Below are 71,901 nucleotides of genomic sequence, written 5' to 3' on the forward strand. Positions count from 1 at the left end.
TCCAGTTGGAATAGTGGGAGCAGCATTGCTGTGGGGCTTCCAAATCCAGGGACTGCTGTGTGTCCATGCATGCTGTGGGAAGCAGTTGTACACTGCCAGGATGTTTAAATTAGATTCACTAATGTGCTCTGAGCTGCTAGCAAGATCCAGCAGTCCCAGAAAACTCAGTTTGCAAGGATCTACAGCAAAATGAGCAGGTCTGGTTTGGTTTCCTGATCATGCATAGGGTAAAGAGCAGGCCAGGAGTGTCCCAGAATAATAAGCATGGGTCAAAGGCAATTATTTATGGAGGATTTTACAGAGCTGAGCCTAACACTGGGTGGCTGTAGGTCCATGAGGGGAGCTGTGGGCAGCCTAAAACCCCTGCAGGTGGCTTTTATAACCATGCCATCCTGGCTGTGCTGGGACAAGGGTACCACACAGAAAGTTTACTCTTCATCACTGGTCTGAGCACAGCACCCTGCAGGGAAATCCCTCTTGCTGGCAGGCCACGATGAAAATTCCCTCCTGGCTTCTTTGTGACGCTGCTCAGATAAACACTCAGTGAGTTTCAGGGAATATGCATTTGCTGTCATGCTGTTTCCATGTCAAAATTACTCAGCAGCCTGTTTAAAACGGGGTTATGATGAAGCATTATCATACTCATTGGTTTTACTTGCTATTCAGCTGTTGTTTCACAGCCCCGTCACAACGAGTGGCAGTGTAGATTATATTTCCCATTTCGTGGGGTGTTAAATTCCTATCTGTAATGAAAAATTACTTAGTAATATAATATTATGATCATTATTTTATGGTAGCTGGGGAGCACCAAAGCCCACTGAAGCTTTAGCATATAAAAATTCCTGGAGAAAGAATCAGGTTTGGTGTTTTGTTACTATGACATAGATCCATAGCAAAGCAGGTGCCATGGATACCAGAGGGCCTATGAGCCTGTAAAGAGAAGAAGGCCAACCTTTTAGCATTTCAAGGGAAATGTAAAAGATATCAGCAATTAAATAAATAGTCCTTCATATTTACAAGTGAGGGAATGCATTGTGTGACAGGCAAACTGTTGCGGCAACCCTTTATATAAAGTTAATTTGCTTTGATATTATCTTTTTTCCCCCCCAGCATATTTTAAGAGGTCATTGGGAATTGTTTCTCTGAATTTGAGGGGTTGATGCTCCCGAGTGCCCCAATGAGCCCTGACCCCAAACTGGAGAGCTCAGGAGCCGCGTTTGTTCTCCTGCAAGAGGAGTTTATTAACAGACTGGAACAAACGGCCCCAACAACAAACACAAAAATATTCACAACAGTCAACACAAAAGTGTTTATAATGAACAAACAAACAAATAAGCAAATATACCAATAACCAAAAATCAATACATCAATATACCAAATATATCAATATACCAATAACCAAAATTTCATAGCAATAAACACAAAAATATTTATAACAAGTAACACAAAAATATTTATAACAACAAACAAACAATTATACCAACAACCAAAAAAAGCATAACAACAAACACAAAAATATTTATAACAACAGACAAAAATATTTATAACAATAAACAATTATACTAACAACCAAAAAATCATAACAACAAACACAAAAATATTTATAACAATAGACAAAAATATTTATAGCAATAAACAAACGCAAACCCAATCCTAACACTATATACCCAAACCTAACACTAAGTAACACCCCAAACTCATTGATAAGCCGGCCCAAGCTGAGGTGCATCCCCATCCAAGGGAACCTTTCCCACAATCCCAGCTCCGGCGTTCTCCCGGGGTGCTCAGAGGATGGAGAGCGCCCGCCGCCCGCGCCGGCTCTGCCCGCGGAACTTGCGCAGCTCCTCCTTGAACGCCGGGTGCTCCATGGGCCGATAGCCCCGGGGCTCGCAGTGGCCCTGCAACCCACGGCTCCATCAGCGCCGAGATCCCCTCCCATGGCAGGGAAGATGCTCAGGGCCAGAGCCGCCCCTCCCCGCTGCCCTGTTGCCCCCCATCCATCCCCTCCCAATTCCTGCCCTCCTGGCACCGCGGGGGCACCGGCAGGAACTCACCGGGAACTGGGAGAAGAACTCGCGGTACCCCCCCTTCAAGACGTAGAGCTCGGGGTAGTGCAGCCGCGGGTACTCGTGGCAGGAGCGATCCCTCTCCCGCAGGAATTTGCACCTGTGGCCCGGCAAAGCCCTCGGCATCAGCCCCGGCCGGGGGTCCGGGGGGCTGGCAGGCACACCCCTGTGCGCCCCCCGTGAGCCCTCACTCACATTTTGGGCCCCCGCTCAACAGAGAACTCGCAGTGGAAGATGAGGATCACCCTCTTGCCACCCTCCTGGGGCACGATGGGGCGCTCCAGCAGGAATTCCTCCACGTCCCGCTGCAGCGGCAGGTTGACAGCGCCCTGGGGAGGGACACCAGGCGCCTTTTTCCCCTCTGCCTCCAACTTCATTTTCTCCAGGGACCCAAAAACATTGCCCCCAGCCTCCCTCACCGTCATGCTCCTCTTTCCACTTGGGAATCAACCCTTTCTAGAGCGGCTTGGTGCTTTTCAGGGGCTGTTCCACCCCTCTGGGTGGCTCAGGACCCTTCACAGGGGGCTGCTCAACCCCTCCAGAGGCTCTGGAGAGGCTACTTCACTCCTCTCTGAGAGCTCAGCATCTTTGGAGGGGCTGCTGAATCTCTCAGAGGTTACTCAACAGATCTCGGGGCATCCTGAATCCCTGTTTTCTCCACACCTCCCGGGGTGGGCTCAGCACCTCTGGGGCTGGTTGGGGCTCGGACACTCCCCTTTCCTCCCAGCCCCGGGGCCACGGTGAGGGCGTTCTGACCTTGACGTGGCCTCCCTCGTACTCGTAGGGGTACCGGCAATCCGCGATGATGCTGCTCCCGATGAAGCTGCTGTAGCTCCCTGACAGCACCGCCGCCAGCTGCGGGGGGACCGGGTCACCAAGAGGGGACACACGGGGCCGGGAACAGGCAGGCAGCCCCTCGGGGGGGCTGCGGAAGGGCCGGTGTCCTCTTACCGTCTCAGGGGAGATGTACTTCAGACCCGGGTCCTTGCCCTCCACCGTGGGCAGCAGGTGAGGCTGGAGGAGACAAACCCTGGGCTCAGCTCTGTCCCGGGGGCACCTCACGGGGCTGGTGGCACTGTCCCCTCAGCCCAGGAGCCCCCCGTGGCCGGTTCTGCAGCCCCGGGCAGGGAAGGCACAGACAAACGTGCCTGAGGCACGGGCACGGAGCAGAGGAGCAGTGATGGAGGCTCTTCACCCCCTGCAAGGTCACAGCCCCAAGGCCCCGTGTGCCCAAGCAAGGGCCACCAGCTCGCTTTGGGCTCTCTTTGGCGGCACTGCGGGGCACTGATGATGGTCCCTGCTCAGAACAACGGGGGCAGTGCCCTCAGAGCTGCCCCATCCTGGTGGCCCTACCTTGGAGAAGTCCCCAATGAGCTCCCGGTCATCGTTGGCCAGCAGGTTCTCGATCTCCTGGAGCTGGGCAGACCTGCAGGGCTCCAGCCACGCTCCCTGCGGAGGCACCGACCAGAGACACCCCCAGATGTCAGCAGGGGCTGTGGCACAGTCCTGCCAGGGACAGGCTGGCTCTGCCCCCGCACCTTCCCCATCACCCACCGGCTCCAGCGCCGCCTCCTGCTCAGGGCTGCCGGCCATCCTGCTCTGCCGCTGGGCATTGGCAGGGCTGTCCCCGTCCGAGCGGAGCCCTCGCAACGGGAGGGGCTCGGCGACACTGCCGGGCACCGAGGGCGAGCGGAAGAGCTGCCAGCCCTGGCCACGCTTGCCTGGACGCTGTGGGGAGAGCCCGCGCTGCTGCCTGGGGGTTTGGCAAGCCTCCAGCTCCAGGGCTGGGGCTGCTCACCAAGCTGCCCCAAGCCCATGGACCCCCCTTCGGAGCCCCCAGGAGGGGGACTTTGGAGCTCCATCCACTGCCAAAGGTGGCCACGCACCAGCTTTGCCTCCCCCTTCTTTATCACTGGCGTGGTCACCGGCTTCTCCATGCCCTGGGGCACGGTGGCATCTCTCTGCCACAGCGGCAGCTAGGGGAACCGAGGGGAGAGGCAGAGGAGATCGTGAAGGGGATTCCAGCTGCTTCCCACCCTTCAGGAAGGGACGGGTCCTGTACCTAAAGGTCCATCCACCTCCCAGTGCCTCGCAGCTTTGGAGTCAGGGTGCCCCCAGGACCCCCCAGCCCGCCCATCTCCCACAGGCACACGCCTCCAGGGCAGGCTGGAGCGGCGGATGCCACTTTGCCCATGATCACCCATCCGTGGCTCCTCCTGATCGCTCCAGCCTCTCTCACCAGCAGCTCTGGGGCGCCGCTGGGGCTCTTGGCAAGGAGGTCCCTCCTGGCAGCCCCGTGGCCGGCGGGCAGGCGGCTCCGCTGGCCCAGCCTCTGCAGCTTCTTGGGGACAAAACCCTCCTGCAGCGGGGGGGACACGGCGTCAGCACCCCTGTGTCCCCTCCCTGACCTCCCCCCAGGTGTCACCGCGCCCCTCACCTCATCCTCGGGCTCGCTCTGCCTCACTCTGTCCCTGCGCACCTGGAGCTGGGAGATGTCCTTCAGCACCGGGCTGGCTTCCAGCTGGCGCTGCTGCGGGACAGCCAGGGGGTGAGCGGTGCTGCACAGCCCTGCCCTCTCTCCCGGCTCCATCCTCCTCGTCCCGGCTCGGCCGGACACCCGGCAGGATCCTGGAGCACTCACCGGCAAGGAGCTGATCCTCTGGCGAAGGAGCTTCCTGCTGCAAGAACCGGGAAAGGAAAGCATCGAATGACTGCAGGTGTCCCCGACCGCTGTGTCCCACCCTTCTGCCATTGTCACCTCCGTCCCCCATGTCCTGAGGGTGGGGTAAGACCCCCCCCCAGGGCTGTCACAGCTTCCCAAAGGGACCTGGGGCAACAGCACTTCCAGGCACTGAGCGAACACCAATGGCCTGAGTGGGACCCCAGGTGGGACACGGGGACAGCCTGGCTTTTGGGACAGGGACAGCCTGGGCACGGGGACAGCCTGGCTTTTGGGACAGGGACAGGGACAACCCGAGTTCGAGGACAGCCTGGCTTTTGGGACAGCGTGGGCACGGGGACAGCTGGCATTCATGTCCTGCAGGGACAGAGCCCCCTGACGTACTCTTTGAGAGCTCTCCCAAACTCCGCGATGGTTTTCTGGAAGCTGTGGGGAGAGCAGAAATGGGATTTAGGGGGCGTCCATCCGCGTTCCCCCCCCAAGCAGCCCAGGTTGTCACCCCCAGACACAGACTGGGGGTCACAGCCGGATGCGCAGCCCCCAGCCAGGCTGAGACCGGGCCCTGCTGCTCCGGAGAGGCGAGGCAGGGACAGCGGCTGTCTGTCTGTCCCCGGAGGACACAGGGATGGGGCCACTTACTCTTCCTGCGCGGGGCTCTGCTGCGTGTGGGAGCCCGGCCCCGATCCTGCGGGGGAACAAGGGACAGGGTGTGGGGATGGGGTCCCGGGCAGGACGAGGCCGGGCCGGGAGCCGCGGGTGGCAGCGCCGTTGGGAGCAGCGGTGCCGCACGGAATGTCGCGCGTCACCCTGCGCGGTGTCCCCGGCCGAGCGGTTCCCGCCTGAGCCCCAGGCACGGGCTCCTTGCCCAACGCTCCCCAGAAGCTGCCCCGCCACCACCCCCTCGCCAAGCCCTGCCGAGACACCCCCGGCACGACTTTGGGGACGGCTGTGGGGCGGAGCGGCCGCATCCCTCACGTGCATCCCTGGGCTGCCAGGACACCGAGTCCCGGGGACGGTCCGAGGCCAGCGGCTCCGGGGCCAGGGGGTGCCACAGCCGCCCGCGTCCCCTCCTCGGGGTGTCCCGGTACCTGCGGGCGGTCGGGACGGGGAAGGGTCAGTGCCCCGGCTGCCCCGAGCCCCCTCCAGGGGGCAGGAGGTGAACGGGAGCATCCCAAAAGCGCCCTCGGGCACTTTTGTGTCCCTTGTCCCATCCGGGGTGTCCCTGGACAAAGCCAGCCCGGCTCCCCTGGCCATCCCCTCACCTGTCCGGGCTCTCAGCGCCGTCCGGTGGCAGCGGCGTGAGCGGGGCCGTGCCCGGGGAGGGCAGCGGGGACACGGGCAGCCCGCGGCCGCCGCGCAGGGACATGGCCCGGACGAGCGAGGGTCGAGCTCCGGCAAGCGAGCGGCGACAAGGGACAAGGAGGTGACGAGGAGTGAGAGGTGAAAAGAGGTGACGGGCGAGAGGTGGGGGGTGGTGAGAGGCGATAAGAGGCGATAAGAGGCGATAAAAGGTGACCAGCGGTGACCAAAGATGGCCAGAGGTGACCAGCGGTGACCAGCGGTGATCAGAAGTGACCAGAGGCGACCAAAGGTGCCCACACCTGACCAAAGGTGACCAAAGGTGGCCAGAGGTGGCCAGAGCTGACCAGCGGTGACCAAAGGTGGCCAGAGGTGACCAAAGGTGACCAGAGGTGGCCAGAGGTGACCAGAGGTGACCAAAGGTGACAGAGCTGACAGGTGACACCGCTCCGCTCCTGTTTACAGCAGTAACAGCAATAACAACAACAGCGGCACTAGCAGCCAATGGGAGGCCGCGGCGGGCACGAGGCGGTACCGCCGGCCAATGGGAGGTGCGCGGAGCGCTTGGGGGCGGAGCCGCAGCCGAGGGGGGCGGTTTCGGAGCGGGAAAAGGGGCGTGGTCACGCGAGAGAGGCGGGGTCAGAGGTGAAAGGGGCGTGGCCAGGGCGTGCCACTGCAGGGGACGCTCGGCCAACCCTGGTGGCTCTCGTGTGTCACCTGCAGGGCCATGGAATGCTGCCCATCCCTGACAGCCAGTGCCACATCCAGTCCCAAGAAAGCAAGGTTGAAACCTCGGAGGTTGGGTTTTTATTGGTGGAGTTTCTATTTTTCAAGGCACCTGTGAGTGGCCTGCTCCGTTTTCCTGCTGAAAACTCTTATTTTTGTATTAAACTTAACCCAAATCTGTTAATTGGCACTTGTGCTTGAGGGCACTTGATTTCCTTGCTTTTGCAAATGCGCCCTTGAGATTGAGTCCCTGGTGTTTATTTCCTGTGTGGTTCCAGCCTGTCTCAGTTTCCTCATGGATGTGCCCAAACAGTTGGAATTTTAACAGAGGTAGAGACCGAAGAGGGGAAAAAAAATCATAATCTAGAAATAGTCCCAAGCATTTGACTTGACCATGCCTCCCTTTTCCCCCACCTGGAGATCAAGCCTGCCCAAGGAGTCCAAACCCTCTCCATGGGAGTTTGGAAGGCACCCGGCTGCTCTGCTGAGAGCCAGCAGCTCTGACAAAACCCTGCAGAAAGCACCACTTCCTCCTGCTCACGTCAAATTCCATGTACTTTTAAATAGATACACATATTTATATGTAAATCAGGAATTCTGAGAAAGCTCTGCGTCATGCCAGTGACATTTTGTGCTATTCAAGTATTGTCAACTGCTGCTTTTAAAACATCTTAAGAGCCTAATGGGGAATTTCACAGAAACTCAAATTGCAGGTGATTTTTCTGCAAGGTATTTTTTTGGTCCCCTTTTGTGCAGTCATTTCTTTTGTGAGCAGTAAATGGCATTTCTGCTTTCTGCTTTTAAATTCTCAGTTCTGAGGGCAAAATTAGGTGGCCTTCCTGGAACTCCAGGAACTCTCTCCCCACCCTTTAATTCTGGATGTGCCTGTTCTCCCAGGTGCACTGCAGCCCTCCTACAGAAGAGATGGGACCTCACACACAGGTATTTCAGGACCTGTCAATTTACTGGGGCACAAAAAACTTTAGTGAATTGCATCTTGCTCTTCTAGCTGCCTCCCAGCACAGCAGCAGCCAAAAAGTTAGATTTGCTCTTGGTCAGCTACGATGCAGCTTTGAAATACAAAGGGGCAAAAAAAATGTAGCAGGGTCACACTGAGCTTGTGAAGGCTTTCCTGGAGTCACCAACATGGGAAGTGTCACCAACATGTAAAGAAAGATGGATTGGGCAGTGGAAGGGGCTGTCCAGGGAGGTGGTGGAGTTGCAGGAGGTGATTAAGAAAAGGCTGGATGTGGCACCAAGTGCCATGGTGTGGTTGACAAGCTGGTGTTCAGTCATAGCTTGGACCCCATGATCTCAAAGGTCTTTCCCAACCTAGCTGATTCTGCAATTCTGTATTTTGCGGGGTTTTTTCAAACATTAGATTCAATTTTAATATGCCAACGTTTGTGTGGTTTTTTAAAAATTATTTCTAGGCTTTCTCCTGCCTGAGAGCAGCGGTGATAAATGAAAAGCCAGGAAGGGCACAGTGCATCCTTAAAAACTTTATTGGAGTGGCACGGTGCAGACTGCAAGTACAGTCACGAGTCTAAATATCCCCAACTTCAGTCCCTGCGCTGTCCCTGCCCGCAGAGCCCGGGCTCTGCTGCCAGTGGCCTCCCTTTGCCAGCCCAGGGCAGAGTCGTGCACGTGTCAGGATGAGCAGAAGGACATTCTGCAGGGCAGGGAGGCGGAGGAAAACCCACGGAGGCCCGTGAGAGGTGCCTGGCCGTGCCTGTCCTCGCAGGGAACAGCAGGAATGGGGCTTTGCTCCCTGCAGCAACACCTTCAGCCCCTTCCCTGCGTTCCCTGCTGGAGTGCCAGGAACAGGAGGACTGGAAACAGTGCAAAATAAGATAAAAAGGAGCCTGACCCTGGACCTGAGCTTTGATCGCTGCTGGGGCTCACGTCCCTCCTTTCATTCCCCACCCTCTGTGTTACATTTGTGATTTGTCCAGTCCAGGAGACTCCTGAAATTATGAGATAACAGTACAGATACAATTGGAAATAATGGTAATAATAATAATTAAAAAAAAAAAAAAAAGAAGTCCTGCCCTAGTGTGTTTTAACTACTGCTAAAGGCAGCATCCCAAATACCTGCTTGATGTCCAGACGTGCTGGAAGAAGCGGCTAATCCCCAATTTCTCACTCTTTAGCCACCCCACAGCTGGCCTGCAGGTTCCCACCAGGAACTGGCCTGAGCAGAAGTCTGCACAGCCCAGCTGAGGGTAACTAAAGCTCGCTATGTTCCAGAATACTTAATGCATCCACTGCAACGTTAAAAAATGCTAGCACATATGAACTCTTCAGAGATTTACAGGCACTATGTGAAGATTATGTGCAAAAGTCTGCAGATATTTTTTTTCCTCTTTCTTTTTTTTTTTTTTTTTTGGCATAGCTCTTCATTGATGCAATATATTTCCTGCAAATAGAAAGCATTCTTTCCCCCTGAATGCTGAAGGAAATGACAAAAAAGTCAGACTATGTGAGTCCTAATAAACTGAATTGCTGGGGGAAAGAAACAAACCTGAGTCTACTACTGGGAAAAAAGAAAAGATGAGGAAAAGTCCAGCAAGTATCGCTGTACAAAAACCACCCAGAATAACTATGTGCTTTTGCCATCAGCTTTTGTTCTTCAGGAATAATCATCCACCCACAGAAAGAAGACATTTTACACGATGCAGCAGGATCCTGGTGGGGGGAGAAAACAAAACAAAAAAAATAAAGTCAGAGTGCTCATCGTCTGTTAATTGGAAATAAAACTCACAATCTGGGAAGAATTATGGGAACTAAGCCTCCAGATGGGTCCAGAGTAGAGGTAATGACACAAGGCCAATATCCTAAAGATCAAAACCCCCAGCTGAGATGTGCTTGATCCTCATTACTCTATGAAAATGTCTTAGGGAAGCAGCATGTTACACCTTGGAATGCTTGGAATTCCACCAGCCTAAAGGAGTTTAGCTACATGAAGTAGTTCTGTACATACTGAATGGATAAAGGGTGTGAAAAAACTTTCCTGCCTGGGAACTCTGAAGTGCAAAGTCATCCCAAGCATTTTGATTTAGCAGTAGTTTTAACCATGTCTTGGTTTTCTTCAAGGACTGCCAGCAAAACTCAGCTTTAATTCACGAGCATGAAATTGTCTTTGTGGTAGCCCAGGGAGCAGGGAAGAAGAAATCTCACCTGGTAAGGTTAACGTTTAGCTTGTTTTCTGCTTCTCAGATTTGCTGCTGGAGGACTGTCCCTTTGCCTAAAGAGAGGATGAGACAATGAGATACTGAACCAAACTAATACCCGAAATCAGGCTTTAGCAGACTCCTCAGAGTCACAGTTCAGACATAAATACAAACTGCACCTGAAATAGTTTAGCAAGAGTATTGGTGACTCCTGCTGTGTACAGATATTTTCACCTTTTCACCATCAATTGCTTTCTTTCAGACAGAGTGGGTTGTGCCTGACCTCATCATTCCCTGTTCCTAAACACCCTTTTACCCACACCAGTGATCAGGCCGCAGCTCAGAACATCCTCCTGAAGAGGAGATAAAGACACCCCTCAGTTTTACACTGAGAGCTGCAAGTCAGTTCTGGGGTCTCAAAAAAGGCACCTGTGGTGATTTAATAATAACAACAACAACCAGAAATCCCATCACTGACATGTGAAATGTAAAACTCCCAGAGCAGATGCAATCACCTCATTCAGGCATCTACTGCATATACCCTCTGTGAGAACAACATGATGGAACAAGCTTCCCCCTGACCTGAATCAATTTTCTCTCCTTCTGGATAAAAAAAGCCAAACAAGCCTTTTTACCTTCCCCTTCTCCCTCCCCGCCCCCTTTTTTTCCCCTTTTTTTTGAATATAGAAACAGCTGCTTGCCTTTCCCCACCCTGTTCATTCATACTCTTTTTATGAAAGTATGTAGGCCTTCATTAATTTAAAAAAATAATTTATGATAATGACTTGGAACCTGGCTGTGGTTGTTGGAGTACTTTTTTAATCACTTTTGAAATGCTGTTACTCAAAACTGTCAAGAAATGAGAGAAGTGGTGGGGATTCTGCCTGAGGCAGCTACAGGAATGCAAAGTGGGACTATTAGATCTACAAATCTGGGAAGGAGAAGCCTGTGGAGCACTGAACAGCCCCCTCAGAGGACAATACTCTGTCTGAAATATACATATATTTTTGCCCCTGTTTATTTCCCTTGAAATAGAAAGGGGCCTTTCTCCTCTGTGCATGTTTATAAAAATGGATCAAATTCAACATATTGATGTAAAACTCCCCCCAAAATAACAACCCTGTAACATAAGTCCAAAATCCAGCTGCCTCCCTGCCCCTCTTGTATGACTGTCCATACTTCAATAAATGTGTTTGTACCGTTTTAGGGTCTCTGGGCTTTCCTTTATCCTTTGAGCTTGGTTTAGTGGTCGTAGATTCCTTCCCACTTTTGTCCTACACTCCAAAGAAAAAAAAATAAATTACAGTTACAAGGAGAATAGAGCACTGGTGGCTCCTGCTTTGACATCTGCCAAAACACAATCTTTTGAGTGGGTCTGGCAGCAGCACAGGCCGTGCTGACAGGAGGCTGCATCAGAAAAACCTGGTAGAGATGGGGAGATTTTGTATTTACCACCGAGCAATAATGCTGCAGCAGCAGATTTAGCCCTGGATTTCACAAGCAGATGAAGCAGGACTTGAAACACCAGTGGTCCTGCCTTCAGCTGCCTGAGGGAAGCACTGCAGTGGCCAGCAAAGCTCTTTGGAAACAGCTCTTTCCTCCCAGGAATTCAGCTGGTTTGAACCTCAGTTTCAAAGCTGCTGCTCCTTTTCTCATTTGCAGGGCCTCTCCAGTCCATTCCTTCTCCTTTCTTCTTGTCAACTCTACTGTTTTCCCTAACACATCTGAAAGTCTTTGCTGCTCCCTGCTTTTCTCCCTACAAAACCCTCTGGGGCTGTGTCTCAGCTCCAGCCAACAACCATTGCTACACAGCGCCTGGTATCATGGAGCAAAGCTTTCTCTGCCTCTCTGCAGTTTATGAACACTCTTAAAAACTGTTACCACATTTCTCTGCTCAGCTTACTTCTCCAAGCCTGTCTGAAAGGCTCTAATTGCCACAAACATTCCTTCTTCCAAATATTTAGTACACAAAAATACATTCAACAATATTTAGTACACAGCAAAGTACATCCAACTTCCACTGCAGAAGAGAGACAATCCCTGCATCTGGACAGGCTTCCTGTAAACCTAAAATGAGCTACTGCAAGGAGTGAAAAACTGTTTATTTTGCAAGTTATTAGCAGAAAATGTCCTACCTTTGAGTGCTGGGGTGTAGCAGGAGCCTTTGCACAAGTATCAAAGTCACCTGATAAGGCATCAATGGCTGCACTGTCATCCGTAGGTTTCTGCAATAATTTTAATTTTGAAGTCACAAAATGTGCAACCCAGCTTCCCACAGTCAAATTAGTGGTTCAGGAATGTATGTCTGCTTTAAAGCACAACTGAACTCCACATATATGTTAGAGACATCTATTTGAGGCTCCCAAGAGGCATGATTTCCTAACCATTCATAATGCAGTTGTACATAAAAATTGCATTTATTGCGAAGAGTTACTCCTCAAAAAAGTTTTACTGTCCACTACTGTTCCTGTTACTGGCTTCATTTATGAGTATTTGCAATTAATCACCCCTTAACTCTACAGTGAGGCAACTTTGAAACAAAATTAGAGCTCACAGCACGAAAAAAACCCCCACAGAATAAATACCATAAATATAAAAAAAAACACTCAATAAACCCCATCATAAATGTTACCTTCTTTCCTTTGTGTTTCACATCATCCTTTGCTGTTGGCTTTGCTGGTTTACTCTTGGGAAGAAAAAAAAGCAGATCCTCACTCATTTTGAACCAGACAGGTTAGTTTTAAAATACAAGTATTTACATATGGCACTACTGGGTGTTCAGAGATTGCCAATAAACCTGCACCATTCTGAATGGATTTCTTCAGTAGTTCAAAGTAATTTATTAGTTCAGACTGCCCAGGTGAAAAAGAAAAAAAAAAAAAACCAACAAAACAAGATCAAAACTTCTTTTTTTTGTTTGTTTGTTTGTTTTTTGTTTTGTTTTTGTTTTTTGTTTTGTTTTTTTACTTATAAGCATGTGAGGATAGAGCTACTCTCACTGAAGGATATTTCCATGTTTTTTACCATAATTCAGTACAGACACTCACTTATTCCACTTGTAATCCCAAAGAGGACAGACTGGCTCAAATAGACTCAATTTCCACTGCTGCAAATAAAAACTAGGAAAGTTTTTCCTTACCTGCTCACCTGACTCCAGAAGTTTCTGATAGTCAGGTGGGATTGTTTCATCCCTCTCTCCAAGCTTGTCTCTGTGTTCAGATTTAGCCTTTTCCTGAAAGTATTTAATTTAAAAAAAAACTTTATTACCCATGTTAGAAATATTAGCAATCAACAAGGCAGAGGGCATATCAGACTCAGGACAGATATCCTTTTTCACTTTAAAATTTTAAAACTACTGAGAAAACCCCCATGTATTCATTTTACTATGAAATGTGTTTCACACCTGAAAGTTTTTAAAATTACTTTTATTTTTCAACTTATGCTGCTCTGATTTTTGGCAGCATACCAGGAAGATGCCACACAGAACACCACAAGGAGGTTTTTAAGCAGACTGCTGAAGAGCATTTTTGTCATTCTTAATGCAGACATTTTAATATGTCTTTTTTCTTTTTTCTCCAACTAAGATTCCAGCCTAAACTAATTGATAGGCAGCATATGGTCATTTTGATTTTTCCCAGTAATGTACTTTACCTTAGCTATTTCAAATTACAATTTATTACTACTATTACTACTATTATGCAGAATTTTATTTTCTTGTTAGCAGAAGGGCCTTTATGGGATTTTATGAAAGACTAAATGAAGACAAAACCAGCAGAAACAAGGAAGTTTAAAAAGGTGTCCGATTAAGTGAACTTGTGGTTATAAAAGTCAAAGCTTGACAAAAAGAGGGCCAGAAAATCAATTTTAGAAACTGAGGCCCAAGAAGACACCTGAAAGATGATAAGAATAATGGCAATGAAAGGCAGTGAACTAAAATTATTTCAAATCTCCCATAACATTTCAACACTTGCCCTCAAGTGGCTGAAGTATATTAACTAAATTATAATTTTTATATATATAATGTACAGAACACACAGGTAATCCAGATGACTGAAAAGTGCTTGATATACCTGTATGTAAGAGCATGGATTTTTTTCTCCAGTAACCTTACTCTTACAACATCTAAAATCCCAATGCCATATACTCCTGTGAGCATATGGGAACCATTGCAGATTCTGGTTTTTGTTTTTTGTTGTTGTTGTTGGTTTGGTTTATTCCCTCCCACCCCTTCCTTCTTCCCAAATTGCTTAAGTTTCATAACGCCTTTTGTTACCTTCACTTTATCCACAACTGGTTTGTTCTCATCAGGGTCAGGTTCCCTCTGTCCCAGGGAATCAGACAGGAGATCCAAGGCTTCATCCATCTCTTTTCCTCCCTAACAAAGCAGAAACGCGTTTGTGAAAGCACATCTGCTGCAAAAATGATGTAATTCATCAATCTACTGTAAGTACTGGCTAATGAACTGTAGAACTTGAGTGAACAAAGAGCACTCCTGTTGTACTTGCAGTGTAGCACAATAGCTGGGGAAAAATACAGAATATTTCTGACCTGCAGAAAACATAATTTCAAGAAGGGCTTCTGGAATTATCTTGAATGGTTTTCTTTTTTTGATATAAATAAGCCTAGCTGCTGTAATGAGAACAGATCTATGAAATAACAGGCAATTGTGTGGCAATTATTGTTTGGCAGTTACCATGGATTTTGCAATTACATACAGAAGCTGGATAGAAAAAAAGCCCTTAAAGCCAACACAGGCAAGAGGAGCTTTATATTCCCCTCCCAAGCCAGGCTGGGAGCACCAGGGGAAGATCCCTCAGCATGGATCTGCATGTATGAGCAACATTACAATAAAAACCAGGATGGAGAGTTCCCCTGGTATTCAAAGGGGCTCATGGTACTGCCTGTGGAACTCTGTTGAAAATGGAGTGTCCACTCATTCTTTTTTTCTCCATTTTTTTTTCCCCAGGGGAACATTTTCCTTCTCTGCAGTAGCCATTTTTAGCAATAAATTATTAAATTCTGCAACAGTCCACACTGGTCACACTGTCCAGATCACGATGCTGCCTCTCCTCACTACTCAGCCCCTTGTTTTGGGGTAGGAACCTACAGGAGAGGTTTCTTACAGTGGCAGAAGGTGCAGGGGCTGCTGAGTGCACTGAGGAAACCGTAGCAGCAGAGATCACATCCGAGGAACTCGCGGGCTTGGCACCACCCTTGGATTTCTGGAAGAACAAGGCACACACGGGAACCAGAGAAAAACACTCATTAGACCCAAAACCACATCCAAAACACAGCACCCACGCAGCTGATTTCTAGGATTTAATTTTCTCGAGGAGCTTTGCTTATTTCAGATTGAAACACACCCCCCCCACACATTGCAACTGTTCCTCATCTCAGTTTGTTCTTCCATCTCAACCACTGGGTTAAACCTCACCACAGCTGAAGTTTAAACAGGTTTAACATGACTCCAAAAGAACTAAGATTTCACCAAGCCATCTAATATTCCCAAAGTACACTCAGCTGGAAAGCAGTACTCATGCAAGCAACTGGTAAAAAGACAGGTCACATAACTAGTTTTTTGTTTGTTTGCTTTTTAAAGTCCTGCTCTTTTATTAACTTACTACAAGAAGGATTTTAAATTTTTAGTTATTGGGTTTCATTTAAGGAACTTTATATAAAAAAACCCATAGATAATGTCATGATTATTCAAACAATTTGAAAATAAAACCAGATTTCAGAAATCTAACATACCTTTACTACAGTTGATGTAGGTAATGGTGCAGGTGGTGATGAAGAACAGGAGAATCCTTCTGTCAAACCCTCTAAAAGATAATTTTCACTCATAGGCTGCCATTGGAAAGAAAAAGAAGATTATAAGTCTCTTTATCACTTAAAAAGTAAGCAGGTAACATAGCCCATTTTTCAACTGAACACTGGTAGCCCTGCTGACATTTGGTAAGTAAGTAATGAATGAAACAGTTATTTGAAGCAATCACTTTTTTTACCTGTGACTTCTCTTCTGGTTTTGGTAGGAGTGGTTTTCCATCTTTATCCTATAAAGAAAAAAATTCCCTTGTGTTAACCCTTAAACAGCCATGCAATTCAAGCATCCTGGGAGCATTCTCTGAGCAACAGAAAGTGTTACAGGGGACAGGGACATAACCAAAAGCCTCTATAGCATCTACTGCTGCTACTCAGAAATGCCACTTAAGACATCCAGGTCCTTGGGGTTTTCTTAACAGCTTTAACCAATCACAATGTATTTATTTCTAAAGTACCAGAAGCTACAGAAAGACTCCAGTGGACTAATCTCAGAATTATTAATCTGCAGGTACCTGCATCTAAACCACTTCCATGCCCATGCAGGCATCCAATGATAGATGATAGATATTTGTGGGAACTACAAACCAGAATTTCTAGATATTATAAAAATGACTGAACCAAAACATCAGCATTTCAAAATGAAATGGGAGTCTCAGTTTCACCCACAAATTCTGAGGAATGAAAGGGAAGTAAGACCAAGCACATTAAATAAATTACTTTGGTTTCTGTTAATCTGTACTCTGGAGGAATTGTTTCCTCTTCTTCACCCAGTTTTTTGTGTTGTTTCTTTTTGCTTTTCTCCTGTGAAGGAAAAATAGGAATCACAGTAAGAAAAACAACTACCCATAGAAATTCACATAAGCAAGCTTCCAGCCGTCAGTCCTCTGATTCTTATTAGTCTTTCTCATTCAATCCAACCACCAGATACAACTCTCACAAAAGTTAAAAGAAAGCATTTTCTCATTCCCCTGCCTGTTTCTTCCTCTGTGTATTAGAAGTAGCTCTACCTATTTCAGTGAAGCTAGCGGAGGTAAGTGAATAGGCAAGGGTCAACCAAAATCAAAAGTACCTCTGAGTCTTAATTCTTGACACTTTTGCAAATTCACTCAACAGCTGTCTGGGCTGCATGCAAAGGAAGGCTGAAGAGAGAAAATCAGTGGCCCACTTAAAAAATTATTGTCCCCATACAAGTTATGCTGGGAAAATGCCAACTAAGAGAAAGGACTAAAATCAACTTTGGGAACTTCTGCTTGACAGAATTCCAGCCTCTAGAAGGGCTGTTTCTGACTCCAGCCAATTCCATCTGGTTTAGGGTGGCACATGGGGGCATTCAGTCTGTGCCTATGAACAGCATTCCCTTGGACAGGATTTCACTGACTTATTTATGACTCTCTATTTAAATATATAAACCCTAAAAGTTTTATGCATAATTCCTAATTTAAAACCCTCATCATAAAGTTGGTTCCTTCAGAAAAAGGACCATACTCTGTGCTACTCCGATGTGCATCTTAGTTCTGCTTCAGTTCAGCAGGACACAACAAAGACAGTGTTCAGAAACTGAGGGAACTACTGCACTGCAATAGTCAGAATTATTAGGAAAGTGTACTCTTTGTGCTGAAATCCTTCTAGTACTTCCTAAGCAGAACAGAACCGCTTTCAACAGTACATTTTGTTTGTAAAAAAAAGTGAAAATGTAACATCTACTGTGTTTGTGACCTGAGGAAATGCAGTAGTGCTGAAGGTAATTACATCAACAGTCTATCTTTGGAGGTCTGATTTTTTTTCTCTACCTTAACTTTGTCCACAGCAGGCTTTTTCTCATCTGGATCAGGCTCTCTCTTTCCTAGGCTACTGGACAAGGCTTCCAGTGCTTCATCTGACACAGGACCAACCTGCATGGGTGTTGATATAGGAAAAAACAATTTTTAGTTTGAAGAAACCTGGTTTTGTCTTCTCCTGCAGTCCCTATTAGGTTCACAAACAGCATCCCCTTTAGAGCAGTAAGGGCACCACAGAACTATCAGTTTGGCCTCCTCTCTGGGGAAGGTCACTGACATTTCAGTTTGTGCTTGACTTGGTTTTTTTTGAGGGGGTTTTTTTTGGTTTTTTTTTGTTTTTTTTTTTTTGTTTTGGTTTGGTTTTGGTTTTATTTTGTGAACCACTCAGCCTTTGTGGCATACCACGATGGAGGAAGAACACGCAATACTGAAATGAGCATCCTGACAACATGCTCTACCATTTCACAAATAAAACACTGAATTTTGCTTCAGCTCCAGCTGAAGGGGCTCCACTACTTACTGAAGGCACAGGAACTGCAGACTGCACAGTGCAAGCTGTGGCACGGGGTACCACCTTATCCTCAGTGGCTTTTGCAGAAACAGAACCTGATTGCTTCTGAAACAGAACAATTTAGACTGTATTTTAGTGAATATGCTTAGAAAACATAAATGTGCCCGTTAAACGGCTTATTTTTTTCTAAATACAGTACTAAATGAGAAAGAAAAGTCTAAATTTAAAGGCTGAAGATGCTCAATGAAGAGCTGAGTGCCAATACTCCTGTTCCACTAAAGGCAATGGGAAGGGTAAAGCAGGAAGAGAAGAAAATTGGTTTTTTTGAAAGAACACAACCAATACCCAATCTTAGCAAAACTGTCAGTGTCAGCTTCTCCAGTGAACCAGAAAGACTTACTTTGGATATGTTGCTGGGCTTTGGTGCTTTGGGTTGTACTGCAGGCTGTGCAGGACAGGCAAAGTCCTTTGAAAATTCATCAACAAGATCAGATTCACTCATAGGCTGTGAAAAAAAACCCAAACAAACAAAAAAAAAACAAACAAAAAACATGAGAGGCAGGTGACTCACTGCCTCTTTTTAATTTACTTTTTCAAGAACTGTATTACAGCTACTCATAAAGCAGGAAAACATCTGTAGTTTACACTGAAATAACCTTTCACAATTATGTGCAACAAAACAGAATTAATTTTGCAGGGCATAAAATTAAGAGAAACACACTTCAGAATAAGTTTCTTTGTTATCATGTCAATATAATGTAGAGAATTGTACTTATAATATAAGACATAACATAGAGTACCAGATATATAATGTTCAAGACAGGGCTTGAACAGGAAAATGCAACCCCTTAAATAGGAAGAAAGTGCTAATATTTACTAGCAGAATTAGAGCTCCATGAAGGTTCCCTTAGCCGGTCCATTGACTGCTGAAACTCAGTTCTTTTCACTATGTGTGTTTTGGTGAATTAAAATTCAGTTTTAGTTTCCTGCTGTTTGTGATATATTACAATCTACTGATGCTATGTGAACTAGGCCTCTGCAATCCATGTATCTCTACATCCATACACCTGAAGTTCCTGGGATGCTCCAAATTGCTGTTAAAACCTAAATGTTTAAATCTTTGCTAGCAGTGATGGCCTGATCCACTTGCTGCACGGAACTTAACAGCTTAAGGACAGACTCATAATGCATAAAAAGACATTTCTGAGAGAGAAATCCCTCCCTCATTCCCTTTCCCTAATTCTTTATCAAGTGTCTCAGACTTGATAAAGTCTGAGACACTTGATAAAGACATAAGGCCCCACTTTTCATATTGCCTGAAATCCTCCTTCAGATACTGAATAAGAAAAGGCATTTAGGCAGTAAATTTTATTCCCTAAGAGTAACGTCACTGCTTAAGGCTACCCAGAGTGGAGGCCCAAAAAAAGAAAGACCAGCTGAACTCCTGAAGGAAGGAATTTGCCTTCACCAGAAATCATGGAAAACCAGCAAGTGGCTGGTGGTTCCCAGCTATTAGCACAGCTTTTGGAGTTTTGCTGACTTTGGTTCACTGATCTCAATATTAGTGGTGATCCCCTGGCAGCAGGGCCTAGTTCCCCCCACAGCACAGCTGCTCCCTTTTCCTCCTCATGACAGGCCTGGCAGGAGTTCCCTTCTGTCCAGCTCTCAAACATCCACCACTCATGACAATCACATGTCTGAGACCTGAAATAACAATTTTTAGAGACCAAAAGTCTTTTTTTTCCAGCACTTTGCCCACACTTAACCCCGAACTTCAGATTTCTGCCGAGAAGGGACTCGAACTGGTCCTGACCTTCACCCTCATTTCAGGGGAGCAGAGATTTCCTTTGCTTTTCCAAATTTTGGCAGGACTCCTCAGCTCTCAAAGTGAAGCCCTCAGTTTCTTCAGTGCACAGTTCCTTTGCTTTCTTCCTGTGCCTTTAAAACTAGTATTTGCAGCTGTCTCTTTCAGTATTTTAATCCTCTCTTGCACTTTCTGGCCACGATGGATACTCTTTGCAAAGTCCAGGTTGTTTGTGATTAGGAAAATATCCACAGCAGCTTTTTTGCCTTCTTTCCAGGAGGAAATATTCCTTTATATAAAGGAATATTCCTTTATTCCCTTATATTTGATCACTAGCAAGAGGAAACTGTCAGAAAAACAAAAGATTTTCCTGCTTCACCTCTCTCTATCCTTAACAGCTCCAACAGACCTCTATAGAAGACTTTATACTAACTCCCCACACAGCCTTTTTTTGAGTCAGCAATAATTTTTGTAAATCTCTCCTGTCTTGAACTCTCTAAACCTTTTTCTTATATGAGCTCTTCATTCACAGGCAAGTGAATTTCAATAAAACCAACTTCCACCTGATGCTTCTGACCAGCAGGTTTTGTGCAAGGAAGTAAAACACACAAGCAGACCAAGAGACTTACATCATGGTACAGAGAGAAGTGATGACAGAGAGGGAGAAAACAGGATATCTAGCCACACTCCTACAATATTGTCAGTTTTCTAACCTTTGGTTTTTCTTCAGGCTTCGGCAATATTGGTTTTCCATCTTTATCCTAGAAGGAAATTAAGTATTATTTACATTTTTCTCTTGTTACAAGAAGTGCCATATTCTGTAATCACCAGCAAAATAAAGTAAAGTAAATTACATATTCAAGAATTAATCAGTGACAGGAATTCCCCTAACTGGGGAATTTTTACATGGCCAGATATGTAGATCAAAAAAAGAAAATGGGATGTCAGCACATTAAAAAGAGACCAAAAAGTGTTCTACTGTTGTTTTGGTTAACTTTGAATCAATCTCCATCACTTTGGGTGACAATCCAAAAAACAAAACAAAACAAAACAAAAAAAGTGCAAATTTCCCACCATTTTACATCAGTGTTTCAAGGTTACATTGCAACGTGATACCAAAGAGCACTCCTGCAAAAGGATGGATTTTACAAGGATGATATTTAATGTCAGAAACACAAAATGTCACTCTTGGAGAAGGAATGGGTGGTTTTGCCATTTGACATTACTCACTCATCTCATGGATAAGATGAGATCTTTGCCCAGAGTGCCTGGAAAAAACAGTGATACCCACAAAGGGAGACAAGAAATAAGAAGTACAGGAATCACCAAGGAGAAAGCCATTGATTAAATACTAGTTTAATTTGTTTTCCCCATGTTCTTTCCCTCTCTGTAATGAAAGAAAGTGTCAGGCAGAGTGCCCTGCCTGCAAAGCAATGGAGATATGAAAAACTTACCAACTCTGGTGTTAACCTGTACTCTGGAGGTATTGTATCATCACGCTCTCCAGCCTTTTGTTCCTTTTTCTCTTTGGCTTTTGCCTTGAAAAGAAACAACATTAAAAAACCAAAACCACTTAAAGAAATTAAAATAAAAGCTCCCTTTACACAACTCCACTATCAGGATTCTCCTGCCTACTGTGTACAAAAGGACTGGCATCAGATGAAATTATTCTGTGTAGTAAGATACTAAAATCCCTCAATTTATTCCAATCAAATGTCTGTAGTAATATCATAATGGTTTAAGATTCAATGCCATATGTGAAAACAACTAAATTATTTTAAATCCTAAAAAACTCTGGACAGTATTCAGAGCTCTTTGTGGCAGGCACTTTTAGAATTTTTGCGTGTACAAAATTGTCAGGTTTTCTTGCACTTCAGCACTCTGATTACAGAACCCATAATTCTGTGTCTTTTTCCATCACTGGCACCAAAACAAAGTTTTTAATTCTCTGGGCCTCATTAATGAAGAAATGCATCTGCTAAGTTATCTGAAGGCCCAGAGTGACTAAATCTGCAACACAAGAAGCTCTTTTTTAGTCAAAATTTGGCTCAGCAACAGAAGATTTTTTACTATTTCCCCATTGCTTGCTTGGTCTGAGCTATAAGTGAAGACAGGAAAAAACCTTCTCTAACTATTGTTATAGACAGAGTTTGCAAAATTAAACCAAAAAGTTAAAGCTTAACATGAAAACACAGGGCAACTGTTTAAATTCTATCTGTTGTGGAAAAACAAAACTCCCAAAAGATAGTGAAGGCAAGACTCAAATTAGAAAGATAATGGAGTTGAAGGAAAAAGGAGCACACACACTGGAAGTCAAACAGCAAATATGTGCAAAATGAAAGCTTGCTATAAATTGTATAGAGTGCTGGGGAAAAGAAAACTAAAACAGAGCTGTATCTACCCATGAATGTATGTATGTATATATGTATGTTTGCTTGTTTAAGCAAACAAATTACATGCTCATAATTTTCCAGACCACCTTACTATGTTCAACTCCACCTGTATCCACTTGGGATTCTGAATGTTTTAGATTTTCTCAATCACTGAAGGCTCACACATTCCTTAGGCCTTTGACATCAAAGTCCCTTTCTTGTTATTTTGCATATTTGTCCAGTGTCTAACAAAGAAACTCAGGATTCCACAGCCAGAGCCTGGAAGCCAGGGTAAAAAAGGAGTGAGGTATTACCTCTGACACCTCTGCAATAGGGGTAGGATCTTCTTCAGGTTCAGGTTCAGGGCCTCCAAGAGTATCAAGAAGAGCATCCATTGCATCATTGTTCATTTCCTGTATTTTGAGAAAATGTTTAAACTACTTTGTAATTTCTTTAAACTGGCACGGGTTTTTACCTCAAATATTTTTATGTTGTATATGAAGAAAACAGCCAGCACTAGATTGGTCATTTTAGTTTGGCTTTACCCAATTAACTTAACACCAAATTACGTGACAGAATTAGCACAACTTTAGTCAGACACAAGGCTTTTCTTAAGGAAAGAATGAAAAAGAAAAAGGAAATTAAAAAAAAACCCAAAAACCACAGTGTCACAATGTTATCTAACACAATTCTCATATGCTTTGACTTGGCAAACTGAAAAAGTGTAAGGTCACACTTGCTCTGTTCAGAGGGAAAAAACAGAAGGTTCATAAACCGTGAGAAAGTTACATCATATCCAAGTTTTAAACACAGATCACAGAGCTAAGAAAATTTTCCTACAAATATTTCTACTCTACTTCCTCTAGTGAGAAGTACCATAGTTATTCCTCAGAATCCAGAAGGAAAATCATCTGATACACTAAAGTAAGATCTTTAAGGCACAATGGAATCTGGGCAATGGCATTTCTTGTTATTCCTATATTTTCTATAACAAAGAGGATTTACAATTGAAAATGGGAATCTTCAAGATTTTACAAGAACAAAAACACATAAGAGCAGCATATGCCTGTAAATTTTAATTATAAGGTAACCAGTGAAAGAAGAATTATGCATACCTCTTTTGATTTTGTTTTCTTCTCCTTAGGAGGAACTGAGGTCTTAACTGAACTTGCTGCTTGTGCTTCCACAATTTCTTCTTCTTTATTTGGTTTCTGCAAGTGAGATGAAATTATAGGCAAATTTGCAAATATAGAAAAGAAGCAGGAAATTTTACCTACTTTAATATGAAATATTATGATAGCAGTGTCAATTTTTCCACACAATAAATGCATGCAGTGGCAAGGAAAGTGTCAGTACCTCTGTCAGATTTGTCTTCTTCTCCTGAGCAGAATCAGCACTGCAGGTGAAGTCAGATGAGAGGGCCTCTGCAAGCTCATCATCCGTCATTGGCTTCTGAGCAAGGAATTGCAAACCAAGTTATGACCATGAGAAACTTCAAATATCATCATGGGCCAAGCTCAGTTTACAGCCTGAGTGTGTCCCACAATTACTCACACAGTGACCTCACTGGCACAAGTTCCTGACACAACAGAAAATAAAGGTGCTCACCCCCACTGGTTGATTCATATCTCAGATAAGCTTTTATTTTTAGTATGTCAGACTTCCCAACCAGCAAAATTATGCTGGCTGACAGAAATCTCTGGCCAAGTGTAGAAATACAAGTAGTCTTTGCTGAAGGCATTAAGAGAGACTCCTGCTTGCAGGAGTATCTCCCCTTTGTTATTTTATGCCCAATATTTCTTTGTTATTTTATGCCCAATATTTCTGTAAACATTTATTTGACTCATTTCAGCTTCAGCATTGTGAAAATTCCTACAGTTTTATTAAAAACATCTGTGCCAAGCTCTATTTATTTTTATCAGTAGCTAGGTTATTTGGCATCCCACATCCCCCTGTCATTGCCTGAGAATTTTGGAGAACAGGCAACGTTTATATTTTCCTAGGAATTCAGTGATAACTGGGTTATTTTCACCTCGATTACTTTCACCTTCCAGTATATTAAAAAAAAAAAGGTCTTACTTCATCTTGCTCATTCGGTTTCGGGGGGACCACGTCTTTGCCATATCCTTTGCTCTAAAGTGAGAATTAATTTTGTAGTAAGTGGGAAACAGAAATATCCAATATTACAGACACACATGAAGAATGTATTACTATTTAACTCACCTTCAACAGTTTAACATACTCTGGAGGGAGACTACCTTCCCGTTTGCCCAATTCTTCCAAGTATCTTGAATATATATCTTCCTGTGAAAATAATTCCCACATTAACGTTTGTGTACTGCTCTTTATCAGAAATAAATTTCTGATAGAGCCACCTACAGCGATACCACCTAAAAGAAAATTCAAACATTGACTGGGACACTATAGTGTCTTTCAGTACCTACTGTCATGCACATGCCTCCTCACCTGCTTCAACAGAGCTCATCATCCAGCAGAACATTCCCAGATTCCTAATTTAAGCTATTTCAGTGTCTCAGACCATAGGATGTATTGCTGAACCTACACTGCTTTTTAAATATTTATGTATTCCAACATTTTTGTCATGTTTTACTGAGCCACTAAGCTTGTAATCTAATCCTTTCTATATGATTGTCCCATTCAGACTCAGAAAGTTATGCATTCTTCAACAAATTCCCAAAACTGTGTCATTTCTATATTTACAAAACCAACATTAATACGTAACTGTGCACACTCACTTTTAACCCTTCACAGATCCTGGATCAACACAGTGAAGAGCAACTACAGATGCAATTTAGGGATGAAATAAGAATGTGAAGTGTAAAATACCGTAATTTCTGGGCCAGTGTAAACAGGAGTAGTAGGCACATCTTCCTCGGGTCCACCAAGGGTATCTATTAGGCTATCAAGTGCTGACTCATCCATACCAGGCTAAAAAAATAAGCAAACCATTACAGAGGTTACAAAGGTACACAGGAGGAAAAAAAAACCTGAAGCATTTGGTGAATCTGTAGAATACTCCTAGAAACAAACCTAAAAGCTTTCTTTCAGCAGGATGTGTACTTGCCAAATTTTTCAGTGAGAATGGTTCTAAACTCAGTTCTCCAGTGTCATTAACAAGGTGTTTTATTTATTTATTTTATTTATATTTTTATTTGTGTATCAGTGGATACACATATATATTCAAATATAACTGAAATAGGTAGTAACTGATTTTAAGCTTGTATAATTTTAAGCTAGCTTCTAAAGAAGTCTTATTTAACAAAAGACAAATAACATACCAGTTGTTTTTCACTTCTTCCTGCAGATGGCTCTCCACCATCACACATAAACTGAGGATGTATCAGTACTTCAGCAGTTACCCATTCTTTTTATTTTTTCCCAAAATTGAAGTATTTCAGAGAGAGAAGCACCCTCTGAGACATTATTACAGGGGAACCCTTTGTCTGGGGCTATGTGTACTAACCTCAGTACTTGATTTGTCAGCAGCAGCAACCACACTTGCACCAGCTGTGCCTGTCCCAGCAGCTGCACCGGCCACCGTGGACATCTCCTTGGACTTTTGCTGGAGAAGAAAAAGAGAAAAATTAAGAGATAGCTTATATCAGTGTTAAAACAGAATAAAACATCCAATGCTGAGGCTGTGCACAGTCTTTCTGACTCAGGAACTGGCTGGTTCTAATGCACAGCACCCAGATGTTTGGGTAGAGTGAACTACCACCATAAAAGCTCTGTTTCCAATGAGATTCTGCTATGGGAAAGAAAGCTTCCTATTTTAAGCACTCTACCTCCTTCTTTTATTCTGCCAGTGAAAGAAATCTGCAGGGCAGGAAAGACTTTGAGGCCCCTTCCAAGTCTTTTTGGAAAGCTGTCATTTACTTCTAGTAGCTCTCAGTGCACCATTAAACCCCAGCAGCAAAAGGTGCTCAAGCAAGTGGGGTGAAAACTGCTGCAGGCAGGGAGGTGGAGGGGCAACACCAGCACACAAAATGCAGACTTCTGCATTATGGACACTGCCATTTACTGCTAAAAATATGGGTGTTTTAGCAGAGCTGCAGGAGCCCTTGTGTTACCCCAGCCTTGACACGGGAAGTGTGCACACTAGAAGACCAAAACATCCACATCCTGATGCCACCACATGCTTTTCCTTCACATTTTCTCTTCATTTACCCTGTGAAAATGACCTCTTCCCAGCTTTTTTTCCCAGCCTTCCTCACTTTAATTTTTTTCAGAGCCTTGCATTCAAGGCTGACCTGCTAAATTTGGAGCCAACATTGCAGTGAGGGGGCAAGGGAAGAGCCTGACAAAGAACCAATGACAGCTGTGAAGCTACAAGGAGCTTAAAAAAAAAACTGAGAGAAAAACAGAAGAGCCCCAAACACGCAGAAACAGGCCTAAAACTGTGATGTTCTTACTGTTATTTCCTTGGCCAAAAGCTTAAGCTCACTGTGATTTTTGGGGGCCCAAAAGTCTCACTTGACAATACTCAGCTAAACAATCCATAGTGATGTGGATTCCTAACACTCCCTCAAGAAAATATTAAAAATTAACTTAAATAATAAAAACTGGTTGTGTTTCTACAATACCTTTGGTATCTCTGTTGAGGTTGCTGCTGGAGGCTGGCCAGCCTGAGTTGTAATTACTTTTCCTGTGTTATTTGGTTTAGAAGCTGTTGACACAGTAGGTGTGGTTTGGTTTTTTCCCTGTGTAAGAGATAAACTATTATCACTGGATACGGAGGACTGGCTTTTTGTTTTTTCAAACTATTTTTTTTAAATGAAAGACAGAAGTAAAGTACCAGAAGAAACCCTTATTAAAAGTAAGATTAAAATGCCAGAAGAAATGCTCATTAAAAAATTCAAAGAGAGACAGAGATACAGAGATACAGACAGAGAGAGACAGAGAGGAAGGTCGAAATTATACCACTTACATCATTGGGTTCCTTTTGCTTCTCTTCAGACAGCTGTTTATTTTGAGAGTCTGCTGGCTGTCATAAAATAAAGTATTGAGATAATTTACCATTTCCACCACTCAGTGCTAAAGAACATGACCCATGCTAGTCCAAACAAGCACAAGACAGATCTAACAAGATGGTTAAGAGGACACTTCTTGGGCTGTTCTGAAGTTTATGCACAGATATGTCACTGGTCATACACCAGTTTCATGTGACACAGAAATAGCCAAGAGTTCGGCCTCTTTTTTCAAAGTTAGTAAAAGACCAAAGTGCAGCAGTTCTGCAAAGGTGAAAGGTAGGTATTTACCTTGTCTGACTGGGTGTTTTTTTCAGTTCCTGCTTGGGTTGTCGGTGCAGACTGAAACATAAACATCATTTATGCAGAGATTAGTATGCATGGTTATTTGCAGAGGATCAGATTATGTAAAGGAGATGATCAGACAGGTTCACACTTGTCAGCACACATGCTGTCTAACTACTACACACTAATCTTGCAGTTCACAACATCCTAACAGAGGCCACCAGTGATTTAAGAGCACTCAGATGTGTGCAAACATCCACATCCACAAACACACTCATTCCTCAGACAGGGGAAGATGTTAAAATACAATAACCAGTTTGAAACCAAACCCAAATTGCCAGTAGCAATTTCTGAAATAGCCTCAAATATTATTTAGATTCTATGGATTATAAATAAATGCATTATTTTTCACTAATTTATCAATAAAATAATTATAATTGCAAAGTATGTAATTATAAAAATACATGTAGTCTTGATGCAAAAGACATTAATTACTTAGATTCAACAGCACATACACAGGATGAGGTATGTTCAGTTAATATCCTTATACTATACAGCTGAAATTTTGTATTTTTTCTTTCCTCTGTAACCTCCTAATACTCTTATTTTACAACAGAGCTGGACAGCCTGGCTAGGATAATATTACACGACTGCACTTCCAGGGTTTACACCTGAAAACCTTCTGCAGCCATGCCACAGAACCAATTCCTGTGATTAATCCAGTCAAAGTACAGCAAGCAATAAATTACAACAGTAAGAAGTGAAAAAGAAAAATTATAGAATTGTTATGGCTGTTGAGAAGGGAGAAACCCAGCATCCTCATCATATTTTTCTCCCTATTTTTTCTTGCTGCTTCAGCTGCACGATGAGCAAGACAGAAAGAGCCTTTCATCTGCCAAACATTCATTACTACTTAGAATCACCCAGCTTCCGCTTTCTGGCTGACCACACAGAGAAATTTGCTAAGTTTGTTTACATTTTGTTACGCAAGTATTCACACCCCCACACTGAACTGCAGACACTTGGCTGGGAAACCCTGAGCACACATTAAATGCAGATGCCTGGGCATAATCCTGGTGAAGGTCTTGAAGCTTTGAGGGACACACCTCCACACACAAAAGGGGAAACATTGATGGAGAGGGAGAAGCAAAAATTCTCAAAGTGAGAAAAAGATATTAAAGGTAAATATTTCACTAAAGGTGACAGATTCCCACCTTCTCCCTAAATTCCCTGCTTTATATTTTGTCTTGATGCCTAAAGCCTGATTAAAGCACAGTAACTCAGGTTCAGTCATGCTTTATATGCTCCCATTTGTGTGTCCTTATTAATGACAACTGCAAACTCAAAGACACACATCCATGTTTGTACCTGTACAAGAAATAATCCTGTAATGAAAGGATAATCCAAAATTTTCGTAGTTTATAAGATAAATTAAGGTTGGGTGTGTTTCTGTAACATCTATAGCAAAGAGTCAATCAGACACAAGGTGTCCTTCAGCAGCAAGATGCAAAAAATGTGACAGAAGTGCAGAGATGAAGTACAAAAAATACAGAGTTTGACTCTTCTTGCTCTGTGACTACTGTTTGCTCAGGATTCTAAGCACCCTGCTGTCAGAGTACAAATTCAGGTTTTTCTTATCTCCCTTTCAGAAGAAAACTAAACGCACCTTATTTTTGCAGGACCATAAAATACATGTACTTGCACTTCTGCCCACACCCAACAACACCTGTACAGAACATTGAATACAAAATCTCAACTTGCCAAACCAGTTATGAACAACTGGGAGTCTTCTTTTTAATACTGTAAATATTATTTTACTGAATACTTTATGCACGTTCTGTGTGAGGTATGCATCATTCACTATCCTTTTGTAATAAATTTTAAAAGATGCAGAATTAACCATACTATGAATTTATGTTTGGTGAAGCTGAAGAATAAACAGACCCATATGGGCAAGGATATGATTCAAGTTTTGCACACAAAAGCTGAGGCCACAATAAAACACATTATTATAAACACCTGCTCACACACAGAGGCACATCAATTTAGATACACTTTTAGCAATCAAAAAGTTCAAATATAATTTTTTAAAAAATCAGACTAAAAAACAAGTAATCAAACCAACAATTTTAGTATGAGACTATCCATTCAGAGGAATTGCTCAGCCATCCTTTAAACAGAGTCAGCTGTGAGCAGCCACAGACTGAAGCCATGGCATCAGCTGATGGCGTGCACTGAATTCCTGTGGAGAAAAAGATGTTTTTCTCTGCCTTCAACTGCCTACTTCCACCTGCACTGTGCCAGGATCCAGCAGGATGCATTTCAAACTGACTGAAATGGTCTGGAAATGAAAAACAACAATTTTTTCGCTGGTTCCCTGGTTCACAGTGCAGTTGCACAAACGTGTGCGAAAGGAAGGCAGCTGAAGGGGACGTGATGGTGACAGTGGCAGTGGCAGCACCCTGTTTGCTCCAACCCTGCCAAATCCACAGAGTGCTGGCTCTACTCCCTGGTCCTCCAAAATGTCCACCTAACCTCAGGCTTTGCCCACAGAACAAGAAAGTCCACATTCCTTCCTCTGCCACAGTGAACTCAGGGCTTTCTCAGAGAGGGCACAACTCTGAGGGTTCACTGGAGGTTGAGGAGGGATCCAGAGCATGTTTAAGAGCAGTGGAGCACTGGAGAGACTTCAGGAAGGACAAATGAGATGTGGTTATAGCAGGCAATTGGGAAAGATCTGTTAATTTGCAAGAAATTTAGGACTAGAAAATTGAAGTGACTCAGCAACCTTACTTCTTTTGAAAGAAGTCTACTGTCAAAAATGCAAATGACTTGTTTAATCCAGCAGGGGAAAGACATTAATAATGCAACAGACATTAAGAGAAAACATTAATTATGTTACACATGCAAATGCAGGCCACTGTTTCAAAGGGATTTGTGTTTACCAGCCTTACAGTGCTGAAGCATGCCTCTGCTACTCTATTTTTGGCTCATTTACCACATTCTTCTGAGAGTTGTTTTAAATTTCAAGTAGGGAAAGACCATAGCTGTCTGGGTTAGACCATATGGAGAACCACAGCAGTAATGAACATGACACAAATGAGTTTGCCCACAAACACAACAGGGAGGAGAAACCAGATGTTGGCAGATGCCTTCATTTGTGAGTAATGATGATGGTGCACAAATGGAAAATTTGCTTAATTGCCATTCAGCTCTGAGATGTACGTGTGCATGGAGGAAAAGGGTTTTAAAAGGCTGAGTGAAATGTAATGGCTAATGCAGAGATGGGGATGCAGGCCAGAATGAACAAGAGGAAAAGGTTATCACAAAGAAACTTCCCATTTGACAAACGGAAAAAAAATAATCACTGTGACGGTAACGAGACCTCAGCTCTGACTGTGCCAACACGCTGTAGATGCCCAAAAGGTGCCTGGCAGGGCCTCCAGCAGGGCCATTTACCTGCAGAGCTGTCTCTGCCTGCACCAGAGCACCCACAGGGACCTCTCCCACCCTCACCCCTCTATGCACCCCTTTTCTGGCATTTACACAAGGTTCAGGCAGCCCGAGCCTTTTCCACCACACAAGTCCCTGCTGGCCTGCTCTGGCATCCAGCTTTTGTTGGTTCTGCAGTTATGGCTGTGGAAAATGGAAGAGGTGGGGGGAGAAGCATTAATCATTTGTTTGAACAACACAGGTAACTCCTGTTAGGCAACGTGAGGACGATGACTCTCTCCTAACAAGCAAAGGACGGGACTGATGACACAGCCCTGACACTGAGGAAGCCCCAGTCACAAAACAAGACAGAACAAGCGTGAAGGGCAAAGGCAGGGGAGCTGTCAGACAGAGAAACATAGGAGATTAACGAGAAGATGCAACTCTACATACAGAGAAAGCTGAGGCTCATCCTGGCTTGGTTGAGTATGTGAAAAATCATCACCAGGTAAATGACCCAGCAGTTACACTGGGGGGAGCTATACACATGTCACAAAACTGACAGAGCTAAAATTTAACATTGCAATTAATTTTCTTTTTATTGCTGTTGCAAAAACCTCTAGTTGCTTTGAATAGCACTTTTTTAGGTTTGAGTTTTTTTTTTTTTTTGTTTTTTTTTTTTTTGGCAGACGAAACTAAGCTACGATAAGAAATATGGGTAAAGTTACTCAGTATCAAAGTGTTAAAAGTTAAATTTCGTATGAAGCCATTCCATGGCATAAATTTAAGTTTGGTGGTGCTGAAGAATAAATAGACCCATATGTTAAAAAATTAAATGCCATGGCTTTACACATGTGCCATGCAAGCATGATTTCCTCCTGAAATTCTTACCCTAGTTTCAGATGGCTTCATAATTTGTGGTTTTGATGCATCCACAGAAGGAGACTGCTTCTAAGAGGAAAATAAAAAAAACAAACTTTACTTTTGTAATAAATACTTGTAGCAAGCAAGCATAAAGAATCTGAATTCACTTGTTATCTGGATGAAAATTAAGAATAAATTATTTCTGAAAATGAGAGTTATTATTTGAGATCTTTTGCCTGACCTGTATTTCTACAATATATCCTTGTAGAACTTTGCTGATGCCCACAGACCTTCTTTAAACATTATATTTTCTCCTCTGACATGCACTGACAGCAAATTTTCCAGCAAGTACCAAGACAAACTCAAATCCTGCTCTCACACTGAAGCACATATACTTACTTTGCAGGATTCATCCACGCTTCCTTTTAAATTTTTTTAAACAAAAATTGTGCCTTTGGATTTAGTGTTTTCTTACAGAAAACATTTAATACATTTAAAGTATCAAAGTCAGATACGTCAAGACAAAAAGGAGTAGTCAATATGTGAGCAGCCCATGTCCCTCAGTGTTCCTATATATCATCTGACCTTTTTGGAACCCCACAGAGGATATGGTCTGTTCTCCTGCCTCCAGGGATGCCAATCCAAAACCACCATGGTGTGTTGCTGTTGTGGCTGTATCAAACTTCAAAGCCCAGAACATTCCAGCTGTCTCATCAATACTTTATAAAGAAGTAACACTACTCCTCTATCCCTGCTTTATGCTCCTCTGCTTAAAGGTGTATTTTGTATTTTTGCATGTGCTCAAAGCTGTATTCTATGATTCTGTGATTTGCCATCTCTGTCACAGTAACACATTATTACATCACATTTAAATTTACAGCACAATTTATCAATTTTTTTAACTTTTTCTCTTTTCTATCCATTTTTTTACATTGTCTCTGTTTACGGTGCTACTTGAAGTATGAAAACACACACACACACAGTTAGAATTAACAGAAGCCATATTACTACTCCTAGACCCCAGGGTGGCCCTTACTTCCACATGGAAAAATTGAATTTCCCTAATTTTTTGCAGCACAAGGATTTCTCAGCAATAAGAGAAAAGCTGTACAGAATTTAAAATACACACTATGACAACAACAGCATGGTCTCCCCACCAGCTTAGCTGGTGTTTCACACACCTCAGTAAGAGGTTTGATCGTTCCAAATATATATTATAGAGAATCTCCAGTTGTCACACTGCAGAAAAGTAAAGAAATAATTGCTGCTTCTATATACCTACAGATTGACTACTTTTAAACCGGTGGAGATGAACATAGGAATGTAAAGAGCCTCCTACATCAGGGCAGAAAAATGAAGTTTTTATAACCATTTAACCTATTTACACTACCACCATCAGGTATTTTTTCTTAATTTGCTCTTTAACAGTTTTCCTCTCCTTTTCTTTCCTCAGCAAGAAATTAATCTGAATTCCTTCTGCATGACTAACAAGTAGGTATCTGTTCTACACCTTCTTATTAGTCACCATAGTCCCTGTCTGTTTAATAATGAAAACATTTATCTGAGCCCTTCTGCCTTCCAGCCTTCAGAAAACTCCTACCAAGCCACTGTCTTAAAATGCACTGAAAAATTCTTTTTTCACATGTCCCAGCACAGCAGCATCACCACAACCTGCAAGGATGAGTGAAAACTTCCCAAAATCCCATCTGCTTCTTCCTGCCCTGTCCAGCTGGAGGGCAGTGACCAGCAGAAGCAAAGAGGTGAAGAAGGGAGGTACTCATGGAGGAAGAGGAGCAGCCTGAAAATAGAAAGCAGCTCAATGCACAGCTGCTGACCAGGGGCTGTGGAGGACACCAAGCCACCCTCCCTGGGGACAATCAGGGGAACAAAGCCCTGAGGAGCCAGAGGAAAGCAGGACAGGTTGGAAGAGAGCACAGGACAGGTGGGAAGAGCACAGGGACCACCACAGAGCACGTTGCTTCACTTCCCCCACTTCCCCCACTATCCCACAATAAAGACCCACAATTTCCCACTGTGTCCCCAAAAAGAGCCACTCCAGGGAAGAAGCAGGGTCCTTGTTTAGCCAGCCCTTCAGCCAGCAGGGTTTGCAGCCAGACTGACAATGCCAAGAGCTCCAAGCCCTCTGTCTGGTGTGGTCACCACTGTGCAACCTTGTCACCACCAGCCTGGCTCTGGGATCGACCTCTTACCCCACGTTGCTCTGGTGCTCCTGTCCCCAGGACCCTGCTCTGCCACCAGCTGTGCCCAGATGTTTCTGCCACAGCTGCCCAGAGGGACTGCAGGAGGCGTGAAGCAACACCAGGACGTGTGTCAGCTGTGCAGGTAAATAGTGAAGCGCTGCCTGGCAACCTGGCAACAAAACCCTCCTGAGGCAGGAGGAGGTTTTTGTTGTGTGGCTGTGGCACACCCTGCTCGCACCCTGGCGTGCTCAGCCCCTCACAGCAAGGCTGGGGGGGTCAAACAGTGAGGGTTTAACCAGACCAGGAGGCAGAGAATGTCAGGAGATGCTGCAAAGGGAGAGTGGGGTGCCCTCTGAGCTGTTAGAGGAGGGGAGAACCAGCATAATCAGTGCTGGTTCCTCTCTTCCTGCAGCTGCTCCCCCCGTGGGTGATGCCTGAAACCAGGCATGGGTTCTGGAGTCTCCGGTTGCTGTTGTTAGTTGCTGCCCCGAGATGTGCAGGGTGTCTCTGCCTCGGCCCACGCCACTCAAGAATGACTCTGGACTCTTCACTTTTCAGTCTTGAGGTTGTTTATGAATTCTTACCTATAAAATTTTCTCTCTGCCCAGCCAAGATCTGCTCAGCAGGGCAGCCACAGGCACTCTGACCGCCCCCGAGGCGGTGTTGTCCTTTTATACTACAAACTACGTGTAACATATTTACACTCAATTCCCAATACCTATCACCCGTGTTAGACAGTGCACTTCTACTCTAAACCAATCCCAAAGTGCCAACAGCACTGCAGAAAATGGAGAACAAGAAGAAGAAGAAGAAGAAGAAAGGCTGGACACACCCAAGTTCCTCCATCTTGTCCCCATAACCCCCATACCAAAAATCCTAAAATCTACATTTTCACCCTGTGATCATTTTATTATTACACCATTCAAACCTCTGTGACTTTCAGGTCCTCATACAAAGTTGGCAACCTGCTCCAGGGGTCACAATCAAATCCCCAGGTGCTCTGGGCTGCGTGCCAGGGTCTCTGAGCCCCCCAGTAGGGTCCTCAGCAGCTCTGGACACCCGGAGGGATGCACTGAGTTCCGACACTGGAGGCTGCTGTGCCAGCCCTGGTGCCCTTTGTGTGAGGTGCAGGAGGGATCCCAGCCTGGGGGACGGCTAACATACAGCTCTTGTGTCAGAACCCAGGAAATTCCTCTGGGTGCCCTGGAGGACTCCAGACCCTGGCAGGGGGCTCAGAGACCTTGGCACGGAGTCAAAGACACCTGGGCCTTCCATTTCAGCCCATGGAAACAATTACCAACTTTGTGTGAGGAGTTACAAGCCACAAGAGTTTGGATAGAATGATGGTGAATTTATCACAGGGTGAAAAAGTAGAATTTTGGGGTTTTTAGAATGGGGGTTCAAGAGGCAAGATGGAGGAATCTGGGCATGTTCTGTCTTTCTCCTTCTTCTTCTTAGCCTCCATCTTCTGCTGTGATGGTGGCACTTCTGGATTGGCTTAGAGTAGAGACAGACTGTGTAACATAGGTGATGGGTATGGGAAAATTATTGCAAATAATATACATGTAGTTTTTAGTATAAAAAGCTAACACTTGTCCTGAGGGTGGTCTGTGTGCCTCAACCCAGCCTGCTGGACAGACCTCAGCGGGTCAGAAAGACAATGTATTAGATAAGAGTAAATAAACAACCTTGAGAACCAGAGCCAAGGAATCCTGTCCTCTTCTTTGGTCTCAGGGCTGGGAAAAAGAGACTTTCCAACACTTCAGGGTCATCTCGACACCAGAGACCTCATCACTCTTGTGTCAGCTGGGAGGGAAATCCACAGCATCCATGACCACTGATGGCCCACCAGGAGCTGCTCCCTGCCTAAGACCACCAAGACCACCACAGCAGGGACTCAACATGCAGGGAAGAGGTTACAGGACAGTACTGATTAGGAAAAGACTGATCCCTGTTAATTACCCCTGCAGTGTGGGGTAATATCAGTCTTTGCACAGGAGCTGACCAAAGGACCTCAGGTGCTCTTGAGTAAAGAGAAGGGCTTTCCAGAAAGGACTGATTAAGAGAGATGAGATCTAATTTGACAGAATTAAGAGAAGGAATACCCTTGGAAACTCATTTGTCAAGTTAGCAGGGCAATATTCGTGCTGGTTGAAAGAGAACTGTCACAGAAGCCAAGCAGTGGGTTAACAAAACAAAACAATCAAAAATTGGTTATCTGATCTCACTGTAAGTGTTACAGAAATCTGCATGAAAAATGGAAAGTGCAACAGGAGAAGAAGAAAATAATGGTGATAACATCAAAATTAAAAATTTGAACAGCTCAGAGAACTGGATGCAGATGCCCTCTGAAAAAATAAAACAACAGGTAAATAAATCCACGAGTGCCCTCAGTTTCACAGACCTAAAAATCATTGAAAATACCCCAAGTACAGTGAGAGGTAACATCAACTAATATCATAAATTCTGGAAATTTGTAAGATTCATCAGGCTGGGGAAGGTCATTGCCCAACCTCAGAAAAGAGCACAATGCACCAGGTGGGGCTCTTCAAAACCAGAAGAGATGCTGCAAACGTTTAGCAAGAAACCCATACAGAAATGCTGAGATGGCAGGCAACAAGGAGATAAATAAGAATCAACAAGAATAAAGCAACAAGAATAAAGCAACACTGTCAGTGCAACTTTTCACTTTACTTGAGGTGACATTTTCTCGAATGAAATGGAGAAATTGGTCTGTAACACTGGGTTACAATCTTGCTCTCAGACCGCTGAATAAAGCAATGCTCCTGATCTCTGACACTGGTGGTAGGCTGAAGGCAGCAACACAAAAATCCGAAACAACACCAGACCCTTCTAGACAGGGTCAGCAATACTGACAAAAACATGCAAAGGCCATAATGTCACAGACTGAGATTCTCCTACCAAAAACAAACAAGGGAAGAGTAATCTGGGGAAAAGCAATCTGTTGCTGTGACAACATAAATATGAATGTAAAATGTAACTTCCAACCTCTTTGGCTTAAGCTTCTCTAGGTCAAGTGCTAGCACAATTTTTGCCATCACACTGCAGCAGAGATGAATATTGAAAGATATGAGGACAGGTTTAGGGGGAAAAATTAAGAAAAAGTATGTATGAGGGAATTAGTGGCAGGAAAAGGTGAGTCAGTACCTGATGCTTTGTACTCTGGTCAGGGCCCCAAGAAAATGGGAAACAAAGAAGTGACTTAGCCTTTAATAAAGGATCTTTCAGGTCTGTGCTCAGAGATCTTCCTTCTGGAGAGAAGAGTCACTCTGAGGCAAAGGCTACCTGGATAAATGAGGCACCTCCAGCTCCAGCAGCTTTTGGGGGAGCTTGTACAAACATTTTTAGAGTGATCTAGCTGAACTCAGTCTAGAACAGAGGAGTGAAGAGCTACCCAAGTTCTCTTGGGGGATCACACCCTTTTGATATGACTGAGCTGGGGCTGCTCCTCAGGCTGGGAGCTCACAACACCTATGATTTCACAACTACTAACTCACAGGGTGTGTAATGCAAGGGAAAACCTAATCTACCTGCCTGTGAGTGGCTGCTTCTCTCCATGAATGGCCCTAATACCGAGCTTTAATTAATGGCGCTTGTAAGATGTGGGCCGCAAAAGCTCTTCAGAGAACCATTGTGAAAAATAATGGGTTATTTCGCTGAGGTGTGAAATACCACTTGAGCTGTTAAGAGGTTAAACCTCTCACTGGCTTTGATGGTGTGTGGCAAGGGCTGTGCAGCCCTCCCATCCCTGGACACACACACGGGAGGCAAAAAGTGGGACAGGGATAGCACCAAGGGGGTGTGCGTGCACATGGACAAATAAATACATAAATCTATAAACATGTATATTTAAAGGTCCACATCATGTCAGACGTGCAGTGACTTAAAGTGGGAAAAAAGATTAAGCATTAACTCTTTATATATCTTTTATTGCTACAGTATCTATAACAGCTGAGTTTAAATATTACAACTTTGAGTGCTCCTGTGTCATTTTCCATCCCAAGTAATTTTAGAACTATTCTACTATTTTGCAACCGCTGCTTTTATATGCAGGTCTGCTATTATATTTCTAAGAAAAACAACAGCTTTTTAAGAGAAAGATAAAAAATACCCACAACAATCAAGAAAACAATATTCTTCTCAAGATTTCAAGCTCTCAGAAAATTTTGTGGAGGCTTAATACTAAAAACCCAATGAAATGGGAGAGCAGGATGTAGGTTTCTAGTTAGTACCTGTGTATTATTCAGACACTGATGTAGTTGTCTGTAGAGATGCTTCCTTATGCTTTTAGCATTCATAAATTCAGCTGGTGTGAATATAACCAAAAAATATCTACAATCTATTACTACCATTATAGTTCAAATTTCTGCAGCTACTATCATGCAAAAGAATAACCCTAAAATTTCATTATTCTGCCATTTTCTCACCACGCAGAACAAGCATTTGCAACAATTATTAATCTATACCCAAAAGCAAGAACAACCACCATTTAAAGATGGTAAAAGACACAGGGGAAATACAGCCATTTCCTCATGAAACAAAAACATGACAATTTTTTAAAGGAATGGGCTTGAACCAGGAGACTGAGGTGCTGATTAGCTTGTAAAGACTCTTATATGGCCTCAGGTGCTGCTACATTTATTGATGCTTATGGAACATTGAGCCAGACAACTTCCATTACACAGATTCACTGGTTTCTTTCACCTTGAATATCAGAATAAAATTTCTGCCATTCTGGTACAGAGATGAAACTCTTCAATACTTCACTACTGAATTTTATGCATCAGCTAAAGGTGGTTAACCACACCACTCAAATTTAATGCAACAGGTTTTTAAGCAGTGTTTTTAGAAGCAACCTGTTTGCATTTGAATTTGATCACACTAAATGAAATGTTAAAATGCAAATCAGTGAGTAAGACCAGTATTATATTTACCACAGTGTAAAACAAGGCTTCACACCTCCTAGAAACTGCCAAACCACCTTTAGCTGAGATGTCTGTTTTAAGATGTCTGGATTACAGCAACCTAATTCAAGGCTTAATACTGGCATGTTTGTTTTCCTTTATTTTAGCAACTCTTAAGACTCTGAAACAGCTTTATGCTGGAAAAAAACACAACTGAGGCCAGTCAATGACAATTCACTTTAAGTAATTTTTGTACTATTTCACTCTAACTTCCAATGCCTCAGTTTATGCTCACTTTTATGCAGGAAGTTAGAATTGTCAAAAAAATTTATAAGTATCCCAAGAAGCACTGTGCCTGTTTGCTTTTTCTGGAAGCAGAGGGAAAGAGTTTGCTAGTTGATCACAGGTCATGCACAATATTTATACAGCAAGAACTTTACATACTCACAGTTCAATTTGTGGCCATGAGGAATTACTTAGACTCCAGCATGCAGCTTGGCTTACTGCTTTAAAGACTTTACTCTATACAAAGGCAATTTCTATTTAATATCCTTCCATGATATTGGAAGTGATCTGGAAACAAAGTCAGAATATTCCAAACAGGGTAGCAGCCTTCATCCACTGCCTTCACATTCTCTGTGTCTGCAAATAGACCACTTCAGTATCTCAGGCTGAACAATCCTTGGTTTTTTTAAAGTAATCAACTTTAAACTAACTAATCAACTTTAAATTAATCAGCTTTAAACTCCTCATTCTTATTTCTCCTTAAGACATGCTCTTCAATTACCTCCTCCTGGAAACTTCCTGTTTCTGTGACAATAAACTACAAGCTGGCACACACTGAAATTTCACTTTCACTCAGTCATATTCAGATATTAGAAGCAGTGCCCCAGTCCTGTCAAGCCTCTTCTCAGGTTCCCACTCTGCACAAGAGAGGATTTACAGTAATGTCTGAGCTGGTCACTGCAGAAGAGCTCCCCTGCTTTTGTGGGCAGCTCAAAAATCCTCTTTTCAATTTCACCTCATGTGAGCATTTAGCTGCAACTTCTCCAGCCAACAGTTTCCATTCTCTGCACGCTGTTTCAAACACCAGGAACATTCCACAGCTGTCTGCAGCAGCAAGCTGCAGGCTGACAAATAAACACCAGGAAAACAGGAGATTAGGTGCCAGCCACATGCCACGCTGAGCTCAGCTAGGATTTGTGTCACTTGGTCTGCAGTGTCACGCCACACTCTGCTCTGCAGGCCTGGGATGCAAAGGGGAGCCACAAACAGAAGCAGGGAGCCACAAACAGAAGCAGGGAGTCACAAATAGAACCAGTGTTCCCTAAAGGGGGAGGCTGGAAAAGACACTGAAGTTACGTAAAACACAACTTCATCTTGAGGCTAAAAGTCTCTGAGGTTATGAACTTGATTATTTCCACTGAAGCAATCAAGCCAGGCAATACCCAATGTAAGAGCAGCACTCAGAAGAGGAAATTTGTTTTTCACTCCCAGAATGCAGAGAAAATGGAAAGAAAAAAATATTCCTGAGTGGCTGTATGGACTGACACACACGTGGCTACCAGAATGAATGGAGAACACAGAAGAATAAATAAAAACTACCAAGTCAGGGAATCTTAATAGAGCTTGGCTGGTAAAATATCATCCAAGGGCTACACTGCATAACCAGGGGTGGTGGTGGGTCACTGGGCTTTGTTTTTAGATAATTTTAGAAAATTTCAACATTGTTTTATTATTTCCACTTAAAAAGAGGCAGATTGGGGCACTTCTTGCTTCAGCATTGGCTTCAACTTAAAATCACTTCAAAAGGGCCTTCAGCATGCTCTGGAGGAATAACTGCATTATGGTTCAGTTAAAAAATATGAAATCTCCACTTTGTTGAGGTTTTATCCTGCCTCACAGCGGTCTTCCCTCCTGGGGATCAAAAATGTTCATTTTCTAGGTGGTTCCAGCACTTGTGCTGAGCATGGCATAAAGGCAGGCACAGACCTGACTTCTTTCATAAAGCCAGCAGGGTTTCTGAGACTTGAGGAGCTCCCAAAGAGTGCTGAAAGCTGTCACCCTCCCTGTCTCCATGCCAGGTTCTCCCTTTGGCAGAAGAGACTCTGGACAAAGACCCAAAGTTTTAATGAGCACAAGGATCCTCCTCTCAGGGAAACAAAGGGCAGAAATGCTGACAGTGGAGAGGCTGGAGATCAACTCAGTGAAAAAACAGCTCCTTTGCTTTCTGGAGATAGAGGTTTCTTCTCTACCCTCACTCCCAGTCCTCCATGGGACACCAGGGCAGCACAGCCTTGCCCAGAACACAAACTGGGAGTGTCCCCCTAACGTGCAAAGCTGTACAACCAGAGCTGTGAGGAAAAACTGGTCATGGAACTCATGTCTGCAACTCCAAGATCAGAAACAGAATTTTCTGCAAGCTCTACATACCCCATGTATCTAACCACACAAAGGAAACAAAAAAAAAACCCAAAACCCAAAAAACCCAAAGCCCCAAACCAAAAAAGCACTCAAGAAAGCACTGTTATATAAAAGACTGAATGTAACAAATGTTAGTCTAGAAAAGAGAATGTCTAATGCAGAAATGCAGAAGTAGCTATTATAAATTGTATTATATAAATATATATTTAAAAAAAAAACCAACACTGAGGAAACTAGTTACCAAAAAAAAAAAAAAAGAAAAAGAAAAGAGATCAAGAACTCAACAGAGGTGTCTGCAGTGTTTAAAAATTCTGGGCTATTTCATGCACTACTTTAACTGTGTCCAAAGGAGAGACAATATTACCAGCAATAACCAAATAGTGGCATTAATTAGGCAATGTCTACCTATCTAATTTTCACTACTCCAGAAACAATACCATTCATTGAAAAGTATTATTTTTTTCCAGATGTTTTAGTATATTTTAGATATGCTAAAACATATCTAAAACATATATTTTTAAGTGCAATAAACTACTGATAACTGAGCACAGTTCAAACAAGAAGTTGCTCTTGCAGATCACCACACCCTGACTATGCAATACTCTGCACAGGCTTACAGGCTCTGCATTAGTATGCCAAAAAAAAAAAAAAAAATCACACAGGTCTTGGAAGCCAGAACAGCGTGGGCTGTGAGCAAGGAAGAAACACCAACCCCGCCCCAAAACAAAATGTAAATACAGAACAACTCAGACACTGCTTTCAAAGCTTGCTCTTCCTTGTCCCTCTCTTCTCCAAACCGCTGTGTCACGTGGTGAATGAAAAGGCTGTTTCCAGTATATTCAAGCAAATAAATTCAAAAGCTTACTAACTACACGCTGCTCTGGAATGCCTCAAGCCTGCTTGACAGGGGAGGCACGGCCAGAAAGCCCCGGAGCTGGCAGCCGGTGTTATCTCAGCCTGCAGAATTCCCAGAAGAGGGGGAGAAAGGGCAGAAAACGACCCACAAAAAAAAAAAAAGAAAAAAAAAAAAAAAAAGAAAAAAAAAAGAAAAAAAAGAAAGAAAACTGCAACTTGAACAGAACAAACCTCACGCAGGGGCAGCAGGACAGCGAAGCAGGAACAGCTGACTCACTTGGTGGACGTGTGGCTCCTGTTCTGCTGCAGGGACACGGCTGCTCCTCGCTGGGGCTGGGGCTGTGGCTTCCGGGAGCTGCTGGCCAAGCCAAGCCCTCGGCAAGCCTGAGTGCTGAGCCACACAATCCCCACCCAGCAGCACGGGGAGGGCACCCAGACCTGCAGGTTTGGGCTCCCACACTCAGCCACAGTGAGCAGAGCCAGTCCTGCTGCTCCTCCTGGAGCTGGCCTGACCAGGGTGCCCCAGCAGGGACAGCTGTCACTGAGCTGTCACCACGCAGCAAAAGCAAGGGGTGAGGCTAAATTCAGCATCCAAAATGCAGTATTTGCCTCCCACCTTTTGGTTTCTCAGCGCTGGTGCCGAGGGGAGGAACCTGCTCATTTCCCCTCGGCCCCATTACAAGTTTACAGGCTCTAAATTTGGACTGATTACCCAGACTCTCTGAGTACATGGATGTTACTAATTGAAAGTAATTGAGATGGGTTTGGCCACTTAAGGCCTAAACCTGACTAAGGAGGGTTATTTTTAAGCATAACACAAACCCAAATGATCTCTATTAGTTTAGAAATTAATGGGTACTTCTTGAAATACTAATAGTGATCTGCTCTTGAATTTCTTTTTGCCATATAATCAAATTCTCAATACCTGTGGTATTATGGGAGAGTTTGTTTTCTTTTTTTTTTTTTAAGAAAAAGCCCTGTGCCACTAACAAAACCTTCAGTCACTTTTTCATAATAGCCTCTGTATTGCCCTTTATCTAGAGCAAATAATAAGAAATAAGTCAGACCTGCTAGGGAATTAGAAAGGGACAAGCATCTGCAGACTTATGAGGGTGATATCCCATTTCTGAGTGAAGTATAGAATTTTTTCTTTGTGAAAGGGTTTGTGCTATTTTGACCACTGCACAGCTCTACAAGTTGCAAATCCCGTATCTTTACACAAAGCCAGCTCTTCCATGCACCACGCACCACCTTTTGTACTCCAGCAGCTTCCAATTTTTAATGTTTAGGCCTATTTTTAGCGTGCCTCTGCCACCAAGAGAGCCAGCACTGTTCTCCACACAGGCATAGCCCTCCTGATTTTCACATGCTGCCAGCAGCTCTGGGGGCAACTTCCAGGAAGAGCCCCATGATTTGCCACAGCCCTGCTGCAGGACACCTATAAATTGTGAATCTGTGTCATGAGACACACCTACCCCGGAGAGAACATGGAAACTAAGTCCTCAGGTAGCCTGAATTGTTATTTTTCTGAATAATCTCAAATTTTAGAGGTAGCCTTTCCAACCTTCGCAATACGACTGGGGATGTAAGAATAAATTTATGCATCTCTGTGGACATTCCCAAACAATCCTGTGACTTCAGATGCCTTATGCTCAAAAATTTCTTCCTTCACAATAAGGTGCCTTTGCAAAGCTCACAAAATAAAAATTTGGTGGCAGTTAATAAGGTGTGTAGCAGAAAAAAAAACACTGACAGTAGGTGTCACTTTTGATGATAAACTAGATAAATTTGCCTGCTGCAAAAATAGTAGGAATTTCACTCAAAGATACTTATCAACTTCTCTTCTTTTGCCTTGTTTTCTTGTTTGTTGCATGAGAAAACAGAAAGAATTCCTTTTTAAAACAATGTTAATTTGGGTGCCAGCTAAAAGTAACTAACCTTAAATTTCTTAAATCATTAAGGTCAAGAAGCTTCCTCTGAAAATTGGAAATAACAAATAATTATTACTGCATTTCCACCACTGTTGTTGAGCTCTCCCAGCACTGCTTCAATAGGCCAGGAAAGTAATACAGATTCTCACTTCTCCAAGCCATAGCAGCCAGCCAGAAAAAGAAAATAATTACTCATTAGGAGCAATGCAAAAAATCTGCTACATAAAAAGCAGCAAAAACTCCATCTGTTATCAGCAGAAATACCATATAAGAACACAAAGATCCAGGAAGGGTGGCTGGATCCAGCTGTGTTCAAGTATTAGTGCCTTCTATTAATAGACACGATTGAACACTGAGGTGGAAATTGGCCTTCCTGCTGGCTGTGGAACTGGCAAAATCTTCATTAAAGGTTGTGAAAGAGAACACAGCAGCGCTGGCAGGAGAGGGAGGAGGTGAGTTCAGTTTTTCCTCCCCACTGCCGCCTGCTAATCCTGGCAGCCATGCCCTGGTTTGTGCACCTTGGCAGCCAGTGTGAGCATGGAAGGGGCTGCTCTTAGGCAACCCAGTAAACATTCCTGATGATGACAGCCTTACCTGACCCTCCCTTTTCACTCCATCTATCTGCCAAGCCAGGAGCTCACTGAAAACCCACCCTGGTGCAAAGCAGCAGTCCAACAGCACTCCCCCGTCAAAGAGGAAAGAAAGGTTTGTCACAGAAACAAAGGGGTCAGAACACCTGCCTCAGTGCAGCCTCTCTGAATTATCCATTTGGGTTTGAGTCACACAAAAACTGGGCACGTCCAGGCTGCTGACTGAGCCTCCTGAGTGGCCTTAGTGCAGAGGAGGAGGCAGGAGGGGCAGCACTTCTTGCGCCACAGGGACACTTAGGCTGACAATTAACACCCCTGCAAGAACACAGGGAGCAGAGGCAGTGACTAAACACTGCCTGCAATTCCAGGAACTCCAGAGTGACACAACGGAGAGCACGGGGGGGGGGGGGGGGGGGGGTAAAATGAAGCCACGGAGAACTGCATTTCTGATGGACAGTGTATGAAAACAGAGCCAGGCAGCTGAGTGCCCTCCCTTGAACAATCAGACACAGTGACAATCCTTCACCACACACAAGCTCCTGCATCTGAAAGCCAGAAAGCTCAGAAGAAACAAGCCATCAGTTATTATGACTTTCCAGCTGAAGGTAGGAATTGGTTAAAAAAAATAAAAAGCGTGAGCTGGAGTAACTTAACAATCCCACCTCCCTTGCCTCTGGTAAGGATTTAGAAATTTATCTGGGATAAGTAATGGCAAGTAAGTACTACTGACCAGCAGAATTATTAAAGCTACATCAGGGGGAAATAAATAATAGGAGAAACAGCAGTCACAAACTGTCCAAAAACTGGTGGAGTATTTCTTACTGCACTAAAAGATTTGATCTGGTTTTGCAGGAAAGCAGAAAGTACTGCCTTGACTTTTCAAGAAATACTTCCCTTCCTGTAAAATTCCTGTTTAAAAAAAAAAAAACCAAAACCCTGCAAAATTATTGTTTTCAATAGATATTTTTAGAGACAAAATTAAATGCAGAAAAGAAAACAGCCAGACAAATGGCTTGAAAAAAGGTACAGGTGGCAAAAACTACAATAAATCTCTGAGTTTTCCTGTATTTTAAGTAACACTAGAGGATCACAGGAGATTGTTGAGAGTAAAAGTTACAATTAACACATGATTTAGCCTAAGTGAAAAAAGGTGGAAATGGCTGAGTGGGAACTGAAAAGGCTGAACTTGAATTAGCTACTGATTAAAAGTCAATATTAGATAGTATGAGGTGAGTATTTTCATAGTACATAATCCTAGTACAAAATCATAGTACAGAATCCAGTAAGCATGCTGGAATGTCACAGAAAATGGAGAGTACTGCTAAAATACACAATCTAAGTTGCCAAAACCTAATATAGAGCAATTCCTGGCAATTCCATTGCATTATTTTCATGACACTAACTTCCAGTTCCTAGGCTTAATAGCATGTATGAATTGTGCCTTCCACACATAAAACTTCTTTCTACTTATCATACAAAGAACATATACTGGAAAAAAAAAAGTTAAATGTGTTAGTCAGCAAATTAGATGTAAGCATCCCTGGGACTGTGGAGCTGGTGACATCCATGTTGACTAGGGAGAGTAAACCTTGGCAAAGTGCAAGGACTAGAAAGAAAAATAATTACAAATGTTGGGCTGTTTTTAGTAATAGATAGAAACACTGAAACAAAGGGACAACAGAATTTATATCTTTGTCTCCTCTCTCACTGAGTATAAAGGAAAAATAAATTACTTAGGAAGAATGCAGATATCTTTAGGTGTATTATGTTACAAAAGCACTGATTGAGAAAGTAAAAAAATCCCATTCAAAAGCAGAAACAACTTCCTGCTGTTAGGATCCTCCCATGAACAGGCTCCCTCCAGACATGGAACACTGTGGTGGATCTCTGGACCCCTCTCAGCCAGCTCCACATCTCGGGTGTGAACTGAGGAGCTGGAAAGCCCCTGGCTCACACATGGGAGTGAAGGTGGGTTGAGAAATATGTGAAAAGGTGCTTCTGAAACCCAGAATTTCGAGGTAACTAAAGTAAAGAACACGGTACCAGAAGTAAAAAAAGACATGAATATTGTCTGCACTGCTGACCAGCACCCAGCTGCCTCACTCTTGAATGCTGCCATCAAAATGGGCCCAGTCTGAGCTCTCCCTGGACTCCAGCTGGAGTTAAACTTCACTGTCAAACTTCACTAAGTTCCATCAAAAAATGTTTATTTACCTCAATAAAACACACTGCTGCTTCTCTTTTAAGTGATTTGCATCCCCTGTGACAATTATGCACCTAACAATGGCTATCAGGTGCAGCCCCAGCAGGAGCATTTTCAACACCCTCTTTCAATACCCTGCAAGACCTGAGCACCCTGCTTCCCCTCAGAGACTATCACCTGCACTCCTTTGCCATTCAGCTTTAAAATGCTTCTTGAATGCTCAGCTGGACTGTTCTGGGGCCAGTGAAAGCAAAGACAAGCTATCAGTTCTTCAAACTCACCAAGTTCAGAACAGAAGCCAAAAAAAAAATATGAACACCTCAGAGTGAAAAAAGAAACACAGCACCCCCAAAAGTCAAATAATGAAGGTGTCCACTGGCATCAACAGGGCCAGGATTCTTTAAAATAACTCGGAGACTAACAAAGAACATGTGAAAAGGGAGAATGTTACCATTTATTTCCTCATGATGTCAACACTGGCATTCTGCTGCCTTGTGCTCCCCTTTCCTTTCAGCGGGTTACAATTTCTAGCAAGCCATGAGGAGCCACCCCTGTGGTGTTGAATGTGGGCAAACAAATAATTTTCCATCCCAGTGCAGGGGATGGAGTCACACCACAGCCTCTTCACTTGTAAAAAAAAATATAATTTCCTTAAGTACACACATTACCTTAGCAGAAGCAGCTGCTCCACTTGTCTCTGTTTTGGGCGGCTGGCTGACATTAGCACTTGCTTGTTTCTTCTAGAAAAAAAAAAAAACACATAATAAAGGTCAGAAATGTTGAGGAAGGAAAAGAAAAGCCAAGTAAAACTGTGAAACAAACAAACAAAAAACCCACAAAAACCCAAATGAAATCAAAGAACTAAAAAAAGAAAAAGCACACTTAAAAAAGTGCCCTAGAACATTTTTGCAAGGCGAGTCATCAAAAAATGAATTCTCCTACGTAGCTTTAATTCACACAGGCACATTTCAGAGCTCAGAAATGTGCACACCCAGAACAGCCTGAGTTTTCCTGCAGTGTTTTATGAATAACACATAAATCTGTGCCATTTCCTGTGGCACGGCAACTCCATTTTATGCTAACAGTTAAAGCAACAGTATCTATACAAAAAGAATCACGAAAATAAGAGGGGCAAGATATTGCTGCCCAGACAGAATGTGAAAGACCATCCAGTAGGTAACATCCTCAGGCAAGGAAGTAAAGATACAAAGTTAAGGGCAAAATTATGGGGTTTTTTTCTAAGAAGCACAAGATTCACAATGCATTTAAAGATTTCACATTTCAACAAGCAGGGCAGGCTGCAGAAGGACCAGAGATTCAACCAGCAAAGTCAGAAGCACCGGTTCTCAATGGATGGGACACCTGAATGGTAACAATCTGGGAGATCCAGAGACCTCTGTCATTCAGGTAATTCCACCTTCTCTTCCTGGTTTTGTTTGAAAAAACAAAAAGCTTGAGCAAAGATGCACATTCAGCAGCCACATCCAGAGGTGAGGCAGAGGGCCACGTACACAAAATTAAAAAAATATGCCCCAAATCTGGAACCAACTGAAACTAAGAGAGATCTTACATCCAGGATCACACTGGAAAAAAAATTACATCCCAGTAAGACTCCACAGGATGCTGCAAAACCCGAGGCTAACACTGTGCTTTGCCTGTTAAAAGGATGTTAGGAGTGTTCCAGCTCAGGACCTTCCTGCTCAGCCACTGAGCTCCAGTGGTGCTGCCCATTACAGACCTGCCCCGATCCTGGGGGCTCTGCCCAGGCTGAGGGGTGCAGTTAAAGGAAAAAGCAGCAGCAAGGCCCAGAGACACCCCAAACACACCCCAGAGACATCCAGGAGCCTCACCACAGCCCCCTCCATCATGTGCCAGTCAGGGTTGTCTCCGTATTTTCTCCACACATGCCTCAGGGAGCAGACAGCCTTCTTGCACATATTCTGCAGTTCTGGTTAAAATGAGCATTTTTAACTCCCTAAGAAAGGAAGCAGTGCTCCAGCTGAGGTGGTAATGATCCTGGAGCCAGGTGATGGAAGTGTGATACATTTCTAATTTTGTAGAGACAGTCCTGAGATGCAGAACACCTTTGGCTTTGTCTCTGACACAGTGCACTGAGGACTGTAATGAGCATTACCCACAAATCCTTCAGCTTTTAATTAAGTTGTCCAAGTAGCTCAAAATCTGAAGTGCTTGCCTCCCCTTTTCAAAGAGAAAAATTAAAAAAAAAAAGTTCACCATAAAAGAATCACCAAAAAAAAAAAAAGAAAAAGGCAATACTCTGAAGAGCAATCAGGATTGTGGGCACACCTTCAGCACCACAGATCTTGACTGCCACCTCATGCTCAGCCTTTGGCTCAGGGTTTATGGTTTTACCTTCAAGATGTCTGACAGAACTGTGATGGTCTGAAAATACCACAGAAGCACAGAATTCCACAAATCCATAGACTACTGTTTTAGAGAAGGGAGTTCTTTATGACACCTTACCAATATACTCAAAAATTTCAGGCACAAGGGTAGCTTTCCCCACCTCCCAGCAAGTTTGAGCTACAAAAAAAGCCCCCCCAATACAAACCAAACCAAACTAACAATTTGAAAAAAACAAAACAAAACCAAACAAATAGACATTCAAAAAGCCAAACAACCCCCTCAAAAATAGAACCAAAAAGAACACCTGAAACCAAAAAAACCCAAACTGAAAAAACAGACCAACAACCAGAAAAAAAATCCCACCTTCTAAACCCCCCGCAAAAAAAAAAACCAAGAAAAAAACCACAATGTTCCCCTAAAAAACAATAAAAACAACCAAAGAAAAGCCTCCTCCAAAATCAGAACCAGCTAACAGAGTGAAATAAATCCTTGCTCAAAGTATGAAGTTGTGTTAGTCAACAAAACAGAATAAAGAAAAAAATGTTAATGCCGATAATTATTTGGTGATAAACCAAACAGCAATAAAAGATAGAGAAGAAAAATTAACAAATAAATTCTCCTCTGCAACTGAGAAAGACTACTTGGAAAAGAGCCATGTGGAAGTTGAAGCCACCATATCAAATGAGTATCACTTAGTAAATACTGACCACAGCACATGGAGTAATATATATTTTAGTTCCCAGAGTCATCTTTCAACAGCAACTTCTTTAGTATCCAGGTATCCCTTACTACATTTGTAAAGGCAGAAGAACTGGCCACATCATTCAATGTTTATCATTCAATTCAGGTTTATCCTTCTTTCACCCTTATTTAAATAAGGATGTTTGGGTGTTTCCCAAGATGTTCCCTCCATGCAAACCAGATCAGATATCCTTTATTAACAAATACATCAGAGCTGTTCTCATCTTCTCCCCCTCCAAGAACTGGAAGAGTATTTTTCTTCTGTGACATTCTCAGACACAAACAACTGAGGAATTACCTTGCAGCTGTGCCCATACCTTTCTTCCCAACCTGGTATTAACAGAGACAATGAATTATCAAAGCACAGCTTCTTTATGGAATGAATTAAATGGGTTATGGACCTGTAAAGAATTGTGTGTGAAGGAATAAAAAGCTGTGGCACACAGATACTCAGAATCTACTCTTCACTGTTAGCAGTGGATTCCAAAAGGCAGAGCACTGTTTCAGAGTGGAATATTAATTCTGCAGGTTTAATAAGGGGGAGATGAAATATACATTTTTCTGCTAAATGGGTTTGCAAAGGAAGACATGTGTTAAGACTGGTGTCCAGAAAAGTGGACTTAGTGTTCATTTTGGACTACAACATTCAAGCGTTCATTGTGAGATTGCAGTAAGAATGCTTACAGTACACTTGTCTTGAGGGGAAAAAAAACCCACAAAAGGGAAGGATGTGCAATCTCTGTTCTGCAAATACTTTTGACAACCATCAGCAGCATTTCAGCCTCCCCCTATCAATCTTTCATTCAAGAACAGCTTGAGGAGCAATCACCCTCTATTCCTTCTGAAGGCAGACACTCACATTGCAGCAGTTCTCAGCAAGTACCAGAATTTAACTGAAATAATGTTATTTTTCAACTACCTTTGGCATTTTAGCCAAAAGAAGCACCAAAATAGAAAAGGGAGAGAGATAAAGAAGCTGCTGCTGTGCTTCCCAGAACCTTCCTACTCCTCTACTGAAGACAAATTAAGGCCACAATCCCCTCTGCCAGTGCCAAGGTACTGTGAGGCACAAAGGGGAAGGAAAACAAACAAACAATGCAGATATAAATAAATAATTTGGCACCAAAGTAAAAAGAAACCTCACAAACACCGCAGGTAAAACCTTCCCCTGCACTTCCACAACTCAGACCAGCAGTGGGCACCCCAACGAGATTTTCACCAGCCATTATGCCTTTACTCAGCATTCATGCTTTTTCTGGACAAGGAATCCTAAGTGGCAAGCCCCAGGATTAAAAAGTAGCCCAGACACACTGATTTCAGAGCAAAGAATCAATTCTGGAAGGGTGGAGATGCTTTAGCACCAATCATCACTGTCATCCTTTCAAAGTAAAGAATACATTTCCTGATAAGTAAAGAACAATGAGCTGAAGAAGCAGCACAGGTTCCTGCCTACATTCCTGTAAAGTACAACTCAAAATGCCAGGACACGTTAAAGAGGGTCCTGTTTCACACCATACCTGGTGAAATATGGCCTCACTCTAAGCTGGGGCTTCCAATTCCTACAATATATGACTCTGTCTTCCTTTTTACCATCACATTTCCACATCCAGACAGCAGCCATGCACAGGCTGGGCTTTTGCACAGACACAGAATCTCTCCCTGGCATTTCCCTCTGCGACAGTAAAAAGAGAACAGATCTTTCTCCATATTATTAACATGGATCAGCACAGAGCAGGGGGGTTTCAAAGCACAGCCACACACAGTGTGAGCACTTGTTCTGCTCTGTTTTTATGAATTTCATGTGGCTGTGCAGCAGAACACCCTGTGCCCCAAGGACAGCCCTGTGACAGGCAGCAAGGTTGGGACAGCAGGACCATGTGCCTCACCACAGTGCAAGGCCTGCCTCCCTAAGTTTGGATAAGTTTTATCACTCCCCTGTCTCTAGTAGTGGTCAGCAGCAGATAGGAAAGAAAACAAAACCAGTGATGTAAAAAACAGTTCAGGTCTATGTTGATGTTTCTTCTAAATACTCTTCCAGACTCAATCTGTGGGCCAGGGATTTCTTAGTTCAGTGTATTTTATAAACCATCCTGGGATTTTCTTCAGTGATTTTGTGCCACCTACTCTTGAAAGCATTTATATTTTAGCATCCAAGAGCTTCTAGAGCACTCGAGCCCCAATGGCCTCAAAAGTGGAAGTGATCTGAAATTGGTAGAAAGGCACACACATAGGTAAGCTGAAGACAATGCCCAGATGGGGAATAAGATGAAGCCACACCAGCTGTCCCTCACATGCTGACAAACTGCTAAAAGCTTTGGAACACAAGGAAGCAAGGGGAAGAAAGGAAATTTACCATTCCATGCCCTTTGCAATGGCATGCTGCAAACACCTTGGCTCAGGTCCACGATGTCCCATCAGAGTGAGAGAACAGAGGGACAGATCTGGGAAACCTGCAGCACACCACTCACTTCTGCTGGGTGGCAGCTGCATCCCAGCTGCAGCAATATGCCACAGCTTCACCTGCATGAGCAACCAGCAATTGCAACAGCCAGCATTTCTCTTCTGTTAACACCTCCCCTATTATTATCGGTGCTTTTATTTGAAGGGATGGGACTACAGTTGGGCTAAGAATGATTTATTGCCCAGATAAACATCAGTCTCAAAGGCTGTGAGATTTTAAAGAGCAAGCAATTGGCCATAGCTCAAAGAGGTCACAAGTTTTTTGTTACAAGGCCATACATAACTTTCTAATGCAATGGGCACTTGCTACAAAGTTTATTTTGCTTTTTAACCTATCACTTTTACTTATTTTTGTTGCAACGAGTGTACTTTTATCCAATAGGCTACTATCACACCTACACACATATTTCTATTATAACTTAGTTTATATTATAACTCTTCTATTTTAACTTATCCTTCTTATTACAACTTAACTTCTTATATAACTACTTATTTTAACTTAGTTTATATTGTAACTCTTCTATTATAACTTAGTTTAAACTTACGAAGTTTATTTTGCATTTTTAACCTATCCCTTCTACTTCTGTTGCAACGAGTGTCCTTTTATCCAATGGGCTACTATCACACCTACACATGTTTCTATTATAACTTCTAAACTCAGTTTACTCTATACAATTACATTACTACACTATAAACCCTTCACCATCTTATCAATACAGTTTCTTACTTACTCAAGGCACTTACAACTACAGAAACATAAGGTTATACTTTCACTGCTTAATGTCTGTGTACTTTATTTTTACATCAATCTCAGCTTATTCTAAGGCTGCAGATCAAATCCCTCACTGTCTGTGGAAGTTTCTATTTTTCCATTTTCCACTTTCCCCCATTCAAACACCCACAAGGAATAAAAACGTTTCAGTACAGCTGAAATGAGATTCTCAGCTGTTTTTTTTCCCGAGATTTTCAGCAATTGTCTGATTCTCCTCAGAAGGTGAACTCAATAAATGTAAGGTTCTAACAACCAAGACATCAAGATTTTAAGACAGATCCCTATGACTTGAGCTTTTGTCCTGGAGAAATGCCTAATACAACACAGCACATACACTTTTATTGACATCTACACTGATGAAGAACTGCCCTTATTTTTTTTCAATTACATAACTGTACAAGTTTCTATCTACAGCAAACCTGCTGTGTTCTCTTCAATTTACTTTTAAGTCTCCCTTCTCTTTAAGAAGAAAGGGTTAAGAAGCCTCTTCCACACCCTGACAGTATTGATGCAGAGTTCCTCTTGATGCTGTGGCTGACTGGCATCTCCCACTCAAAGCAGTGTCAGGCCCTTCCTAAATTTGCTTTTCAAAGCTCCGCCCTCCTTCTCTCACCCCCTCAGCACTGTATACCCAAAGAATCTGAGAGACAAGAGTTGTCTGCGGTTACTTCTGAGTAAACAACAACCATACTGATTTTACTGTTTCCCTTTCAGTATGGATACAAACTCCTCAAAGACATCAATATTTTCTTGTAATTTCTCTAATGCTGAACCTTTTCTAGTAGGCAGGTGAACAAACTCAATATTCTAGACAACATTGCCCAAAGCTCTCGACAGATACATTATAAATTTATGCCTCAAAAATTGAAGACTATAGGTATTATCTCTGACTTTTAAACAAAAAATGTATTATTGCCGACTCTTGGGAAAACTGTTGAAAGCTTCTGAGTTGTTTCCTCAACTGCTTAACAAATCAGAGTGTTTTGGAGGTAGGTGTGAGTCACAGTGGAGTCAATGCCCCTCAGTGGGTCTCTGGAAGAGGTTTTTGATCTATTTCCACTTTGAAGGACTGCAGAGTGCATGGAACAAATAAAACACATGAAGAAATTCACAAGAGGAAACATACATGCAGTATTCTAAGGACTCAAAAAGCAGAAGTATCCGGACAATAAATTTTGGTAAGAGTCTTGTTTTTGCTAGAAACAGATCTTCTCAATAAGAGGTCAGAAACATTAACCCCAGAACTCTGAACTACAGGCCTCAACTCCCACTCTTCCCACAAGAAAATGTCAGCACTTCTCTAATAGGAAGAACAATGTGCAGTCAAAGAATATGGCATTAAACCAAGATTGCATAAATGTACAATGGTATTTGCACAAGTTGTCTGGAGAGGAAAGGTGGAACATATTCTCAGGCTGGAGAAGTTTTCCTTGCTTTCTGGACAGGAAAGAAAAGCAATTGCTTGAATCATCTACTTCAGAGGACTGTAACAAAAGCATTCACTGACCCTGATTTGCAGTGCAGTCAAACAGGATCAGGCAAAGTTATTTCCCACACAGCTTCTGCTGAGGATGGATGAACCATCAGGTGGAAAGCATCAGGGTGCACTCCCTTCACCTGTGCTTCTGGGCAGCCGAAGTACCAGGGCCATCTGCTGTGTCCCACACTGTACCAGCACTGCACAGCAGGCACCTCACTGAGGTAACTTCCACGGATACTAAGTATTAGGTAAAATATGAACAGAGCAAAAAAAAACCCATTCCCAGTAGGCTGCTCAGCAGCATGAGACAAAACTAAACATTCCTGGGATGAATAATGACTGTCTGGAGTCACCAGTTTATTGTCCAAAAACTACCACTTTGCTATCAAAAGGCAAAAATCAGCATAGGAGGAAATTCATTGCCAACTTTTCTTAATATATTCAAACACTTGGATTTACCTCTTCCACTTCTGCTTTCTTCTCTCCTGCCTTGGAAGAAGCTTCATTTGCCTTCTTGTCGCCATGCTGTGAACAGAGAAGATAGATGTGTATTTAGACCTTAAGTCTTATCTTCCACACAAAGAAATTCTCAAACTTCTTAGTGCAAGGATGATTCCTTTCAGCTACCACAAAATGACAGCAGGGAACATTTAAAGTTTTTCTTCTCACTAATGGAGAGGATTTCTAAAATAGCCTGCTGGATAACTTCAAGAGAAATCAGGCATAAGGTCATGGCACTTAGGGCTGTACATGACTGTTCTCGTGAAAAGTTCTGGAAGATATTCAGCTTATCACTCATCCCTCACCAGCAAAACACTCTCCAGTGCTTGTTTTGGAAATGTCCGAACCACAGGCTTCAAACAGCTCTCAGAGGCACCAACATGGTGTGTGCAATCCACTCCAACATTTGAATTCCCCTCAGACACACTGAAATGTTTGTTATGCCCAGCCCTCCTCGCCTGAAAGAAAGCTGTTACCATGATTGCTGTAATTCTGGTGCTGATACAGGAAAAAAAATAAATGCTCCAACAGCTCAGGCACAGATGCACGTTAGGAAATACAGTTTTTTGAGGATCCCTGAACCTCCTGCATCTTTTGTCTGCTCTTTCTTTCACTTAACCTGATGTATAATACCAGCAGCTTTCCATGTGCAGCAATGCAAAGAAAGACATTTTGTTCACTGGTATCCAGCATGCTGGAAGTGTCTGCATCTCTGAAAAGTGGTGAATATTGTCCCTCAAAACATCTCTTTTCAAAAATAATAAAAGCAAAAAAGCATAAATTAAAATAAAAGGCAACATAATACAGTTACCCTCTAGTATCTCAGCTGGTGCAACTTCTCACAGCAACTGAGACATCTGGGAGGGAGGATTCACGTCTGGTTTGTTTCGTTAAGTAAAGACAGGAGATGATTCAAGACCCATTTATTCCCTTCTGTTTTCGGGACTGAGCAGCAGGAGGTAGAGCCTGCTAATCCACTAAGTAATGAGTTCCTGCAGATTTTTCTTTACATGGCTATAGGGAGAAAGCAATGATCCATGTATCACTGCACTATCTTCAGCAGAAATCAGTTCCAGCACATCAGCAGGAGAAAACGCAGGCTGAAAAAAAAATACTACAGCAACAAAAATTTCAGTAATTGTTTTGGACAACCTCTAACAATTCAAGTTTTTAAAATGAGTTTGGTTATGACTAAGACACTCAACGAGTTTTAAAATTGAAAATGCTACAGTCATGTTCCAAATGTGCCTCTTCAGAGGAAAAACAAGCCCCATTGGTTGTCTATTCAGGTAAGAGATTAATTGATTCACTGCTCCATAATAGCACTTCCAGTAGAGGCACAATTTACCCAGCTATCTGTGCTTTTTACTGCTACAATAAAAGCACATTGCACACATATCAGTAAGAGCAGTGCCAGTGAGTCTCCTGTTGCTCACAGAACAGGAATTTCAGAGCCAGCACTGCCATAAGGCTCAGGAGTTAAAGGAGAACTCTGCTGATCAGGCTCTCTTTTTGCATGGACACCCTCAGCATCAAAATGCTCCAAAAATCAAGTATTATCCTGAATCCAGCTATTAATTAATAATAATAATTATAATAATCCAGCTATTATCTTGCTTGCATTTGTTTCCTTCTTCAAATTCAGACATGGCTTTAAAAGCAGTGACACCAATTGAAGTGTAGGGTCTCTAGTTGTGTTTTTTTTACTAAACCAAGCAGGGAGTGTAGGAACTAAATACTTGCTTCTTACTGAGCATGCCAGGCCTTTATCAGGGCTGAATCTGTGTTACCCTTCCTCCCTAAGTCCACCTCCTCATCTTCACACCAAAGAAACCCACAGCAGACAGGACCTTGGCACCCAAAGAGCATCCAGACCCAGGACTAGAAGGAGGGAGGGATGGAAGGGGACTGGCAGGATTCCCTCAGCCTCAGGCAGAACAACTCCCTGAGGGACCCCAGGGCAGCTTCAGTGCCCAGAGAGGATGCAGAACAGACGAGGACAAGGACCACAACCTTGCTACCCCTAAACTCAAGTCAGAGAGACGCTAAAAGCATGACATCTTCCCTCCAGAAGGCAATGCCAAACAGCATCTAAAATAAAGAGAGTTTGACTCAGAGGCCAAATATATTTATTCCAACTTAGGGAACAAAGCACATATGGTCAGACCAAAGTAGTTTTGTTTTGGTTTGGGTCGTTTTTTTTTTTTTTCCAGTAAGTTGAGTAATGCACTGTGTACACACAGAGCCTTGATAATTCATTCCCTGGCCTCAGACAATAAAACAGCCTGTGAAGGTTCTGCCTTGCAGGAAAGTCTGTCCTGTTCTGTCCTGTCCTGAAGAGGTAACCTGGGAAAGCACAGCTTCACACTACACCTGAGGAAATCATGCTGGTTCCCTGAAGAGGTGATGCGTAGGGTATGATGAGGGACCCCATTTAATATTGCCCTTTAACAGCTCTTTTCTTATCTGGATTTTCCAGCTTCGAGCCCTCCACTAACAAATTAAATATACAAAAATAAATAAAATAAAAACAAAAACAAACAAACAACCATCAAAACAACAAAACAAAACCAAACCAAACAAAAATAAAAATAAAAAAAATCAAACCAAAAAACCACCAAACAAACACAAAGCCTCCAAAAAACAAACAACAAAAAACAACAGGAACAAAAGAAACAGGCAGTAAATCAATCTGCTTAGTCAGAAGGCTAAGCTCAGGTTTTGTGGGACAGTGCACATCCACTGCTCATTCATATTCACAACTCTTGATGACAAGCTGACTTTTTCTTTGGGCATTCTTTCCTTTTCCTCTCCCTCCCATCTTCCCTTACAGTGCCAAAGATTCAGATTCATAACCAAGGCAGTGGATCAGAGCAGCTCCAGCTCTCTCACATCAACAGTGGGCGTACAGCTGAAGTGACAATTTTAGTTTAACTCATGAGCTAACAATTCCTTGTAGCTTTTAAGCTGGCTCAAAATATTTTCCAACCTTACTAACTAAAAAAAAAAAAACAAAAACAAAACCACACAATCCTACCCATAATCACATGTTCACAAAAATACATAAGTGTCATGAGCAAGAAGGTTTACCCTGAGATCTTCATCCTGTTCTAAAGTGCACAAAAATGTCACCACACTATTAAGACACACCTTTAAATTTCTGACTCAAACAGCATTCACAAACTAGAGAGCAACTGGTGAAAAAGCACAGAGAAAATTACTAACAACTGAACAGACACCTATGTGCACAAAAAAACCAACCCTCACTGAAGGCTTTGCTTGCAAGAAATTCCTTCTAAACCTCAGGAGATTTAGAAGGCATTAACAAGCCTTTGGTTTAAGGCCACTGCACAGCATCTGGGAGGACGTGCAGTAACTGGGTGAGAAGTGAAGTCTTGCAAGATTCTCAGCTAAAGTCAATCAACTCAGCATTACAGACATTTGAGGAGATGGGAATCTGACTTTCGCTCTCAGCTGGAACTGGGAGGAAGTCAGAGATCTTTGGCACTGCTTGGAAAACAGTCAGATGCAAGGAGTTGCCAGGGGAGTTACAATCAAGCCAGGTGAAGAATGGAAAGGTGAAATCCAGATTCTCATTGCATCCAACCCCAGCTTTAAATACACCAGCCAGTAAAAACCTTAATCTCCTTTATGTCTGTCCCTCTCACCCTCCTCTCCTGCCTCCCCTACCTCCCCATGCACGGGAGAGGACTCCAGTCCCAAGTGCCAACAACCACAGCCAGGGGTTCCCAAAGGAGCAGCTGTGGGAGCAGTTTTCTTACCCAATCACACAGAGCCACATCTTGGTATCTTTTCTTCCCCTGGATGCAATGACACAGAGCTAAGGAGGCCTTTTAAATCCATTCCATAGCTTTGTGCAGTAATTCTCAAACTTTTCCCTTTGTGATTTTGTGCCACTTCCACCACACTGATTTGACCTGACACAATGACTGATCCCTGAAAACTGATCCAAGCTGCATGGAGCAACTTAAAAGTACAGTTATCACTTCAAGAGGTTTCATCTTCCTGAACACATATTTAGGAAATGCATTAAAGTGATATTTTCTCTGAAACCAACATTTCACAACACACGCTTTCTGTAAAACTTTAACAGAATGCAAACTTTTTTTTTTCCTTTCACCATTCCACACAGAGGCGAGCTGCTTCCTCCTATGTGCAACGTGTCATAAAAGTTTCTTAAAGGCTTAAAAAGTCTTTTAAAGCAATCGCGGGTTCGTCAAAGTAACAAGCAGCGACCCAAGTCCACCCAAACCACACGGAGCCGTCAGAGCGCTGTGGTTTGCTCGGGGAGGATCAGGCAAGGGACGGCAGCCCCGCCGCCACCCACCTGCCGCGAAGAGCACGCTCCTGGGAAAAGGCGCAGCGCAGCTCTTCCCAAAACAGGAACATTCCCACACAAAAATCCCGTCTTACTCTTTCTAGCGCGGTTTCATCACCCCGCGACCCTGCGTTACTCGGGAGACGAACAAAACTGCTAACAGCACCAACACCCCCAGGTTTCTGTGTCGCTTCCTGACAGCGGATGGGATGCTGGAGCGCACCGCTGACCCGAACCACTTTTTTTTTTTTTTTTTTTTTTAAGGCGCTGTCTCGCCTCCATCCGTACCACAGCCCCTTTCCATACCCCCTTCTCCATCCCGATCGCTGGGGAGCGGCGGGAGCATGGGGAGCATCGGAGCATCCCGCCCGCCCCACCCCGGGGGGCTCCCGGCTCCCCACCGGGGCTTTCCCCCGCACTCACCATGGCGTACCACCAGCGGGCGAAAGCCATGGCGCTGCGGCTGCTCCTCCTGCCCGCCCTGCCCGGCACTGCCCGGCCCGGCCCGGCCCGGCCCGGCCCGGCCCGGGACGCGCCCAGGGCGGTGCCGGCGCGGAGCCGCTCCCCCGCCGGGCCCGCGGGGCACCGGGGACAGCCGGAGCGGCATCGCCGCCCTCCTCGTCCTCCTCCTCCTCTGCAGAGCCCTCCCCGCATCCCCGAGCCCGCCTTACCGCCGCGGGCAGCGGCTGCCAGCCCGTCCCGGACATGCCGATCCCGGGCAGGAGCGGCTCCCGGCGTCCCGCAGCTCCACGGGCGGCTGGAGCGGCCGCGGGTCCCTCCCCTTCCTGCCGGGGCAGAGCCGGGACGGGGGAACGAGGGGGGCCGCCGTGGCGAGAGTGAGTTTTCTTTAAAATAGCGTTGTTTTGAGAGGGCTGGCGGGAGGAGCGCGCAGATTTTCTTCTCCTCCTCACGAAAGTGATTCCCCTTGGGAAAGCGTTTGGGGGTCCCCAGCCGAACTTAGGCGGCTTCAGGCTCCATGGTAGCCCCCAGCGAGGATTTTGTCCTTCCCCCGAGATGGAGCCGGGCGGAGGGTGCTTGGGGCTCCTCCGACACCCGGCTCCTCCACCGGCTCCTCTGCCAGCTTGCCTCCAAACTGGAAACCCTGTTCCTACGAGTGCCTCCTTCCCCACCCTGGGCACCCTGGCTCCTCCACGAGCCTCTGGCTCCTGTGCCAGCTCCCCTAGAGCTGTGCCACCCCAGCTTCTCGGCTCGTTCCCACCACAGAAACAAACACGGCTGGTTTGGAAGTTGGCCGTGCATCCCGTGGCTTGGTGTGGTGCTAACCCTCACATACAGGTGTTGCAGGTCAGGTTATAAAATGGAAAACACAGGAACTGTGTGCAGGAATGGGCACAGTTTGGCGAGTTTGTCTTGCCAGGTTGTGTGCAGTAAATGGAGTCAGAGTTTGGGGTGTTCTGTGCCAGGGAACCCCAGGCTCAGGCTGGGTGGGTGGAACAGTCTCGGGGTCTCTAGCTGGTCGCTGTGACCCTGAGATAAGTTAAAAAGTCTTTTTTCTCAGCTTGGCGGTTGAAGAAGGAGTCAGAACTCTTCATTTTTCAGTCTCAAGCTTGTTTATTGAATCTTATTTCTAAAATTTTTTCTTCTTTCTTGCTGAGGTCCCCTCAGCAGGACAGACAGAGGCCCTCTGCCTCCCCCGGGGTGGTGTTATATTTTATACGAAAAACTACATGTACAATATTTATGATTACTTTCCAATACTTATCACTTATGTTGAACAGTGAGCTCTTACTCTAAACCAATCTAAAAGTGTCAGCACCACAGCAGAAGAGGGAGGCCAAGAAGAATAAGGAGAAAGGCTGGTCATGCCCCGATTCCTCCATCTTGCTCTGTGAACCCCCATTCTAAAAGCCCCAAAATATCTATTTTTCACCCAGTGATAAATTCACTATCATTCTACTTTAACTTTCGTGGCTTGTAATTCTTCACACAAGGCTGGTAACTGTTTTTTTCCAAGGGCTAAATCAAAGGCACAGGGTTCTGGGCTCTGTGCCAAGGACTCCCCCAGACAGGGGCTCGAGTCTTCCAGGGAATTTCCTGGGTTCCCACAGAACAGCTGTTGGAGGAGTTGCACTACTCTGAAGGGGTAACAGCAGCAGCTCCTGAGCACATCCGTGGGTCAGGAGGCCCTGTCTGAAGAAGAAAGAAGGAAAAGTGTCCCAGTCTTTAGGGAGTGCTCCTCAGCTGCTTCCCTGGGAAGCAGGCAGTAGCTTAATCTGCGTGGTTGGAAGCCTGTAAACCCAATTAGTGCCCACGCCCTCAGCTGTCAAACAAGTGGGTGAGGCCTCCCCTCAAGGTCTTGGGAAAGGACTTTGTTCTGCAGAGAGAGAGGGAATGTTCAGAGGGATCTGCCTGAAACCACCCCTGCTTTTCCTTCCTGATTTCAGCCTGTGACACTCAGCCAAGGTGCTCCAGAGGAGGTGGAGGGGCTGATGTGAGCAGGTTTACCCCTGTGCAGGTTTACCTGGGGTCACTCTGACAGGTCTAACAGATTGTGCTGCATTCCTCCAGCTGGCTGCAGGCAGCCCTCAGGGAGCGTCACCCACCTCACTGCCTGATGACAAACAACTGGAGCTGACAGTGATTGGAGTGGTGGAGCTGCACAGGAGCAGGGCAGCAAGACAAGAAACCCTCAGTGGTGTCAGCCTGCATCATGCTGGGCATCCAGGGCTCTGCTGACCCAGAAGCACATCATTCCAGCTCTGCCAGTAGGTTCAGGTTATAAATGAGGTCCTGAGCACTGCTGCAGGAAGGAGGGGAGCTGCCCAGACGCTTGCCCCAGGTCCTGCAGTTGTTGCAGTGTTTTGTAAACTGGCTGGGCTCCATCCAGCCTTGCAAGGAAATCTTGCTTTAAGGCCAAGGGCTTGGCATTGTTGTTTCTATTAGAAGGCTCCTCTGGCTTGCCACAGCTTCAAGAAACCATTGTTTATTGGTAATTTCTTCCCAAGTTTATTCTTAGCTATATGTAGTTTATATGTAAAGGATGCAGGCAGCACACATTTACCTGGGGATGGAAAAGCAGGTTCTTGTTTGTCTGACAGAAGGAGAGTCAGCTGGAAGCCTGAGTCAGCTTTTTAAATACTGAAGGCCTAAACACCACTCCAACAGTTTGCTCATTTGGGTGAAGATTTGGATGTTTGAGTAGAGCAGTTGTAATTATCCAAGTCAGTCTGACACTTATTATGTCTAACTAGGAAAAAATAAGTTTTTCTTGCAGCAAACAAGTGTATGGTATCAAAATCACACTGTGTTTTCTGTCACGGTTTCTGCTTATTCCTTCAGAACACCTGCAAGTGAACAAAGCCACTGAGGCTTGCTGAGATTTTACATGGCATTAGCCATGGAGTTCTGCACAGGGCTGATCAGAAACAGATGCAAGAAGTGATGGACAGCACAAACATCATTTTTTTTCAATGTTTATTGGCTGGAAAAAGAGTAGGTGACCGCATCAGGAGCACACAGGTTGTTCTTTACTGCAGTGATGTGAAGAAGTACTCAAAAAGAGTTTGTGTGCTTTTAATAGTCATGGATACATTTCCTTGTAATTCAAGGTATTAGGAGTCTAAAATTGGAATGGAGAATCACAGACTCATTTTCCCCACCATGCCTCATCTCCAAAGGGCACCAGTTGACGTCAAATGCCTCCCAATAAAAAGGTGCTCTGAATTCTGGCAGGATGGGATGAAATTTTTGCCAGGCATACATATTTTATTAATATAACTTGCATAATGGTATGACTGCAAGCTTATGAGTCATTCACAAAATCTACAAAATAAAGTACAAAATCTCTTGTGTAATTGGATTTTTATCTAGGGTAGTTTAAAAGAATTCTTAGTATAAAAACTAGTTAAAAAAAGGGGTTTTTTAAATGTCTTTCATCCTCTTCCTGTGGTTTACAAAGAAACTCATTGGAAGCTTTTGTTTTCTTGTCTTCCTCTGAAACCCAAAACCATTAGGATTTACTTGTTTTTTTCTTTTTAATTTGATGCAGTCAGTCCCACCCTGTTTTATCACACCCACAAGAACAAAGTACATTTCATTTCTTCTTCTACTGTTTTTGTTCACAGCACGTTCAGTAAATGGAAATTGTAATTTTTAAATAATGGAAATACTGTTTGTTGATAAGCCTAGTTTGATGACATCCTTGCTCTAGAAGGTAATAATGCCAGTCCTTATTATTGAAAAGAAAGGTTTATTTCCTTATCTATGGACACATGTATTTTTGCACATGTTATAAACATCCTATATCATATAAATTTTCTGTCCTCTGCTAGTTTAGTGCAGTGTGAAGATTTCCTGCTGGACTTTATCCCACTGCTGAGTGGGGGTTTCCTCTCCTGAGACAGAAGACATAAACTTTGACACCAACCAAGAGAAAATTAGTCCTCCTTGAGACTTAATATTTTGTAATTCCCTAAATACTGAGCTGAACTTTGATTAAAAACCAAAACCATTTTGAAATTATTCTTGAATAATTTCTGGAGCCAGATTTGGGTGATATGTATGAAAGTTTTCATCTATGCAAATTTTCTCCTTTGTTACATTGAAATGCAGCAAATCCCAAAGTTTAGTACAATGTATCACATGCAACCATGAGGGGAAAAAACCAAAATTGTAGCCTCCATCATCCAGGATTGTGTCCCACCCACCTGTGTTTGGTCCTCTCCTCTCTCCCCAGTTTCTACTGGGGAAGCCAAAGCGTGCTGTCAGTTCTGGGAGTCAGCAGAAATTCAAGGTAATTGACTTGAAAACCACACTATAAATTAAGCTTTTAGCAAACCACAGGCATTTTTCTGGACTGGATACAGATCCAGATGAGGTTGTGACCCCAGAGTGAGTCCAAAAGGAAGAGCAGCACGATGAGTGAGGCGTTGCCCCAGTGAATGTCAAACATTGAAGCTATGCAGGAGTGGCCAGCCTGCAGCTCACTCTGTCTGCTGGCTTTATCTGAAAAGAACTTTCCCAGTGTGAGGTACGTTCTCTCAGGTGTAAACTGAATTATAAAAATAGAGAAAAGTGCATGGACTAGGCCTCATTAATTTTTATGAGCCTGATTTGTAACTATTTATGCATATGAAAATGACAATACCATTCGTCTTGGGTTCTTAAATTGTAGGATTAGAGTCGTAGGTAGAATTGTGCAGATAGAAATTGCAGATTGGTGAGTCCTGTGAGAGGTGAGACAGAAAAGCCTTGTGCATTTAGAAATACACTTTAAACTCTTTATACACTAGGGTTTCAAAATCAATAGAAATCCACGCTCACAAAATAAAACACATCGCTTTTAAGTTAAGCTTACACTGTCAAGGTGCAGGTTTTTGGAAAATACTTTGATCTGTGCCAAATCATAAAATCCAAGCAAGAGATTAAAAATTCCATGTACTCCTTGGACATTTTCTCACTTAGTCTCCATTTGCTGGAGAAACAGTAATTTGCCTGAGACTGATAGCATTCCCTCCAGTGCCACAGTGCCCTTATCCTCAATCATCAAGGTGAACAATGGTCCCCTCAGGGCACTTCCCTTCTTCAGGTGAAATTAATCCTGAGATTCTTGGTATTAAAAGGCTCCCCAGAGGAAGGGCTGTGAAAAAGAGTATAGGTTTTCTGAAGTGCATCTGGTAAAAGAAGTCAAAAATTGTCTGCTTTGGTTTGCAGAGGGGGAGTGGGTGAGTTTTGATGCCAGGGTGATGAAGGTGAGGTTTTACATGTCATCACACCCCTGCTTATGTTTTGGTTTGTCTTTTCCTCACTGTCTAACCCATGCTCAGATTCATGTGCAATCAAGGTTGAAAAAGCCCAAGCCAGATTAAAATAGAGTTTATAACTAATCCAAAAGCAAAACTAAAGCTAATTCTCAACTACTTTAGTGTGCATATGCATTCATACATACATAAATATCTTGCAATTATTTTGTACAAGATGTGATGCAATGTACCACTAACCAATGCTCCCATGATTCACAGGTAGAATAAAAGACTAATGACTAAACACTGAAGAAGAATAACTCAAAACAGCACTGATAGATATAAAAAAGTTGCAATGAAGTTACACACCAAAATGTTAGCATAAGGCAGAATTTTGACAGAAACCTTGGAGATCATCGCGGCTAGGAATGTGAGGAAAAAAAATCTCTCCCACCTGCCTCCACTCAGCTTTTGCAAGGGTTATCCAGAGCTGCAGCCTGGATATCAGCTGTAGCTGTCAGTGACAGAAGCAGCACGGAGTGGCCATGACCCTGTAATGCAAAAAAAAGATTTTGCAGCTGTTCCTTGGGGGTTTTCAGGACTCTGCTTCTGGGAGAGACCTGGACAGTGCTGGTTGCTATAAAACACATAATGCTCTTCTGCCAGGACTGTGAAATACCTCTTTTGCTTCCTCCTAGGCTTTGAAAATTCTTCCCTGATCCTATGTTGTTTGGAGAGTGATGCTGCCTAGGTGGAGTCACCATCCCTGAAGGGATTTGAAAGGCATGTAAATGTAAAAAGGCACCTGGGGTCATGGTTTATAGTGTTGGGCTTGGCAGTGCTGGATTAACAGTTGGTCTTGATGATCTCAAGGGTCTTTTCCAACTTAAACTATTTTGTGATTCCATGATTCTTCTTGTATTCTTTCAGCAGCTGCCCATACTGAAACAAAATGTCAGTAATTACAAGAGTGCTGCCATAGTGTTTCCCTCTGCACTTGTGACAGGGTATGGGAAAGAAAAACCCTCTGGGAAACAAGAAATTCCTGTTGAGATGCAGGGAAATTACAATGCTGGGCTCTGTCTGCTCAATAATTGCAGACTGGCTGGATAGGGGCTGGTGGATGTGGAGCAATTATCAGCCTTGTTAGAGTCTGGTTCATCCTGTGTTTAACTTGGATAACTAGGGCCTCATCTGAAAGTGACATTAATATGTTAAAAGCTGCATTAATATTGCCAACCGTGTATCTGCTTACAGCCTGCCTCCCTGAATCCATTATATCCACTGCTCTGCCATTACTTCCCTCTTCATATCTTTCCTCCGTTGCATGGATCAAATTCTTCTCCACCGTTGGCACCATGACTGCCTCCAGATAAAGTTTCACAGGTCTTTTCTTAGGTTAATACCACACTTGGTGCCTCTTAAGAAGCACAACTTCCAGTCAAAACAACAAAAAGGAAGCCAAACCAAGGACAGGCCAGCACAGGAATATTTTATGGGAAATTGCAACACTGCTTCGCAGTAAATAATTTCTTGTTTCAGAAGTGCGTGAAAACACGGAGCTGGGATTGCTTGGAAAGGAAACATGGGTAGCATAGAAAACATTTTACAGCTGTGTGCTGCTCTGAAGGCAGCAGACGTTTTTAGCTGTTAAAAAAAGCCAGCAGGTTGAACAAGCAATGGACTGAAGCATGGATAAGTGAGCACCAGGGCCACAGCACTCGCTGGGTGAAAGGCTCTGCCTTGCACTGCCCGAGGACATCCCTGCTTGCAGCAGCTTCCCTTCCTGCTCATGCTCCTCTGAACACAGGCATATGACATTGATGGAGCCCAAGCACGGACAGCTTTCCCCTGGGAGCAGTTCTCAGTTCCTCCTTTCTCTTTTAATCTGCTGGGTTTGTGTTTGCCCTGAGATGCGCAGTTGGGGCAGCCCTGCACTGCGGCAAAACCTGTTTCCGTGCATGCTCAGGAGCGAGGGGAGCACAGGAGTGCAGAGAACTTGATTTGTGGTGAAAGCACTTGGTAGAGCAAGCCAGCACGATTTACATGCTGCTGACGTGCAAATCATCATGAGCTGTGATGGGGAGGGAGAGGGTTTTGCACATCACAAACCCACAAATCTGCCACTTCTATGCAGGGCCACATGCTGCTTCTCCGAGGCAGGCTGGTGGGGCCAGACAACTCTGTGAGCTGAGGTGGTGCTCTGCTCCCTGTGGACCACGCCAGAGCTGCCTGTGGGTGTCCAGTGCCCTGTGCTGTGTTGTGAAGGTGAGAAAACTCCATCTGCAGACACACCAAATGTGTGCCACAAATGTGGGCGGGTGGGAAATGCACAGCGGTTCTGGGGGAACTTAGGTTTTGTGAACAGCAGCCCCAAATGTTGCAAAATCCGAAGTAATTCAAGTCACCACGGAGGAGGAGAGGAGTGACAGGAAATCCTCTGCTTAAGGAAATGAATTTGGTTTGTGTCGGGTGGCTTGTGATGGCACTGCAAGGGACAGAAACACCGTGCCCAGCCAGAACCAGCCTGGCCACCCCTGCTCATGGTGATTCTCTGTCCTGGCACCAACAGAGCACCCCTGCCCTGTGTCCAAATTCCCAGGCAGCTTCTGGATGAGGAGCAGAGAAGCTTCCTGGAAGGGGAGAGGGGCTGGACCCCCAGGATCCATTCTGGGAGGTGGATGACAACCTCACCCCATGGCTGCTGCTCCCCTCACAGCTCTGCTGTGACTCACCCCAATGAGCTCTGTGGCAGATCTGTCCTGCTCTGCTCTCCTCAGGCACCAGGCCAGCAGCACAGGAGCTTTGGGGTGGAGTAATAAACAAAATAATTAATGTGCAATTATTAAATGTGGCAAAAACAACGGCCTCGATTGAGAAAATGAATGCATCCTGCTGTGTAGACCCTGAAAATCAATATTTTTGCAAAGAACACAGTATGAGTGCAAGTGCCCACCTGCTAGGGACACCAGGAAGTCAAAATTCTCCTCCACTCCTCAGAATTTGCCACAGCTGGAGGAAATGTGGTCACTCGCTCTTGCCAGGGACTAGCTTCAAACCTCCCTGCAAGTATTGGGTTTCCACTGCCACTCAGTGAGTTTTAGATCAAATAAAAAAACTATCATTTTTGCAACAGGAAAGTGTGGAGACACTATTTTGCATGAGCCAGGTTAAGATATCTACACCTGTGAAAATCCTCTCCCACTGTAGGGAAAATATTGATAAATCATGATAGCAAGTTTATCCTTTAAAAAAAGCTCCAGAAAGCTCTACCAGCGTTGTGCACTGTTGCCAGAAGATAACTGTGAAAAATGCATATTTTATGATTGGCTTTTCACAAATATTAAAATGAATATCATATGTGTTATGTTAGAAACTTATGCTGTATTAATTCTCTTAAGTAGTGTGTCAAGTATAGTTTTAGGTTATAACATAAGGTTAAAATAAGAAACTGTGCTATGTAGGATACTTTTTTTCCTAAAGAAAGGACTCGCACTGAGATAGCAGCCACAGGACACCTCAATCTTTCAGAGAAAAAGAATTTATTGCTCCATTATCAGAAGAAACAAACTTCTTCCCACCTCACTCAGTCAAGATGCTGCTGCTAGGATTAAGAGGAAGAAGTTGACACTGACCAGACAGAATCTTGTGTTTGAATGGAATTTATGCATCATGTATGAGATGTATGAATATGCAACAGGCTATTGCATTTAAGGGTTAATCCTTCATTAACGAGTGTCCTTTTTCAGGTTTGTTTTCCCCAGGAGAAGCTACCCAGAGGTCCATAACTCTTTGTTTCTGTTGCCTCATATTGTCCTCATTCAAACTGTCCAAATTATTATTACTCTAATTGTATTGCTATTTCCATAACCATTTTATTATCATTAAACTGTTAAAATTTTAAAAACAAGTGATTGGCGTTTTTCACAGGAAGAACAAGGAGTTTGGAGAGTTCAGTGCCAGTATCTGTGCGGTGATGCCAGCCCAGACATTTCCTCCACATCCTCTGCCCCTGCTGCCCATCCTGGGTTTGCAGCAAGAGCTGGGAGACTAGCTTCACCTTCCTAATGTGAGAAACAACTGCTCACTTTGAAAATTTAAAAGGGTTTATTAAACCTTGACAAAAACACAACAAAAGGACTATGTGAAAAACACCAATCACTTGTTTTTAAATTTTTGAAAGTTTAATAGTAATAAAATGGTTATAAAAATAGTAATACAATTAGAGTAATAATAATTTGGACAATTTGGATTAGGACAATATGAGACAATAGAAACAAAGAGTTACAGATGTCCAGGTACCTTTTCCTGGGCAGCATAAGCCTGAAAAAGGACCTACAGTAACAGAGGATTAACCCTTAAAAACAATAAGCTGTTGCATATTCATACACCTCATCCATGATGCATAAATTCCATTCAAACACAGGATTCTGTCTGGTCAGTGTCAGCTTCTTCCTCTTAATCCTAACGGCATCTTTAGGGCTGAGCAAGGTGGGAAGAAGTTCGTTTCTTTTGATAATGGAGCAATAAATTCCCTTTCTCTGAAAGATTCAGGTGTCCTGTGGCTGCTATCTCGGTGCGAGTCCTTTCTTTAGGAAAAAAAGTATCCTACATAGCACAGTTTCTATTTTAACCTTATGTTATAACCTAACACTATATTTAACACACTACTTAAGAAAATTAATACAGCATAACTTTCTTACATAACACATATAATATTCAATTTAATATTTGCAAAAAGCCAATCATAAAATACACATTTTTCACAGACTACATAAGGAAAAAGTTGCAGCGCTGGGAACTGCCCCTCACGCAGAACAAGTGGCTGGTTCTTCTTCAAGATGGGTGCTCAGTCTTTTATAGCCCTGGGGGTTACATCAGCGAGCCCTGGCCTCTCCCAAAGTCTGTCAGTCAGCTCTTCTTTGCCATTTATCAGTGGAAACTGCTTTCTTGTAACTGGCTTGGAGGTCAGGTGTTGCCATGCCACACCCCCTAAGCAACAAGCTTTTCCATTCCCAACTGCCCCATGTAAGGGACACGAGTGCACACCTTCTTTCTGCCTGTCCTAGACAGCCCCGGCTGTCTGATGGCAGCAATACAGGGGGGAAAAGGGAACCATGGGGAGAACAGAGGACGTCTAAACCACAATAACATAACCATACATCACCAAATCTTTTCTTAATATTCGCACAATAGCTATCCCTTAATTGCCAGAGCCAATCATCTCATCAGCCGTCTGTAACACCAAGAAGGAATCCCTGGGGAGCCGGGACGTCTCTGGGGGTGGGAAATGTTAAGGACAGCCCACAAAGTGCCAAGGGGAGTTCCACAGCGCTGTCGGAAGGCTTGGTGAAGTGATGCAGCCGTCCGGGGCGGGGAGCAGCTCTTTGCTCGGACCGTGGTTTATCCCTCTTCCCAGGGCTGGGCTCAGTGGGTGCTGGGCTGCCGGGTGCTTTTCCTCCCCCTGATCGCAATCCTGCCATTCCCCGCTGCTCCTCGCTGCCTGCCGTGTTTACAGAGCAGCTCTTTATGGGATGCTCAAGGCGTGACTCACCCGCAGCAGTGCCCGGACCTTGGCGGAGCTGGGTTGTTAAAGCTGAAACTTTCCTTTCCCTTCCCTGACTCTGCAGATGAGCCGGGCTCCGCTGCACAGACCTGTTGACAAGACTGTGTTTGTATCCTTTGTTTTTCTTGCTTGTCTTGCCAGAAATCCTGTGCGGGAAAGTTCCTAAGAGTCATTCTAGCCCGGATGTGAATTTCTAAGCAGAGAAACGACGAGTTTGGGACAAGTTGGGCGCTATGCTTGCGCTGTTGGGAGAGTCTCCCGCCTGTCGGTGGGGCTGAACTGCTTCCTCCTCCTCTCCATCTCCTCACCGTGTGGACCAGAGCTCTGTAAAAAAACTCCAAAATGAGCTGCACCACACATCCAGGAGGTAACAGACTTTACACCCTTGTCTTTCACAGCTGAAGATATGTGTTAGACATTTCTAGACCTTGTCCAATAAATTTCACCACAGTGCTTTTCACTTTTTTGTTTGTTTGGTTTGGTTTTGTTCTTGTTTTTAATGCCTACTGAATGCTTCAAATTGTCCTCCTGGCAGCGCAGGTTCAATCAAGGTAACTCATACCTGGGTTAATACTTGCTGTACACACATTTTTGTGTCCTCAGCCCCCAGTCCTCCAGAAAGGGTCCATGATGTGCCCTGGTTTCTACCACTCCTGGGAATCAAAACAGCATCAACCATGCATCATTACTTAGGTTAAATTATATTATTCATATCTTTTTACCCCATACTCTGATGACATTTGAGTCTCAAGCATCTCCCTGCTGTAGTGAGAAATACTGAAAGATGTGGCAGAAAGACAGAATCTGAGGATTTTAAGCTCTTAGACCTACACAGCCCTTTCACAGCTCAAAATGGCTCTGAGCATCAGTGGCATAATAGTGGTGGGTTCTCCTGTGCCGTGGTACACTTTGTCCCAGCTGTGTCTCCTCTTCTTCAGGCTGCCCCAGGAGGATTTGATTTCTGCTGTCTCTTCTCTGGGGAACTCCCTTTGCCCCTCTGGGGCTGTGACTCATTTCCTCCCCGTGGCTCATCTCATCCTGTC

At 43.9% G+C, this 71,901-nt stretch overlaps 1 protein-coding gene and 1 pseudogene across 5 annotated transcripts; both read right to left on the bottom strand.

Annotated features, from left to right (window-relative positions):
* Window positions 1-1,443: 1,443 nt before the first annotated feature.
* Window positions 1,444-6,112, bottom strand: LOC136569415 (M-phase inducer phosphatase 2-like; annotated as a pseudogene).
* A 2,146-nt stretch (window positions 6,113-8,258) lies between these two features.
* On the bottom strand, window positions 8,259-60,327 carry CAST (calpastatin). Of its 5 annotated transcripts, none has more exons than XM_066568768.1 (30): window positions 60,262-60,327; window positions 55,210-55,275; window positions 47,599-47,670; window positions 31,829-31,888; window positions 27,512-27,562; window positions 27,181-27,237; window positions 26,837-26,953; window positions 25,717-25,809; window positions 25,080-25,181; window positions 24,456-24,536; window positions 24,312-24,365; window positions 23,589-23,684; window positions 23,348-23,443; window positions 22,547-22,645; window positions 21,315-21,398; window positions 20,574-20,621; window positions 18,457-18,561; window positions 18,066-18,161; window positions 17,558-17,659; window positions 16,485-16,568; window positions 15,950-15,997; window positions 15,696-15,791; window positions 15,068-15,166; window positions 14,218-14,319; window positions 13,084-13,176; window positions 12,577-12,630; window positions 12,080-12,169; window positions 11,144-11,223; window positions 9,952-10,018; window positions 8,259-9,459 (listed from the first exon to the last, which is right to left on the bottom strand). In XM_066568768.1, the coding sequence occupies exons 1-29, from the start codon at window positions 60,295-60,297 to the stop codon at window positions 9,961-9,963; spliced, it is 2,319 nt and encodes a 772-aa protein (XP_066424865.1). In that variant the 5' UTR covers window positions 60,298-60,327; the 3' UTR covers window positions 8,259-9,459; window positions 9,952-9,960. The 5 variants fall into 5 exon arrangements, with proteins under 5 accessions (XP_066424865.1, XP_066424866.1, XP_066424863.1 ...); XM_066568769.1 differs by having other exon boundaries at window positions 11,144-11,218; window positions 25,717-25,815; XM_066568766.1 differs by having other exon boundaries at window positions 25,717-25,815.
* Window positions 60,328-71,901: the final 11,574 nt, after the last annotated feature.

This window comes from Molothrus aeneus, chromosome Z (assembly GCF_037042795.1).
Source record: "Molothrus aeneus isolate 106 chromosome Z, BPBGC_Maene_1.0, whole genome shotgun sequence".
NCBI lineage: Eukaryota > Metazoa > Chordata > Aves > Passeriformes > Icteridae > Molothrus > Molothrus aeneus.

Excerpts from the sequence above, each read along its gene's own strand:
- CAST (XM_066568766.1), bottom strand. The coding sequence starts at position 60,297 with ATGTCCGGGACGGGCTGGCAGCCGCTGCCCGCGGCG. Across the intron at positions 47,671-55,209 it reads AGAAAGCAGAAGTGGAAGAG|AAGAAACAAGCAAGTGCTAA; the intron begins GTAAATCCAAGT and ends TTTTTTTTCTAG. Across the intron at positions 18,562-20,573 it reads AGCCTGAAGAAAAACCAAAG|CCTATGAGTGAATCTGATCT; the intron begins GTTAGAAAACTG and ends TTTTTTTCACAG.